The sequence below is a fragment of the Mauremys reevesii genome, linkage group 24 (assembly GCF_016161935.1).
Source record: "Mauremys reevesii isolate NIE-2019 linkage group 24, ASM1616193v1, whole genome shotgun sequence".
Lineage (NCBI taxonomy): Eukaryota > Metazoa > Chordata > Testudines > Geoemydidae > Mauremys > Mauremys reevesii.
In genome coordinates, this window is record NC_052646.1 from 14,185,745 (window position 1) to 14,257,308 (window position 71,564).

The window sequence follows — 71,564 nt, forward strand, 5'->3', positions numbered from 1 at the left end:
GTTTCTTCCTGCCAGTGTAGAATTTTTGTTTCTTTACCAGGGTCAGTTCTCAATGTCCTTTTTAGTCAGGAATTCCTGGACTTTGGCAATGTCAGTGGAGTGAGCGTTCCTTCTCCTTTCCCAAAACAATTGTAGTTTAGCATTCTACAGGGGAGAGATTATCAGCACATCACCCTGTAATGGTTTTTGATGCTTCTAGAAAAGTTCAAAGGCACAGTAGGTCTGTCAGCGGACAAGGAGAGGTTAGCTAGCACGTCACCTTGTCCTTTTTCCCTGCTGTCCAGAAGGCACAGTGGAGCTAGAAGAAGGAATAGGCTAATCATATAGGAGAGTTCTCCTGATGTGGACGGGTCTTTTTGCAGTGAGAATCATGGGTCCAAGCAATCAGTCTTTGGCACTTCACAGCGGTGTTGGTAATCAGCAGGACTCAATAAGGGCCTTTCCAGTGTGGAGCCAAAGCAGTCTTTCGTTGGTGGACCTGTACATTGATCCGGTCTCCAGGTTCCATGGAGTAGCGGGGCTGCTAGGGTCTTCGGATAGTGTTTCTTTACCTGTGAGAAAAGAAACCTAACACATTGCATTAGTGTCTGTGCAGATTTTACATCTGCTTGGGTATATTCAAGCCCCCCTTTTCTGGTTGTTAGCCAAGTGTCCTTGAACGAAGTCAGTGTATTTTTTTTTTGTTAACCTACAAAGGAAACTTTTACTTTTTTACTTATACACCTTTTGTTAACAATGAACACATACACATTGCTGTTATACAGTACATTAGTCTTATTATTTAATGTATGCCACATATACCCTTCTACTAACATAACCTTATTACAGAGCTTTGGAACAACAAGCCAGGACAAGCACACCCACTTTGATGAGTTTATTTAATACAACCTCTAGTTCAATAGCTTCCCACCATCCCCAGCCCTCTGGCTAGAAGTTTGAGGTAGCCAGAAGGATGCCATGCACAATATGGGGAGTGGGTTAACTTTTCATGTCCTCGCTTCCAAAGACTGTTAGTATGCAAATTTTAACAACAATTTTCAATTAAAAGATTTGGCCAATGTAGTTTCTTTCTCTTACTTAAGAAAATATATTAGACTTTAATAGATCACATTTTTCTGATGTATCCAAACACTTTGTATTTTAAGTTGAACAAAACAAATATCTGCATTTCAATTCAAGCCTTCTGCTTTATTTCAAACCAGACCATCCCATGAAAATATTAATCACAACAATTTGGCTACAAGACAAACACCACAAGACAGAACATAGAACACAAAACTTAATTTTTACTCTGCCAGTAAATCACGATACGTTGAATGCTGTTCAGCTGGCATTAGTTTTCTTTGATTATCTGAAAGACCAAAACAGAGGTCTCCCCCTTCTGGGCAGTCAATTATTGCTTAAAATATACAAATACCCTTGTTGATTTCAGGCAAAACAAGGGAATTACCCCATATTGTCTTATATGTGTTTCATAGACAGCCCAGATTTCAGTGGCCTCTACCTTATCAGTTAGATAATTTGCATTAATACAGATGCTTTCTGGTTTGCTTTTTACTTTTAACTCCTGCTTTTAAACACTGAAAGAAAACATCACCACTTATAATGCCTTAGAGCCTAATAAATTTTCATTTACATAGCACTGTATACATTCTTTAGCTAATTCAACAAAATTGTTCATAGCCAAATGATTGCAATCTAATAATTTCTTTGCCTGAATTTATTTACAAACATTTAAAAAAAACACCAAGAACTTTTCTCTTTAGCATTTTTACAAAGTTCAACTACTATTCCCTCCAGCAACTACAGAGTTAACTCTTCACTCTCCTTCAAATCACTTGCTCTTTCCTTATATCACTTGCTTTGTCTTTCAACAGCCACTTACCAATTCAAATCGCCATTCCAAATATCCTCCTGAGTATTTGAAATCCCCATGCTTATACTCACTTACTTCTTCCTTCCACGAGACCCTCAAAAGTTTCCAACCTGTTCTCCAAGCTCTCTGTCTGTTGCCTGCCCGCCTGGGCCCGATCCTTTTTTTTTTTTTTTTTTTGCGCTGAACCGTTTCTTTCATGGGCTTCTGCCCCCACCCTTCTGGTTTTTTTCCTAAAACATTTTATTCACAAGACGACCCGAGTCCTCCCTCGTGAGGCTTGCCACCTGGGCAAAACGCATGGCCCACTGGCGTTAACTATTTAATTGCCTCTTGTAGCAAACACACTGCTGTTACGGCGTATGCTGAGCACAAATGGTTAAATTTTAACAAGTCCCTGAAGGACTGGTACTTGCTTAGCCAGGGCTTCCTTTTCTCCAACTACTCTATTGCCCAGTCCTGCTACGACTGGGGGTAGATCCTTTCACCTGCCACCCTTCCTGGTCAACCAGGGTGGAGAGAGGAATGCTAAACCCTTCTCCAGTTCTCAGACTTACTGCAGCTGAGAATGGGCACACCTTTAATTATGCAATCCTCAACATATAACACCAACAGAACCAAATAAAACAAACATAAAACAACAAGGGTAAAACAAATAGATGGTGTAAATTCTACAGGGTTCCCCCATTCTCTATTGCTCACCAAACTGTGACAAATTTCTGTTACCAATTATCCCTCATGTCAGGTGATCAAACTGACACTTCAGGACGGTGGGGGAGGATAGAGAAAATACACCATATAACCAAATTTTAAAGCTTCATTAAAATGATAAAACAACAATGGAGAGCGTTGGGAACGCTTCCACATCACTCATAAAAAATACGAATGCCCCATACTTACACATATCCAAACTGGCCACGTCTGTATATAACATTCAGAAAAGGGGAATAGGTGGACGGGAGATTATCCTGTATATAGCTTGTTCAGAATTTCCAACATGCTTCCGCTCTTGGGAAGGCTGTTCTTTTACACCCTGGAATCTCCTGCGGTGTCTCTTTCAGAGATTCTAGTCCAGGTCAGCTACCTCTGGCTTCTCCAGTGTCACCAAGCCACACCAGCACCGGCATCCGTCACAAAGTCAGACTGTTGGATCTCACCAAACAGTTAAGCTTTGCAAATGTAATCTCAGTTCTGTAACTTGTACTGCCTTTGGTTTGCTTGACCTTGAGCATAAAACAACTTTCTCTTTTTATCTCTGGGCGAAGCTGAGTTTTAAATTAACCCGTTTCTAGACAAATTGCTCACACTGTGTCAGAGGCTTTTTTTTGGTGATTAAAAGCTCCTCTGAGATATATGATCTTATCTAGATTAAAGGTACCTTTTAATGGGCATTGTTTAGATGGATCTTCACACACTCCTAGACCCGGTTATCACAGTTTCGGCTTCCAGTACATTAATATAACGAAAAACAAAAGTACCCCTACCAGGAATAAAAACAACAGCGTAGTAGTCACATTCCCATAGTTGTTCGGCACGGCCCCCGAACTAGTGGAGTTAACAGAATTATTTATTAGCCGTGGCTGTACCTAGGTATCTTAACCAAAAACCTGTTAGGGGCCCAAGGTCCAACCCGCACTTCGGGGGCGTTAATCCTCAAAACCCAGGAGGTAACGCACTTACCACGCCCGGAGTGGCCACGTCTGGCAGGTGGACTCCCCTCTTCTGGTACTGTCTTGCCTCCGTGTCGTTTGGAGTTCTCTATGGAGGGGGCGTAGCCGTCCCGGACGATTGCGGCGACCCGGAGCTTGAGCAAACCAATAGCTCAAGGTGGCCACTCTCCTGAGCCGTCCTCGGCCGCCGGTCAGCGCCCCCAACAGGGAGAGAAGTCCCGGTGTGGAGTCGCCATTTGTTAGCCAAAAGGGCTCGTTTTCCCCCCGGAGCTTACCTAATTACACCAAGGAGGCACGGAGACAGGAAGACAAGTACCACACCCTTTATTGATCGGTCAGCTGAGCGGGTGTTCCTCTCGGCTAGTGCCAGAGAAAGAGACACACCTTTCATGGCCAAGCGGCCTACCTTTATAGCCGGTAACAAACAACTTAGCCTACGTTTGTCTACGTCATTTGGTTGACCTATAGACCCTGTACATGTATCTATTAGGGGATAATTGGGTACGCAGGATACATATATCATTTTGTGGGGGCTACAAGAGACATACATCTGTTGAGGATACATTTGTCATTCTGAAGGGGACACAAGATACATCCGTTGACCCTTTGTACTAGATACTTTGGATGCATACATGTGAACGCAGCTGCATACACTTGGGGAGCCAACATATACTTGGGGAGCCAAACAAAACTGATAAGCGAAATAGCCGACTTAGGTAGATACACGGCCTTCAGTCTAATGAGTTCTGTAAGCTTTCCAACACAGTTTGGACAAGCATAACATAACTTTGGTTTACTCAGGCCTAATACGGAAAGGCTTCATTAGCACTATGATTTTCCAACACTGATGAGCCATGAACTTGAATACTCCATTCACAATATGCTGGCTTGTTACATGTAAGTACTTTGTGGGTGTAACCACAGGAGCAAACACATTTGAAATACAAGTACCTCATCAATATTCATAACTTCAGATACAAGAATGACACATGCATACAAGGGATAATCATATTCAGCAAACCATAACTTTCCCAGTGACACCTTACATGACATTCTTTGTACAAGATTTGTTTCGATTATATAACAGTGGTAGCAACAATGATCGACATGGTCATATTTAAAATCATATAATGTCACAGCGTCCAACCGAGGTCAGATGCCTGAGAGAGGCTTTTCCTTCTTAGAGAGCAATGCAGACAGCAAGGGTCGGCTGTGATCCAGCCAGGGCAGGCTCTAGGTTTTTTGCTGCCCCAAGCAAAAAAAAATTTGGCTCCCCCCCGCCGCTTTTTTTTGGCTTTTGCACATGTTTGCACTTCGCAGTTTTGTTTTGACTGTTTAAAATTTAAAAAAAAATGAAAACAGAATTTGTAGTTAGTGAAATAAAACAATTTCCTTCTAGTGTAATTTTAACATTTAATTTTAACAAAAACATAATTACAAACAATTTGAGTTCAACTATACACTGTAATGAAAAACATTAGTGTCTTCCAGTTTCTTATAAATTAAAAGAATTTAAATGAACTTAATTTTTCTGTTTTTTATACTTGTGTAGTGTGAAAGTAGAATGAATTATATTGTAAAAATAAGAATGGATTAAAGAAATGTTGTATGTACCTTTAAGCAGAAATAAGAAATGTTGAAATACAGGTGCCAGGAAAAGAAACATTAGGCATAAACAATGGTGCTAATGGTGAAACATTAACAGAAGATGGGTAATAGTTAGTAAGGAAATAAGATATGCATGCCTAGCCCAGGTAAACTTATCTGATTCTGCTTCCTTTGTTATCTTGTTAAGTTCTCACCCTTTATCTGTATAAATAAGATAGTTTGTGTCTTGCATGGTGCTCACATTATCTGGGTGTTATTAGCAGAGCGCTGTGCTAATAAAACAGAGTGGTCTAACAAACTGTGAGTCCTGAGTCTAACTTTGACAATTTGGAGGTTCCACCGAGATGGCAACCGTCTTCACTGGGGCTGTGATTCCTGACTGTTTTTGTAGGACGACCGTGGCAGCCGGCACCTGGGCATTTGGCCCGAGCGGTCCTCCACCATAACGAAAAGGTGCACGACCACAGTGAAGTCTACGCCATTGAACCTGTTGGTTCCCACTCTGTTCTGGTAGGGATCCCGGGATCTGACATCAGGAATCTGGTCAGGTAATTATTTCTGTGTTTTGTCCGGACTGAGGACTGTCCTGCCTCTGTGTCTATCTGTCTAACTGTGGAGTGTTTGAGTCTGGGTGCCATCTCCGTCCGGGGATCGGCCGACCAAGGGGTTCCTGTCCCTGCGGTCTGAGTGAGTGGAATCTGCACAATTGCAGCCGCACCGCACTTTGGGTAAAACCCTGGGTGTGAAAGCAAGGGCAATTGAGGCAGTAGCCTGTGGGCTCCTTTTGTGTGTTGCACTGGGCATTGCTCTGACGAACCCGAATTTCCTTCTTGTGCGATTGGTGTGTGAAGTCCTCCTGTATGGGTAACCAGACGTCTAAGTCGGGACAGTTACCTAAAGGAATGCCGGCTCATGTATTGTATTTAGGATGGGTCCAGACTTCTGTAAGAAGGGTCTGGACTCCTGTAAATTTCTGGAAAAATGGTCTAGGCTAACTCAGGGGGATCCCAAAACTCAGTGGCCACTGTTAAAATCTTGGAACAAGACCAAGTGGACGTCTTAAAGGACAAACTCGGCCAACCTAAAACTAAATTGGCTAAAGAAGAGGTTAATTGTTTCATTCAGTGGTGGGAAGAGGCAAATCATAGCTGGACAAAATAAAAAACTCGCCTCTCTCAAATATTCAAATAATAAGTTGAAAGCTTTATTAAAAGCCTCCTCTCCCACCACCAGACCGAGCGCTCCTCTTTACCCCGTTCTCAAAAACCCACCCTGGATTGATCCAACCCCCTTAATACTCCCATCTCATTGTAAAAAGGACAAAAAGCCCCTTGTTCTGTTCCCCTTTGTTGTCTGCCTCAAAAACTGATTCTTTAGTGTTCCACTACCAATTCAGCAAAGAAGGTGGGCTCCTCAACTAGCCCCCACCCTTCCTGGTCCCTTTCCTTGAACATTTATTTCAAAATTGTGAAGTGACCACAATATCACTCATTGGAAAAAAAAAAGGCAGGATCAGGCCCAGAAAAGCAGGCAAGCAACAGATAAAGAAACTGAAAAACAGGTTGGAAGCCCTAAGGGCATAGTGTAAGGAGTAAGAAAAGCAGTAAGTGCAGGCATGAACCCCTGGAACAATATTTAAAATGGTGAAATCTGAGGTGATAAAGGTGTTATTTTGGGAGATAAACGAGTGATTTAAGGAAAGAGAGTGAAAAGTTAACTCTACAAAGGCTGGAGAGAATTAAGCAGTTAAACTTTGTGAAAATGTTAAAAAGGACCATGTTAAGGAGAGAGAATTCTTTGTTTCTTTGCAGCCATTCTGAAGGGAAAATGGGCCCTTTTCCAAAAGAATGCCTGTAAATAATCCAAATATATATAGAGCTATGTAAAAACAAAGCAGTGTAAAGGAATAGAAAATGTGTATGTATCTATTTGTCTGTAAAAATATGTAAAGTTCTAAGAATCTAAACCAGCACATCTGGTTTGTAAAACTCCTGTTTTGTAGGTGTAAGATAAATTGGTTTTGGTTTTGTTTTTAATGCCACTAAAAATTCATTTGACTCTTAATTCAAAGTTGCAAAACTGACAGACCTTTTTGCAAGACACAGGTAATTAGTGATGTTTGGCTTTGGGATTTAGCATTTAACCCTTAAGGGGTAATTTGATTCTTTATAAAATTTAAAATGTTTTTTTTTAATAAATAGGGCAATAGGGCAGTCAAAATCAGGAGAATCAGGAGAGATTCTGGAGTCTGTTTGTTTGTTTGTTTGTTTTTGTAACAATAGCAGATAAGAGCTGTAGTGAAAGAATAAAAAAAAAATTAACAGTGCCCCTCTGAAGCAACAGCAGAGGTGGGGTGCACAAAACAAAAAGAAGCAATGTTAAAAACACTGAGCCTTAAAATGGCTCTGTGTAATCAGACTGTCACTTTTGATAAGGGTACATGAAAAGAAAAAAGAAATAGTTACATCGTATGTAAAAATTGATATGGCTAATGTTTAAAAAAAAAAAGTTGTAGTATAGAAGGAATGTGCTTTTTCCCTAGGACATGTGCAGTGTATATTGTAAAAAGGGGTAAAAGAAATACAAATGAAATATGCTACTGAATTAAAATCCTATTAGGGCTCCAAAAAGAGCCGCAATAGACTGTTTTCTTTTTCAGATCTCTGTGTGTTTTGTAAGCAGGAGTTGAAAGTGGAAAGAAATCAAAACTCTTGGTGGAAGTTGATTGTGTCCCTTTTAAGACAGAGTCTCTGAGCTCTGCTGATGGCTTTGAATCCAAAAGCCAAGCCTGTGTTAAAGCAAATTACCTAACTGATAAAGGAAGGTGAAAACTGCCAGCACAAAAAAAATTGCCTAAATAAAAGACATGGTATAACAAGATCCCTTTAAGAGATTTGATGCTAAATGTTATTGTTAATATTAAACATTGAAATAAATTTAATGTTAGTAAGTACCCCTGTAACAACGTATAGTGTGTATGATTTTTGGAAAAATCCTTGAAGGTAATATGGTAATGATGCTTCTCAGCTATTACCTGTGAATAAACTTAAAGCTTAACACAGCAGGAAAAACATTACAAACTTGGTCTGCTATATAAGAAGAAAAACTTGAGGTACACCATCTCATGAATTTAATAACTAAACAGTGGAATAATTTCCCCATAACCCTTAAAAAGTAGAAGCCATTAAAACCTGGCCTGCCTATATAAAAAAAAAACAAAAACAAAAAAACACACACATAGGAAAATATGGGGGTAATTCCTCTGTTTTGCCTGCAATCAGCAAGGGTATTTGTAAAAGAAAGGAATCTTTTAAGCAACAATCAATGCCACCCTGAAAGGGGTAGAAAAATGTTATTTTTGTCTTTCAGAAAATCAGAAAAAGCTAATACCAGCTACAGAACAACCTATTACAAAAACAAATAAAAGTTAAAAAAAAACATACTGCAATAGCTATGGAATGTACTAAAATGCAGATATTTAGAACATAATGTTTTGGGTAATATCAGAGAATATTAAGGTTTTAATACATATGTTAAAGCAAAGAAAAAGATAATTGTTTAATACCTATCAATATAACTGGATGCAGTATGTCTCCAGTACGGTAAGACAAAATTTGTTAAGTGAAGAAATTGTTGTTAAAATTGCACACCAACAGGCTCTGGAAGCAAAGATATGGAAAGTTAGCCCACTCCACAGATTGCACCTGGGATCCTTCTGGCTACCTCAAACCTCAAGCCAGTGGGCTGGGGAGGAAGGGAAACTATTGGACACTAGAGGTTGTACCAAGTGGACTCCTCAAAAGTGGGTATGCTTATCCATGCCTGTTGCTCCAAAGCTCTGTAGTAAAGACGTCTCACTAGGATCCTATATGTGGGATAAAATTAATAATTAGACCAAAGTATTGTATAACGGGCAATGTGTGTGTTAATTCTTGGAAAGAAGTGTTTTAAAAGGATAAAAGTGTTAGCAACCCACCAGTAGACAAATGTACATGTAATGTAAGTACTGTGTTTACCAATAATCACATTTACTATTTGCCACAACCAAAAAGTCTCAGCTTACTGTAAGCACTGATTTAGCTGAGTTCTCTATCAGTCTTGGCATTGAATGGCAAACAGTTACCAATTATCTGTTTAAAAAGGTAAAAAGGTAACATAGTTCCTAAAAACAAACAAACAAAACAATGTGGGAAACAGAACCATTCATATTATCTGGATGGTCTCCCACAACTACTGGCATACTAATGTTACTACCCTAATTGTTTTTGGTTTTAAATTGTATGTGTTTAACTGAAATGTTTAAAATATGCTGGTGGATAAAACAAATGTATGCAAAGCTAGAGCCACAGGCCCAAATCACCTCCCAGTATTTTACTATATAAGAAAAACTGGTGATTGATAATCTTAGTGTCAAAAGTGGGATATGTAGGAGCTGGACTTTATAATGTATAATTTGATTTCATCCTGCCAGCCACCCTTTTTGAATAGCAGAAAGAAATGACCCTCTGGGACTATAAGATTCTGTTTTCCCATATGCATTACAAATTGGGCCCTCTCTAACTCTTTGTTTTAAGAATTAGGTAGTAAGAGACAGGATTCTCTATTGTGTCTATGTTAAGTAAATTAGAGAAACATTGAAGGCCTGGGTCTCAATGTAAATTGTCTTGGTTATTAATTGTAAAACTTAGCAAGGTTTAATTTGCAATGCCTTTTTGCTCGATATAAAATACTACTGTTTGTATTCTCAATCTGTTTGTGTGAATGAGGAACGAATGCACCAGGAAAAGATAAGGTGTGAAGGCCATTGTTATAGCCAGAGTCAAGGAAAGAAGCAAAAAGACTTAAAGAGTATCAAAGAATCATCAGGCACTGCTTACTACCCAGACGGCTGTTAAACTGTCTGGCATACGCAGCATGAATACATGCTTTGCCGTGTAAGAATGCACCACCCCCAGCAAACCAATCATCACCTCAGGACCATGCAGAGTCAATTTTGACTCCAGAAGATGACGTAGAGGAACAGCCTGCAACACCTTACAAGCTACGTTCTTGTAAGGGTTGCCAGAAGCAGACAACGACCTAAAGCAAGGCCCAAGAAAAAGCAGTAGTGAGCCTAGCGCCTGCTGCCTGGTGGACATAAAACTGTGACTACAGTTCCCTCAGTTGAGGTTGTCAGAACCAGAAGGGCCCTGCCTCCAACATGCGCCTCTGGTGGGGCCTGTTCCTCGGCTGTTGGTGTCTGTAGGTCTGGGGAGTCCACAATGACAATTCTTTTATCCAGCAGCAAGTGTGGATAGCTCAGACCCTTAATATTTCTAAATGCTGGGTCTGCAGCCACATCCCAGCCCACTCTCAAACTGATGTTCCTGTCCTGGCTCAATTCCCCAGACCTCACTGGAGGACCTTGTCCGTTTAACACAATATGGAACAGTAATGACACCTGGGAAGAGACTATTGGCAGTTCCTTTAACTCACTTGAGGGAGTAATACACCAGGCAAAAGGGCTCCTGAGGTTAAAAGAAGTAGTTAAAATAATGGCAAATAAAACTGAAGAAAGTTTGAGCCCTGACCAAAGAAACAGGGGTGATCCGACAGGTGTCCCTCCAAAACCGTCAGGCATTGTACATAGTTCTGGCGGCCAAAGGAGGGACCTGTGCTCTCATTGGAAAACAATGTTGTGTGTTTATACCTGACAATACCAATGAGGTAATAGATCACGCTATCCACTTAGAACAAATCGCATATCTTCCCCATGAAGAACCAAGTTCTTTATGGAAGTGGCTAAGTATTCTCTGGCATAGGAAACTGGTTGTTTCAGGGAGCCCTGACTATCCTGTTTGGAATCCTAATAATTTTTGTATGTTTTCAGTTAGTCTCCTGTTGTACCCAAAATTGTGTAAGGCATGCCACTCAGGTGACTGCCCCAGAACAGAGTGCTAATATGATGATTTTGAATATTGCTGATGAACAAAGAGATAAAGAACGGTTAATACGTGGAACCCAGTAAAATTTTGGTCATGGTGTGAGCTTGACCAAAAGGAGGGATTGTGAAAGTAGAATGAATTATATTGTAAAAATAAGAATGGATTAAAGAAATGTTGTATGTACCTTTAAGCAGAAATAAGAAATGTTGAAATACAGGTGCCAGGAAAAGAAACATTAGGCATAAACAATGGTGCTAATGGCGAAACATTAACAGAAGATGGGTAATAGTTAGTAAGGAAATAAGATATGCATGCCTAGCCCAGGTAAACTTATCTGATTCTGCTTCCTTTGTTATCTTGTTAAGTTCTCACCCTTTATCTGTATAAATAAGATAGTTTGTGTCTTGCATGGTGCTCACATTATCTGGGTGTTATTAGCAGAGCGCTGTGCTAATAAAACAGAGTGGTCTGACAAACTGTGAGTCCTGAGTCTAACTTTGACAGGAGTCTATTAATAAGTCAGTGAAATCTAAATTTTTTGCAATGGTACTTTCAGTTGAAATTAATGCGAGTCCTGACAAATGATTTTGAGACATGGTGGACCTCAAATAATTTTTTAGAAATTTTAGTTTTGAGAAACTGCGCTCACCAGAAGTCACTGATACTGGTAATGTTAAAAGAATGCGTAATGCTATAGCAGTGTTTGGAGTGAAAAAATCATTTCTTGCTATAAATTCTAATACTTTTAGAGGAGAAGTTTTAGGACTTATTAGCTCAGATAAAGCTATTAATTCATCATACAATTCTACTGCATCAGTGTCAGCAGCATTATCAGTACTGAGCGCTAAATATAGGTCTTGGCAGTGCTTCATGAGGTCTTCTTTGGAAAACTGATTTTTAATATTTCCAATATTGTATAAAAATTCAAAAGTTTCACAATGACCCTGCAACTGACAAAATCTTTTTTCAATGGAAGTTATAGCTACATCCAAAATACAATAGAAACATTCAACTTTAAACCTTTCGTTTGGATCGAGAATAAGATCATCATGAGCCTCATAACAAAACGGTCTTGTTTTTTTCCCCCCGAGGACGAATAAATTTTTGAGGTGCAAACGTCGGTTCAAAATCAAGATCCTCTGCTATTGTTGTTGCTTCTTTGACAGTTTCTTCAAATCCTTCATCTGAAAAGGTATTTTTTTAAATATTCCAGCGTTTTATTCAAAATCGTCTTTGCCTTGGATATGTCTATGGTTATGTTCTGCATAACTTTGCTGGTCAAATTAATTTGATTTAGAATATTATGCCAAATAACTGTGCAACATGAAAATTGAAACTGCATAATTTTCTGAGCCAATGTTTCAGCTTTATGTCGAAATGAAGGATCATATGGCAAGTCCTGGCTTATTTCGAATAGTTCATTGTAAATCTCTCCTGATGAATATCGGAATGGTCTAATAGCGTCTATCCTGCTTTCCCGTCTAGTTTGACTTAGCAGTTTAAGTGTGAGTTTTTATTCAAGATGCTTCTTCAAGACTGCCCAACGGTGTGTGGAAGCATTAAAAAAGTCATTAAAACCTGCAGTTGCCAGAAGAATGTCCGAATTACAGAACAGTTTGCAGCAAAAACAAAAAACTACATCTTTGGTCCATGAATACACTAACCACGATCGATTAATTTGTTCCCCATTTTTAATTTTTTTCTTCATACTGGATGGCATAAATCGATGATTCGACTCAAATGGATATTCAAATGTAAGATCTAGTTTTGAAGGACCTTTTTCACAATAATCATTCGCATTGCATCAGTAATTATTGTCAGCCATGTACTTGGATCCAATCCTATGTCAGTCTCTCCACCTTCCAATAATTGTTCTTCAGTTTTAGATTTGGATAACAGCTCTTCATTTCTGGACTCTTCAGCTGAAGTAGTAAATCTTTGGATGGATTGTGATTGTTCGTCTTTATCAGTTAGCGAAGATAATCTTTGGTCAGACTGTTGTTCATCTTTATCAGTTGATAAAGGTAATCTTTGGTTCAACTGGTCTTCATCAGTTGATGAATAATCACCTTCAATGCATTGCTTAGAGCTTTCTCCTTGATTGTTAAGAACATAAGAACGGCCGTACCGGGTCAGACCAAAAGTCCATCCAGCCCAGTATCTGTCTACTGACAGTGGCCAATGCCAGGTGCCCCAAGAGAGAGTGAACCTAACAGGCAATGATCAAGTGATCTCTCTCCTGCCATCCATCTCCATCCTCTGATGAACAGAGGCTAGGGACACCATTCTTACCCATCCTGGCTAATAGCCATTTATGGACTTAGCCACCATGAATTTATCCAGTTCCCTTTTAAACATTGTTATAGTCCTAGCCTTCACAACATCCTCAGGTAAGGAGTTCCACAAGTTGACTGTGTGCTGCGTGAAGAAGAACTTCCTTTTATTTGTTTTAAACCTGCTGCCTATTAATTTCATTTGGTGACCCCTAGTTCTTGTATTATGGGAATAAGTAAATAACTTTTCCTTATCCACTTTCTCAACATCACTCATGATTTTATATACTTCTATCATATCCCCCCTTAGTCTTCTCTTTTCCAAGCTGAAGAGTCCTAGCCTCTTTAATCTTTCCTCGTATCGGACCCTCTCCAAACCCCTAATCATTTTAGTTGCCTTTTTCTGAACCTTTGCTAGTGCTAGAATATCTTTTTTTGAGGTGAGGAGACCACATCTATACACAGTATTCGAGATGTGGACGTACCATGGATTTATATAAGGGCAATAATATATTCTCAGTCTTATTCTCTATCCCCTTTTTAATGATTCCTAACATCCTGTTTGCTTTTTTGACCCCCTCTGCACACTGCGTGGATATCTTCAGAGAACTATCCACGATGACTCCAAGATCTTTTTCCTGACTCGTTGTAGCTAAATTAGCCCCCATCATATTGTATGTATAGGTGGGGTTATTTTTTCCAATGTGCATTACTTTACATTTATCCACATTAAATTTCATTTGCCATTTTGTTGCCCAATCACTTAGTTTTGTGAGATCTTTTTGAAGTTCTTCACAATCTGCTTTGGTCTTAACTATCTTGAGTAGTTTAGTATCATCTGCAAACTTTGCCACCTCACTATTTACCCCCTTCTCCAGATCATTTATGAATAAATTGAATAGGATTGGTCCTAGGACTGACCCTTGGGGAACACCACTAGTTACTCCTCTCCATTCTGAGAATTTACCATTAATTCCTACCCTTTGTTCCCTGTCTTTTAACCAGGTCTCAATCCATGAAAGGACCTTCCCTTTTATCCCATGACAGCTTAATTTACGTAAGAGCCTTTGGTGAGGGACCTTTTCAAAGGCTTTCTGGAAATCTAAGTACACTATGTCCACCGGATCCTCCTTGTCCACATGTTTGTTGACCCCTTCAAAGAACTCTAATAGATTAGTAAGACACGATTTCCCTTTACAGAAACCATGTTGACTATTGCTCAACAGTTTATGTTTTTCTATGTGTCTGACAATTTTATTCTTAACTATTGTTTTGACTAATTTGCCCGGTACCAACCTTAGACTTACCGGTCTGTAATTGCCGGGATCACCTCTAGAGCCCTTTTTAAATATTGGCGTTACATTAGCTAACTTCCAGTCACTGGGTACCGAAGCCGATTTAAAGGACAGGTTACAAACCTTAGTTAATAGTTCTGCAACTTCACATTTGAGTTCTTTCAGAACTCTTGGGTGAATGCCATTTGGTCCCGGGGACTTGTTAATGTTGAGTTTATCAATTAATTCCAAAACCTCCTCTAGTGACACTTCAATCTGTGACAGTTCCTCAGATTTGTCACCTACAAAAGCCAGCTCAGGTTTGGGAATCTCCCTAACATCCTCAGCCGTGAAGACTGAAGCAAAGAATCCATTTAGTTTCTCTGCAATGACTTTATCGTCTTTAAGCACTCCTTTTGTATTTCGATCATCAAGGGGCCCCACTGGTTGTTTAGCAGGCTTCCTGCTTCTGATGTACTTAAAAAACATTTTGTTATTACCTTTGGAGTTTTTGGCTAGACGTTCTTCAAACTCCTCTTTGGCTTTTCTTATTACACTCTTGCACTTAAGTTGGCAGTGTTTGTGCTCCTTTCTATTTGCCTCACTAGGATTTGACTTCCACTTTTTAAAGGAAGTCTTTTTATCTCTCACTGCTTCTTTTACATGGTTGTTAAGCCACGGTGGCTCTTTTTTAGTTCTTTTACTGTGTTTCTTAATTTGGGGTATACATTGAAGTTGGGCCTCTATTATGGTGTCTTTAAAAAGGGCCCATGCAACTTGCAGGGATTTCACTTTAATCACTGTACCTTTTAACTTTTGTTTAACTAACCCCCTCATTTTTGTATAGTTCCCCCTTTTGAAATTAAATGCCACAGTGTTGGGCTGTTGAGGTGTTCTTCCCACCACAGGGATGCTGAATGCTATTGTATTATGGTCACTATTTCCAAGCGGTCCTGCTATAGTTACCTCTTGGACCAGCTCCTGCGCTCCACTCAGGATTAAATCTAGAGTTGCCTCTCCCCTTGTGGGTTCCCGTACCAGCTGCTCCATGAAGCAGTCATTTAGAGTATCGAGAAATTTTATCTCTGCATTTCGTCCTGAAGTGAAATGTTCCCAGTCAATATGGGGATAATTGAAATCCCCCACTATTATTGGGTTCTTAATTTTGATAGCCTCTCTAATTTCCCTTAGCATTTCATCATCACTATTCCTGTCCTGGTCAGGTGGTCGATAATAGATCCCTAGTGTTATATTTTTACTAGAGCATGAAATTTCTATCCATAGAGATTCTATGGAACATGTGGATTCGCTTAAGATTTTTACTTCATTTGAATCTACATATTTTCTTTCACATATAAAGATAATAATTGGAGATATACCAATGTCCTAGAACTAGAAGGGACCTTGCGGGGTCATTGAGTCCAGCCCCCTGCTTTCACTAACAGGACCATTTTTTTTTTTGCCCCAGATCCCTAAGTGACCCCCTCAAGGATTGAGCTCACAAACCTGGGTTTAGCAGGCCAATGCTCAAACCACTGAGCTACCCCTTCCCCTGCATGACCTGTTCTGTCCTTCTGATATATTTTGTACCCCGGAATGATTGTGTCCCATTGATTGCTCTCAGTCCACCAGGTTTCTGTGATGCCTATTATATCAATATCCTCCGTTATCACAAGGCATTCTAGTTCACCCATCTTATTATTTAGACTTCTAGCATTTGTGTACAAGCACTTTAAAAACTTGTCCCTGTTTATTTGTCTGCCCTTTTCTCATGTGCCAGATTCTTTCTTATGTGACTCTTTATCATCTGAACCGGCCCTTACATTATGCTCTTCCGTCCTCTGCTCCTGACTATAACCTGGAGATTCTCTATCATCAGACTCTCCCCTAAGAGAAGTCTGTGTCCGATCCACATGCTCCTCTGCAGCAGTCGGCTTTCCCCCATCTCCTAGTTTAAAAACTGCTCTGCAACCTTTTTAATGTTTAGTGCCAGCAGTCTGGTTCCACTTTGGTTTAGGTGGAGCCCATCTCTCCTATATAGGCTCCTCCCATCCCAGAAGTTTCCCCAGTTCCTAATGAACGTGAACCCCTCCTCTCTACACCATCGTCTCATCCACGCATTGAGACTCTGAAGCTCTGCCTGCCTACCTGGCCTTGCGCGTGGAACTGGGAGCATTTCTGGGAATCCCACCATAGAGGTCCTGGATTTCAGTCTCTTCCCTAGCAGCCTAAATTTGGCTTCTAGGACATCTCTCCTACCCTTCCCTATGTCATTGGTACCTACATGTACCATGACCACCGGCTCTTCCCCAGCACTACACATAAGTCTGTCTAGATGCCTTGAGAGATCCGCAACCTTCACACCAGACAGGCAAGTCACCATACGGGTCTCCCAGTCATCACAAACCCAGCTATCTACGTTTCTAATAATCGAATCTCCCATTACTAACACCTGCCTTTTCCTAGAAGCTGGAGTTCCCTCCCCCAGAGAGGTAACCTCAGTGCGAGAGGCAACCCCAGCACCATCTGGAAGGAGGGTCCCAACTACGGGAAGGTTTCCCTCTGCTCCCATTGACTGCTCTGCTTCCCTGGGCCATTCTTCCTCCTCAACAGCGCAGGGGCTGTCTGAGCGGAGGTGGGACAATTCTACAGTGTCCCAGAAAGCCTCATCAACATACCTCTCTGCCTCTCTTAGCTCCTCCAGTTCCGCCACCCTGGCCTCCAAAGTCCGTACATGGTCTCTGAGGGCCAGGAGCTCCTTGCACCGACTGCACACATACGCCACCCGCCCACAGGGCAGGTAATCATACATGCAACACTCAGTGCAATAAACTGGATAGCCCCCACTCTGCTGCTGGGCTTCTGCCTGCATTGTCTCCTAGTTAATGGAAGGGTGGTTTACAGAAAGAGGTTTTGAAATGTGGTTTGGTTTATAGGTTTTAGGGGACTACAGGGGAAGGGTTAGGACCGACAAGGGACCCCCACTCCCTTCCCACTCCCCTACCAAAACTCCCTTGCGAAACTCCCTGTTAGCAGCCCCTGGTCGCTTGTGCGCAGCTTTATAAAGCCCTGGCCTGAGTGAATGCCCCGCCCACTGATTAAGGCTCAGCCAATTACCAGAGGCTTCGAGCTTTCAAACCTTCCTTTGAAGCTCACGGCCTCCAACTGCCAGCCACAGCACACGGTCCTTCAACCAAACAACCAAACAGACAGACAAACACAAGCTCAGCACACAGCAAGTAACCTCCAAACACAAACAAACACACACTACAGACAGTCACTTACCCCACAGATGCTGTATTAGCTCCTCCTTCACCTGGAGAACTCCCTTGCGAAACTCCCTGTTGACTTTTGTAAAATACTTTTTTGAAGCACGAAATAGTTTTTCTAATTCTTTTTGCCATCTCTCTTTGTTGCCGGTAAGCAGCACCAGAAAGTCGTTTTCGTTTTTGTCCCGGCATTTTAGCCCTATAACCACTGGCACTGACAGAAATTAGCGCGAATGGCGCCGATAGAGCATCACAGTACACACACGTAATCATGATTTGAGTGACCGTGTCACAACGTGACACAATATTTTTCACGTCACACTCCTATTGCACTACTGTACTTACCGTAGGTAAGGTGCTAGTCATTGGGGAGAGAGCTCCCCACGACCTCGGATACACACTGGACCCAGCACTGAGGCTGCCCAGCTGGGAGCCCGAGGGGCATGCAATGGAGAGAGCTCTGGGGCTGGAGGAGCCAAGGAAGAGGTGCTGGGCTTGCTGGACAGAGGCTGCCCCTCTCTGCCAGGTCACTCGCCCCCTGCAGGAGGGGAGGCAGAAGGAGACTCCAGGCATTGGCGCGCTGTACGGGGCTGGGGAGGGAGGCAGAGGCCTCTGGGGCTTCAGCAGGCAGAAGCTCCCCAGGGGTCCCGGGGACCCTCCCGCCCGGCCAGACTCTTACCTTACTGCGGATCTGGCCCGAGGTGGATTCATCTCCCATTGCTGCTGCTCCTGTGGCTGGGGATTGGGGCTGCTGCTGGATCCCAGCCCTGCTCATCCTCAGTCTTCGCCTTGGCCCCGGCACAAGTTTGGCTCAGCCCGGGCTGCCACTCCGCTCCCCTCTCCCCTCCCCTGGCAGAAGGCGGTGCAGAGGGGAGGAGGCAGAGGCAGGGACAAGCCGAGGAGGAGTGGCCCACCCGGGCGCCATGTTCCGCCCGTCCTTTGCAGCCGAGGCAGGGCCGCGTTACCGGCTCCTGCCTGGGGGGTGTCCGCTGACAACGGGAGAGCACCGGGGACAAGCCGAGGAGGAGTGGCCCATCCTTTGCAGCCGAGGCAGGGCCGCGTTACCGGCTCCTGCCTGGGGGGTGTCCGCTGACGACGGGAGACCACCGGGGACAAGCCGAGGAGGAGTGGCCCATCCTCTGCAGCCGGGGAAGGGCCGCGTTACCGGCTCCCACCTGGGAGTGGGGGTGGCCGCTGCCCATGGGAGAGCAGCAGGGACACGCTCCCCACTTAGCTGGCTCCCTGCCCCGCCGCACCCCGGTGGCAGCACAACAAGCTGTTTACTGCCCCCCCGGGGTGGTCAGGATCCAGCCCAGGATGCTGCCTCAGGTTTGAGCTGGGGCCCCAGCATTATGCCGCCCCATATATTTTGCCGCCCCAAGCACCTGCTTGTTTAGCTGGTGCCTAGAGCGGCCCCTGGATCCAGCGCAGCCTTGTCAAAACAAGGGAGCAAAGCTCAGTCACTTGGAATCTGGTGGCAGAGAACCCTTAGGATAGGGTGACCAGACAGCACATGTGAAAAATCAGAACAGGGGGTGGGGGGTAATAGGAGCCTATATAAGGTAATAATAATTGGAGTTATACCAATCTCCTAGAACTGGAAGGGACCTTGAAAGGTCATTGAGTCCAGCCCCCTGGCTTCACTAGCAGGACCAGTTTTTGTCCCAGATCCCTAAGTGGCCTCCTCAAGGATTGAACTCACAATCCTGGGCTTAACAGGCCAATGCTCAAACCACTGAGCTATCCCTACCCCCTCAAAGACCCAAAAATCAGGACTGTCCCTATAATATCAGGACATCTGGTCACTCTACCTTAGGACAGGCTGGGAAAAAGATACTTAAGGCTGGTGGGAGCCAGAGCTCAAGATCCAGGCTCTGCTGAACCCAAACCTCTGTCCGTCTCTGGGTGTCCTCTGAAGAGCCGTCAGTTCACACCTGTCCTCCTTTTGTTTCCAGCTCCCGTCTTCCCCTCCCTGGAGGAATCGCCTGCTGTCCTGGTTGTCCAGGAACAATTGTTTTCTGTGATGTTCTAGCCCAGTTGGTCCCAGGATATGAGCGAGCCGAGGCGGCTGAGGTCATAGCTGTCTCACCCAGTCACTCATTCGGTCGCTAGAGCAGTGTAGACGTAGCGCATGGGCTTCAGTTTCAACTCTTGCCGTGAGCCCAGGCCGCCATGTCTGCACTGCTATTGTTACCCAGGCTAGCTAAACAGAAGCTAGCTGCTGGGGTGCCTGCCTCTGCGATAGCCACACCTGTGCTCACAGTGTAGCCATGTCCTCAGTGTCTAGCAGCACAAAGCACACAGAGAAACTGAGGCACACCTAGGGATCATCAAAACATGACTACATTCCTCACCTCCTTCTCTGGGCGGGGGGAGAAACATGCACAACTGTCACACTGAAGCCTGGCCAGTCATGAAACTGGTTTTCAAAGCCACTCTGATGTGCAGCACACCTTGCTGTGCTCTTCTAATCACCCTGGTGTCTGGCTGCTCAAAATCAGATGCCAGGCGATTTGCCTCAACGTCCCATCCCACCATAAACGTCTTCCCTTTACTCTCACAGATATTATGGAGCACAGAGCAAGCAGCAATAACAATGAGAATGTTGGTTGCGCTGAGGTCTGACCTACTCAGCAAAGAGCACCAGCGAGCTTTTAAACATCCAAAGGCACATTCTACCACCATTCTGCACTTGCTCAGCCTATAGTTGAACTGCTCCTTACTACTGTCCAGACTGCCTGTGTAAGGCTTCATGAGCCATGGGAGCAAGGGGTAGGCTGAGTCCCCAAGGACAACTATAGGCATTTCAACATCCCCAATGGTAATTTTCTGGTCTGGGAAGTAAGTCCCTTCTTGCAGCTGCTCGAACAGCCCAGAGTTCCTAAATATGTAAGTGTCATGCACCTTTCCTGGCCATCCCATGTTGATGTCGGTGAAACGTCCCTTGTGATTCACCAGTGCTTGCAGCATCATTGAGAAGTACCCCTGGCAGTTCACGTACTGGTTGGCAAGGTGGTTCAGTGCCAAGATGGGGATATGCATTCTGTCTATCGTCCCACCACAGTTAGGGAATCCCATTGCAACAAAGCCATCCAGTATGACCTGCACATTTCCCAGAGTCACTACCCTTGATAGCAGCAGCTCAGTGATTGCATTGGCTACTTGCATGACAGCAACCCCCACAGTAGATTTGCCCACTCCAAATTGATTCCCGACTGACCGGAAGCAGTCAGGCATTGCCAGCTTCTACAGGGCTATCGCCACTCGCTTCTCAACTGTCAGGGCATCTCTTATCTTGGTATTCCTATGCTTCAGGGTCGGGGAAAGCAACTCACAGAGTTCCAGGAAAGTGGCCTTACGCATGCAAAAGTTTCGCAGCCACTGTGAATCATCCCGTACCTGCAACACAATGCGGTCCCACCAGTCTGTGTTTGTTTGCCTGGCCCAGAGTCGGTGTTCCACTATATCAACCAGCCCCACTGCCACCATGATGTCTCAATTGCCACAGCCCGTGCTTTCAGGAACGTCTGTGTCCATGTCCTCGTGCTGGCGTCTCTTAGTTTGGTTCTGCATATACTCCAGGATAATGCGCGAGGTGTTTACAATGCTCACAACAGCAGTGGTGATGGTGAGCTGAGCGGGGTCCATGCTTGCCGTAGTTTGCCAGTGACTTCTGCTGGGTGTGGTGCTGGTGCAAAGACAACGGTGTCATTGAGAGATGGGAGGCCTGTGGAGCCAATGAGCAGTGCAGGATGGAGAGCAGAGTCCTGGGAGGCCACCCTGTGGAATACGGAATGTGCCTAGCATCTGGTGGACCACACTACATCTTCCTTGACTTCCAGGGCTCCTCCACTTACACCTTAGCCAAGGTCTGCAGCAGCGACCCCCAGCTGGAGGAATTCTCCATGGTGCTGGAGAGCAAGAGCTCTGGTGGTGGCCGCATGGCTCTGATGAGGATGGTTGTGGTCTCTGTCCATAATTACACGGTCACCTTGGAGAGACAGAAGAAGAGCAAGGTCGTAATAAGTTTAAGATTAGTCTCATTAAAGTCTCATATGGCACCAGTGCTGTGTGTGTTGTGATAGACCCAAGCCAGTTGGGAACAGCAGAGCAGCAGAAGGCAGATATACTGGCCACTGAATAAGCAGTTTTCTGTTCCCTGAGTGAGCAGAGCAGGGGCTGCTCCAGGCTAATGAGAACACCTGACTCCAATTAACCTGCTAAGAGTCAGGTGAGGCTGTTAAGCACCTGACTCTAATTAAGGCCCCTCTGATGTTATAAAAGGGTTCACTCCAGTGAGGTCAGAGGAAGCCAGGGACCCAGAGCAGAGGAAGTGTGTGGTGTGCAAGGAACTGGGAGCAAGAGGCGTGCAAGGAGCTGAGAGTGAGTAGGCACACTGCTGGAGGACTGAGAAGTACAAGCGTTATCAGACATCAGGAGGAAGGTCCGGTGGTGAGGACAAACAAGGTGTTGGGAAGAGGCCATGGGGAAGTAGCCCAGGGAGTTGTAGCTGTCACGCAACTGTACCAGGAGGCACTCTAGACAGCTGCAATCCACAGGGCCCTGGGCTGGAACCCGGAGTAGAGGGCAGGCCTGGGTTCCCCCCAAACCTCCCAACTCCTGATCAAACACAGGAGGAATTGACCTGGACTGTGGGTCCCACCAGAGGGGAAGGTCTCTGGGCTGTTTCCCGACCCACAGGGTGAATCTACGAGGCGAGCAAATCTTCCAATAAGCGCAGGACCCACCAAGGTAGAGGAGGAACTTTGTCACAGTGTGTATAACCAGGACACAGTTGCTGAGTCCCCACCAGTGACGGGTGAATTTCCCTCTCATTGGCACAGGTGGACGGGACGCTCTACTCTCTCCCACTGGCTACAGATAACAGGAAACTTTTAATCAACCAGGAGGGGCACAACATCATGGAGGCCAAAACCAGACTGCACAAAGTCCTTTACACTGTCTCTTATTTTGTCCTAGTCTCCATCCCCAGCTCCAGCTCCTTAAAGGCCACGTGCGACCTGGGTGGTAACTTCACTGGTAAAAAAGGATGATGCCTTCCTGCTCCTTGATGGGAAGAGCACCCAGAATGAAGATAAATGCAGGGCCTCCTGGAAAGTGTCTCTTGATGTGGTGCAGCCAGAGGTGCCTCATCTGTGATACAGCTCCGATGGCACCGTACGAGACTGAGAGTTCCTGTGGGCTGATCACAACCACCTCGGGGCCCTTCAAAATTGTCATGGATCTGCCCGACTGGGTACTTCCGCCATGGTCTCCAAGACATATGTGCTGACAATGAGGGGGCACAGACCCTCTGCCAGAGCCTCCAGGCCTATGCGGCCACGTGCCAGACAGATGGAATGAAGATTGGAGCCTGGCAGCCTCCTTTGGCCGTAAGTTTACAGACCCATCTCCCACCTGCTCAGTAGTTGCAATTTCTTACTTTGTGTCACAGTCTGCCCTCGGAGTCGGTGTCAGTGCTGATCCCAGTGCCACAGCGGGGCACTATGGGGCACTGTGATGCAGGCACTGACCCCTACCTGCAAGATCACGTTGCTCCTTTCAGTCTAAGGGCTGGTCTACACTAAGGGGAAAAATCGATATAAGATACGCAACTTCAGCTACGTGAATAACGTAGCTGAAGTCGAAGTATCTTATATCGATAACTTACCCGTCCTCACGGCGCGGGATCGATGTCCCGGGCTCTCCATGTCGACGCCGCGGTGGAGTTCCGGAATCGATAGAAGCGCGTTCGGGGATCGATATATCGCGTCTAGATGAGACGCGATATATAGATCCCTGAAAAATCGATCGCTACCCGCCGATACGGCGGGTAGTGTAGACGTAGCCGGGTGGTTTCCCAATATTTACGGCCTAGCTGGGTTGTTTCCATTAGGATGAGAAATAGACCATACGGGTCAGATTTGTTCTTGTTTCTTTACAATAAATTGCACACCCTGAACACTGGAGAAACGAAGGACAGCAGCAGGTAGTTCCCTTGCTCAGAAATCCCCATGTCTGCGTCTCCAGCAGGCTTTGTGCCCAAGGAGTCCTGTCTCTCTGCTTCCTTTCAGTCATGCTCAGACTCCTTCTGTAGGGTTTCTACCTCCAACCCACACAGTCTGCAGCTGATCTCTTAGCCCTTGCATTTGCAACCAGGAAAACCCAATTAGTCCACAGGGATTATCTCTTGACTAGCACCATTTTCTGCAGCTGTTTTTACGACACAAAGGAGTTTGATTACTCCTTTTGTTGAGCCTGACAGAGGTTGTTCAGCTGAACCACTGGCTTTATCAAGGCTCTGATTGCCTTTGGAGCTAAGATGACTTCTGCTGGCAAAAGCTAGCACCTTTCCCCTAACTCTCCAAACCCATGCTATGAGAGTGTTATAATTAGGTTTGGAAGGATTAGATTTTCAATCAGTAAATGTTGGTAAACATTGATTTCAACTCACACACTCAAATGTAGTAAAATGAGGCCCTGAAACATAAACCCTTGTATCAGAGGCCTGGTATGAAGCCTAAGGCCTGAACTAAAGTAATGGTCAAGACTTTGTTAACATAAAGCAAAGTTAAACTATGAGCATGAGGCAGGCCCTGCTCATAGTCTGGCAAGGAGAGGGCTAGTGTTGCAAAAACATACATACCTAAAAGTTACTGGACACTAGAGATATAAACATGTACCAGGATGGTACCAAGAACACTCTGATACTAGTACATTCCACACAGATAACAAGGAACATGCTGACGCATCCCAAAGACAGGGTCAAAAGGAGAATATGATGGATAGAGTTGTTTGTTCGAACCAACATGTACCAGTTGAGAGGCGGCACCTTACTGCATAGAGGGGTTGTACCTCAATACGTCGGGAGTGACGTGTAACTTGTTTGTACCTGTATATGAGAATGTACCTCTGAAGAGGTGTCTTTGTCTGGCCTAAGGAGCGGGGGTAAATCCTGCCACTGACTGAGCCGGTCCATTGTCAGGGAGCACATATGTACTAGTAGAATTGTAGACATCTGATCTGGGGACCTAGAGACTGTGTTTCATTTGGCAATAAACCTGGCCGGGGGCCTTCGTACATTATCAGAGTCTGTGGTCACTGGGTGGTTCACTGGAAGTCTGGAGGGGAAAGTCGCAAACAATACTATCACTGAATTGGTTAATCAGATGAAGTGAAAAATGGAATGGTTCACGGAGCACATTAGGAGACAGGAGCTGCGACTCAATGGCAGGGAAGTAAATAAAGAATTTAAAAGTGAGAACCCAAGATTAAGCAGGTTAACACCTATAGGTTAATACATGAACACATGGAGCTGTATAAAGCTTATATGGGGTAAACTCATAAATTGTCCACCCTTTATAACCCTGATAGAGAGATATGCACAGCTGTTTGCTCCCCCAGGTATTAATTACTTACTCTGGATTAATTAATAAGCAAAAGTGATTTTATTAAGTATAAAAAGTAGGATTTAAGTGGTTTCCAGTAATAACAGACAGAACAAAGTAAGTTACCAAGCAAAATAAAACAAAACACGCAAGGCTAACTTAATACACTAAGGATCTAGTTACAAATACTAACTTCTCACCCTAGATGTTATTTCAGGAACCATCCTTTTCAGACCAACATTGTTGTTTATGGCCTGGGTGCAACAATCACTCATACCCCTGTAGTTACCGTCTTTTGTTCCAGTTTCTTTCAGGCATCTCTTAAGCCAGCTGAAGACAAAATGGAGAGGCTTCTGGGGCCTTTTATATTCTCTCTCTTGTGGGCAGAAACCCCTTTGTTCTTCTGTGCAAAATCACAGCAACAAGATGGAGTTTGTAGCCACCTGGGCAACTCACATGTCCATGAATCATTCAGCTTTTTGCAGGGCGACGCCGTTGTTTACATGTTAGTTTGAACATTCCCAGGAAAGCTCAGCTGTGAATTTGTGGCTCTCAAAGTCCATTGTTAGTTAAGTTCTCCCAGTACCTGAATCCTCCCTTCACAATATGTTGGCCAAATCTCCCTTATGTGTTTCCTACAGCAAACATTTCAAATACAGGAATAGAGCCAATGCTCATAACTTCAGATATAAAAATATACATGCTTACAAATAGGATGAATATATTTAGTAGATCATAACCTTTGCAGAAATATGTTACATGGCATCTCTAGCACAAAGTGTATTACAGTTATGTCATATTTACACTCATAAGCATATTTCCATAAACATATCATAGAATATGAGGGTTGGAAGAGACCTCAGGAGGTATCTAGTCCAATCCCCTGGCTCAGAGAAGGGAGTGGAATCTAGAGGTTAAAGCCAGGGGTGAGGACTCCTGGGTTCTATCCCTGAGTATGTGAAAAATTTGTCATAGAATATCAGGGTTGGAAGGGACCTCAGGAGGTATCTAGTCCAACCCCCTGCTCAAAGCAGGACCAATTCCCAACTAAATCATCCCAGCCAGGGCTTTGTCAAGCCAGGCCTTAAAAACCTCTAAGGAAGGAGATTCCACCACCTCCCTAGGTAACCCATTCCAGTGCTTCACCACCCATCTAGTGAAATAGTGTTTCCTAATATCCAACCTAGACCTCCCCCACTGCAACTTGAGACCATTGCTCCTTGTTCTGTCATCTGCCACCACTGAGAACAGCCGAGCTCCATCCTCTTTGGAACCCCGCTTTCAGGTAGTTGAAGGCAGCTATCAATTCCCCACTCTTCTCTTCTGCAAACTAAATAATCCCAGTTCCCTCACCCTCTCCTCGTAAGTCATGTGTCCCAGCCCCCTGATCATTTTTGTTGTCCTCTGCTGGACTCTCTCCAAATTGTCCATGTCCCTTCTGTAGTGGGGGAACCAAAACTGGACACAGTACTCCAGGTGTGGCCTCACCAGTGACAAATACAGGGGAATAATCACTTCTCTCGATCTGCTGGCAATGCTCCTACTAACACAGCCCAATACTCCACTGGTCTTCTTGGCAACAAGGGCACACTGCTGACTCATATTCAGTTTAATCCCCAGGTCCTTTTCTGCAGAACTGCTGTTTAGAGTGCAGCGTCACACCCAGGACTTAATTGGAAATCTGGCCCTGCCTCCCCACCCTGGACGTGGCCTCAGGGGGCCTGAGAGCAATGAGCAGGGCCAGAGCCTCAGCCAGAAGAGGCGGGTGGAAGGGGAGTCTCCTCAGGGGTCCATCTCCCTGGCCTCGTGGCTGCAGATTTATCCTTAGCTCTGATTCAGTCGCACCCTCACAGTGTCACTGGGCTTCCCTGCTCCTCCACTGGAATCTCTCATTAGGGGACACACACTCACACACCACTAGCAGCAATAGCCGGGCTGCTGTCCAGAACCACACGGGGTGGGAGGGACAGATCAGGGGAGGAGGGCACTCCTGTTTCCCAGCCCAGTCCCAGTTGAAATAAAGAGAAACAGCTGGCTGGAGAGTTTCATTCGGGGCAAGTCAGAGACGCTGAACGGATCGGACCCAGCCGGTGAGTGCATTGTATTTCAGTAGGATCTGTGAGAGATCAGGGCAAAATTGTACCAGCCATTGCCCAGAGCCCAACCAAGATCAGGGTCCCCCATTGTGACCCCGACTGAGATCAGGTCCCCTCTTGTGCCAGGCGCTGCACAGACCCTGACCAAGGTTAGGGCCCAGGTGCTGCACAGAGAAAAGCTCCTAATCTACACAGGGAAGACTATTACTTCTCATATGTGGAAACTGAGGCACAAGAGGCTAAATGACATGACTATGGTCACACAGGGAGTTGGTGGGACCACTGGGATTAGAACACAGCTCTCCAGAGCCCAAATTAAGCGCCTTGACTATGAGGCGCTAGAAGGCTTGAGAGACACCACAGAGGAGCAGCCACATGTGTGCTCACCCACAAACGCTCACCTACCCAGATTTCTGTGCACCCACCACTGACTGAGCCGGTCCATTGTCAGGGAGCACATATGTACTAGTAGAACTGTAGACATCTGATCTGGGGACCTAGAGACTGTGCCTTCATACGTTATCGGAGTCTGTGGTCACTGGGCAGGTCACTTGAGGTCTGCTGTGCCAGCGATCTGCGCAGAGCTGGGACAGCCCACGGGGAGAACACACACACATGCAGCCGACGGTTATCAACATTGGATAGAGCAGAGCACCACACTGGTGACGTCTGACAACAGTGGTGACCCCGACTGCTGATCCGGTGAGTAAGCGAGCTGTCCGCTGTAGGAATCGCGATCTAACGTGACAGAAAACCATGAGCTAGGGAGCCCCATTATCCCCTCCCTTCAAATCCCCACAAAGTTTGATAACTCATGGACCCGCTGGATTGCCAGTAAAGTGGGGGGGGCCGTATAAATTTTAAAAAGAAAGTGGGGAAACATGGACTGGCATATGTAAAGCAACAGCAGAAACAGTAGGAGGGAGGGATAGCTCAGTGGTACGAGCGTTGGCCTGCTAAACCCAGGGTTGTGAGTTCAATCCTTGAGGAGGCCACTTAGGGATCTGGGCCAAAAATTGGCCCTGCTAGTGAAGGCAGAGGGCAGGACTCAATGACCTTTCAAGGTCCCTTCCAGTTCTAGGAGATTGGTATATCTCCAATTATTACATTATTAGAAGCTCTAAAAAATAACAACAAAAGTGAAAAAGCTGGACTGTTGCAATTAATGTCCACAGCAGTAAGATGGCTTAAACAACACACCACCATACTGGCCAGGCAAGTAATGGAGACAACCAGGGCAGTAGAAGAGAGAACTAAAGCCTTGGAGGGATCAACCCAGTCAGTTGAGCACCAGAAAGCCCAAGCTCTTGTTAACAGGGCAACAGGCAGTCCAGACTCACGATCTGCTCAACCAGATAAAGCAGGAAAATAAAAAATTGGAGACAGCTGTGGAAAACCTGCAAAAAAAGATACCATCCCCTGTTGCTCAACAGACTTCGAGTGCTGTTACAGTTCCTGGAGTACAGGGACGGAAATGGAAAAAGGTGGCCCTAGCAAAATTAAAAGATGAAACCAGGGCCGCTCGGGGGGGGCAAGTGGGGCAATTTGCCCCAGGCCCCGCAGGGGCTACCACGAAAGTTTTTTGGGGCCCCTGGAGCAGGGTCCTTCACTCACTCTGGGGGACCCAGAAAACTCTTACGGGGCCCGGGCCCCCAAAGCTTCTTCCACTCTGGGTCTTTGGTGGCAATTCGGCGGTGGGGCCCCCCGCCACAAGTCTTCGGGGCGCTTCGGCAGCAGGTCCCAGAGCGGAAGGACCCCCCGCCGCTGAATTACCACCAAAGCAGGGGCCCCCTGCCGCCGAAGACCCCAGGCCCCCTGAATCCTCTGGGCAGCCCTGGATGAAACAGTGTCCACTGCATTGCAACCACCACTGTATGATAAAAGCCAGGTTCTGGTAAAGCCTAAACCTAGATTGGTGCCTGTCAGAACAGGACAAGCAAGTGCACAGGAGGGGAAAGTCGCAAGCGATACTGTCACTGAATTGGTAAATCGGATGACGTTAAAAATGGAATGGTTCACGGAGCGCATTAGGAGACAGGAGCTGCGACTCAATGGCAGGGAAGTAAATAAAGAATTTCAAAGTGAAAACCCAAGATTAGGCAGGTTAACACCTATAATTAATACATTCACACATGGAGCTGCCCCAAAACAGTTAACTGCGGCAAAAAATGGCACTCCTGCAATCCATGTGGCATGCACACAAAAGCAACAAACACTGGGGGAACAAATTCAGGTTTTACAAGAGCAGGAAACTGCTCCCACTCTCCTGTCAAAGCCAGGATAAAAACCAGGGGCATGATTCCCAACTGCTTTGACCCACAGAACCACACTCTGCTCTCATATCTAAAAATATAGCCTCTCTCAAATATTTTACATACCGGTTACATTTTTTCCTGTATATGCTTTCTCAGTTTGCTAAACTCGCTGCTGCTGCTGTACTTTCAAATACCTTGATAGAGTGAATGTCTCTTGGCTCACAGCTTGCTACTTTCCTAGGAATAGCTCAGGGGTTTGAGCATTGGCCTGCCTAAACCCAGAGTGGTGAGTTCAATCCTTGAGGGGGTCACTGGGGCAAAAATTGGTCCTGCTAGTGAAGGCAGGGGGCTGGACTTGATGACCTTTCAAGGTCCCTTCCAGTTCTAGGAGATTGGTATATCTCCAATTATTACCTAGGTTGCTCTTCACAGCCACTTCTGCTCTCTTTGTTTTAAAAGTTATAATTTTTACAGAAACCTCCAAAAGATAAAGCAATTGAAAATAGACAAAACCAACAAGCAAAGAGGAAAAAAAAGTAAAAACTTTTACTTTAAATAAATCCAGTAGATTATTTTGACCCTTCAGGAAGGTAACGCTAACTTTCTTGGAAATATGGTTGCCAAGCAACAGAAATGCAGACTCCGCTTCTAATCCTAACAGCTGATTAACATTTTAAACACGTGCTTTCCTTATTTCCAGATAGCAGAGTTTTAAATAAAGTTTGATATACAGTAATAAATATGCGTTAAGTTACTAAATTAATACAATACATTAGGCAAATAGTATCAATTTTTATGAAAAGTTTTAAATAAAAAGGTCATCGCTCTCTTATTTATATGTTTAACCCTTTTTTAATTTCTATTTTTGTTTGCCTTATTTTGTATAGTTATTAATAGAATTCTGGAGACATTTGTTTTTAATTGCAAGTTTGTCCTGTATGTCTTGTATGTTGGCCTGTGTTGTATGTTGTAGCATGTGAGTACTTATTATTATTTTTATTTTGTTGCAACAAAAGTCAAGTTTATACCTTTTTAAAAAATAATATATAGATATGATTGGGGTATAACCATCATATTATTAGCATTTTTTTTTCAAAGTTCAAAAAGGTCTCACTTATAAATATACGTACATAGATCTCTGCCTCAACGAACACAATTCCATGAATGATAATCAAAATGTACAGCAAGGCAAAGTAAGAAAAGTGCTGCTTGAGAACTTAGTAAAGTCCCACCTTAATATAATTATTCTGTGACCCAGCCCCCATAATTTTCCACAACTGTGAAAATTTAAATGGATAATAATCTTTAAAAAAAAAAAAAAGCTTAAAATAAATATGGTTATTTATCTGTTGCAACTAAAAATACAAATAAAATTCTGCTAAGCATAATTTTCACTGGGAAAATAGACTTAAAGAGCAGCAGTGATTTTATTCCAGAATAATTACTCTGCTTTGGGAGTGCACTAATTATTGTGGAATCTAGTAACACAGGCACTCTTCCTTCTGGGATAGACCGTCCATGCTGGGAGCTGTTCCAGAATCGCTATTGCAGAATAGCTTATTTGACAATAGCTATTCTGGTCAATTTCTCCCTGTAGACAATCCCCTAGTAAGAAAAGTGACGATAGCAATGGGCCAATCAGATACAGAGACGATGTCTCCGGTGGAATCATCCCTTTTGTAGGGCTAGTCAACCACTTATTTTAAAAACCTTTTTTTATTTCGATGCAAAATGGATTTCCCATTCATTGGGAAGTTTTGCAAAAAAAATCCATTTTTGTTGATACATTTAAAAATGTGAGTTTTGGAAAAGCCAAATCCCCGAAAACATCCATGGAAAAAATTGTGTGTGCGGGGAGGGGGGCAAATGAAAATGTGAATATTAAATTCCTCTTTCTCTGTCTCTTGAGGTCCCCTTCACCAGTTTGTGGGGGAGGGATAGCTCAGTGGTTTGAGCATTGGCCTGCTAAACCCAGACCACTTAGGGATCTGGGGCAAAAATTGTTCCTGCTAGTGAAGGCAGGGGGCTGGACTCAATGACCTTTCAAAGTCCCTTCCAGTTCTAGGAGACTGGTATATCTCCAATTATTACCTTCCTCTCTATCTCTCCAGCCCTTGCCTGCCCTGTCAACAGCCATGACAAGCTGTGCACCAGATCCTGCCATTTCACTTGCACCAGCTTGTCTGCCCCTGCCCAGTGCACCAGGAAATGCTTTGAAGGCTGCCAGTGCAACATTGGCTTCATGTTTGATGGAGAGGCTTGCGTATCCCCAGCTAGCTGCGGATGCATGTGCAACAGATGCTATATCAATGTGGGTGCTGGGTTATCTGTCTGGCTGTCTTCGCCGATGCCCTTGTAGCTGTGGGGCTCTTCTGGTTTCCCAGCAGAAGCTGGAGAGTGACTGTGTGGAGATGCGTGTGCAAGGTGGTGACACATAAAACCTAGAGCTCAATGCTGCCCTTATGGTCACCCATCCGGCTTTAGTGGCATAGTTAATCATCCGCATTTCCACACACTGTGATGAGACTAATCCATCTTGTTTGAGCAACGTGGGGCTGTAACCCCAGGCTGGAGCTATAATGGGGACATGAAGCCATATACCCTACACTGCAGCTTCATCATATGGGAGGTGGGGGTGCAGAGGGATAGCTTGGGCAGACCCATCTTTCATCAAAGGAAAGAGCATCACTAAAGCATCATGGGTACACGTCTATTCCCAGCTCTGTCCCAGAATAAATCACTCGGTGCCTCCTTTTCCCCATCTGCAAAATGGGGGCAATGGTCCTCTCTTTGGGAGGCAGTGTGGCCTAGTGAATAGCCCTCAACTTCTGGGTTCATAGAGTCATAGAGTTTAAGGCCAGAAGGGACCAGGAGATCATCTTGTCTCACCTCCTGCACGTCACAGGCTGTTAAACCTGACCCGGTTACATTGTACTGAGCTCAATAGCCAGGAGTAGACTCAATTATTACAGCCCTCTGGAGACTAAGCTGCTCTGTGCCACTGGCAGAGAGCAAGAGAAGCTGGGGTGTAGCCAATGGCCAAGGTCCCTGCATTTTCAGGGAATTGATTCACTGAGACAGACCCAGATGATTGTAGGAAGCAACCTGCACCTGTGGGCTCCTTTCCCAGCTGTGGACAAGTCTTCACTTAAAACTAACACTGACATAGCAATATCAGTCAGGGGTGTGGGCTTTTCCCCCAGACGTACACCCACAAAATGTCTAGTGAAGGTGCAGCTATGCCAACGTGGTGGCGACACAGCCTGTGTCACCAATCTGTTGTGTGACACTGGGAAAATCGCTTCCCCAGTTTGTGCCTCGGTTTCCTCTGCCACTCTCAGATTCTAAGCTCTTCAGGGCACGGACTGTCTCTCAGTCTGTGCAGCACCAAGTGTAATGAGGCCCAGGTCTAGGTGGTGGCCTCGTGGAGCACTGAAATACAAATGCTTGTAACAATAGTGATAACAGATGGTGAGTTTCTGCCCATCCCATCAGGTGACTGTTATTGTGTTCATGGAGTTGGCTGGGGAAAGCGTGATCTCCAGCGACTGCTCTGAAAAAATGCACCTGCCTTGCTGCAGGCGGGCTTGTTTGCTCTTCCAGACAGGCCTGCACGCTCCAAGACAGAGTGAGCGGCTGCGTGAAGTGGGAAGGCCAGTGCATGCTGGCCCCAGGAGCCCAGCTCATCCTTTGACAGCACCTCTGGGGAAGCCCTCTGCAGCAGGGCCTATGAGATGGCTTTGCTCTGCAATGACGGTGCCCTCTCCTGGTTCAAGATGGTGGTGGACATCAGGGAGGGCAGTGGGGATGGTCCGGAGACTGGGAGCAATGTCTACTTTTTCTGCTGTGAAAAGGAACAAGACAACCTGGGTAAGAGGGGGCCGTGTTAGAACAGCCTGAGGCACAGGTGCAGGAAGCTCATTCACCTGAGTCTGATCTGGGCAGTTCAAGTGCAGGGAATCCAGCCTCATAAACCCCCTGGAGGGGAGTTTTTGGCTCTGAGCAGGTGATGTGATTTGTGCACATATGAATAGCAACATAGCAGCAAAGTCTGAAATCGAGAGCAGGAGTCCTGATTCCCAGCCCCCCCTTCTTGCCTCTAGGGATAGATAGAGGGGTGTACTTGGGGATAGAAAGATACATATTGTTTACAGGGTGGTTGTAGGCATGTTGGTCCCAGGATATTACAGAGACAAGGTGGGTGCGGAAATATCTTTTATTGGACCAACTTCTGTCGGTGGAAGGGACAAGCTTTGGAGCTATGCAGAGCTCTTCTTCAGGTCTGTGTAGCTTGAAAGCTTGACTCACCCACAGAAGTTGGTCAAGTAAAGGATATTACCTCACCCAGCATGTTTCTCTCAGACAGATAGATGGACAGATACCTGCCATATGTGGTCCTCTGCTTTATGTGATTTTGGACGCAATACATCTAATGCTGCTTTGTTTCAAATTCTTCTCTTGTATTTATTCAGGAAGGGTTTGGGGTTTAGAGCAGGAAGGGCTGGGAGTCGGGACTCCTGGGTTCTGTCCCCAGCTCTGGGAGGGGAGTGGGGTCTAGTGGTGAGAGCAGGAGGGGGCAGGGCGTCGGGACTCTCAGGTTCTATCCCCAGCTGTGTCACTGAGTCTGCAACTTTGTTCATGTCACTTCAACTCTCTGTGCCTCACTTTCCCCATGGAGAGAATCATATTTACCTACCTCTCAGGCAGGCCATTTTGTCCCCATTTCCCAATTGAGGGAGGGGATAAATTTGGCATCTGATCCCCGTTAGTGTCCTCAGACACTGATAGCCCTGCCTTCTTTCTGCATTAATCTGACACATTTCGCTTCCTTGTTTTCCAGCAATGGCAATGAAGGGGACGCTGCTGCTCTGTGCCTGGCTGGTGCTCCTGTGCGGTGAGTAAGGATCAAAATACCAGGGCAAAGTTTTCAACCCTGGGTGTCTGAAGTTATGCACCTAGGGGTGGGATACTTACGCTGGTTAAGCTCGGGGGACTGGCGCTCTTTAATCACTTAGACGCTGTTGAACATTACACCCTAAGTGTCTAAATATGGATCTAAGATGAGAGCTACTCAGTAATTTCCCCATTGAACGTTTTCTGTCAAAAATTGTGGCTTTGTGGAACATTCTGCGTCAATTTCAGTGTAATTGGTTCAGAAAAAATTGAAGCAAAGCAGCGAGTTAATTAGTTTTCAGAGAGAGCAGGAGAAATGTCTACGTGGGATTGTACAATGGGTTGTAGGACCTAGCAGCCTGGGCCTAACTTCCAGTTTCTGTCGTATGTTCCTAAGGCTCATGTTCAGGGTTCAGCCGGCCGCCATCAGTGGTCAGGAAGGGAATCCCTCCACATCCCCACCTCCTGCTCCTATGTATTCTGGGAGGGTTTTTTAATCTTTTTCCTCTGAAGCATCCGGCCACAACTGGAGCCAGGGCTCTGAGGTGGCAGTGTCTATATAGCGTTGTATGGTCCAATCGCCCTCAGTTCCTTCTCAACCACCTTTAGTCTGGGACTGAGTCCTGAGCAGAAATAAAAGTAGAATCGCAATCTGCGTTCTATAAACTAGACAAGATTTAAATCAAGCAGGGTCTCATTCTGATGGTGTAGTTCCTTCATACACAAGCTGGGATTCTCCTTTCCAGGCTGGGACCACCTCCCCAGTTCAGTCTTTGTTCTCCAGACGTGTTTCCAGGGGTTGAGTTGTGATGGGAGTGAGGACAAATGATGATGTCACTTCCCCTCTTTTATAGATCTTTTGCTATGACATGAGTCAAGCAGTGTCCATTGTCTATGTGCTCCCTCTGAGAAGTCTTCATTGTATATAGCTCCTGTGATAGTCCTTGGTAGTGTGGACTCCCCTTAATGGGCCATCAGTGCTGTCTGGCTTCTCCATTGTACCTGAAAGGCTGGTTGTGGGTGTTTCCAACTTCACAACATATTTCACACAGCAAAACTTCATAACTTCACATACAATGAGAGCATGTACAATCCAACAAGATATTAATGTTGACTTTTAGAATGATGCCTCACAAGGCATACTTTGTACAAAAGATATCATAATCATATCACTAGGGTAAATATGGGGGTACCAGGGTATTGCTTTGGGGTACAGAGTGTCACATTTTCCCAAACTAACCATGGAGCAGAGGCAGACACAAAGATGATCTCCATCCTCATCAGTCTCTAGACTGCCTGATATGGAACAAGAAATGCTAGTGGAACAGGAGGAAGAAACTGAGGAAGAGGTGACAGCACCAACCCACTTCTCCTCATCTTCCTCTGATGAGGCCATCATGCCACCACCTCCAACATCTGCAGACATTTTCAAGAACCGTTCGATAGGATGATGGAGTCTCTCCAGATCCCTCTGGAGGAAGTCAGAGAGCAACAACACAAGTTGCCTGATATCCGGCAAGCCTCTACATCTGCCAAAATAGCACTGTCAGTCAATGAGACCTTGTTTGACCCGTCAAGGTAATCTGGCAGACCATAGCCTCAATATCATCCACCTGCAAGCAAGCGAACAAGAAATACTATGTCCCCACTAAAGACATGGCGTTTCTTTTCTCCGATCCTACTCCAGACTCCCTGGTGGTCAATGTGGTACAAGAGAAGAGGTGGCAACACCACTCTGTAATATCCCCTTATGACAGGGACTGGAAAAGCCTCGACCTCTTAGGTTGGAAAGCCTACTCGCCAGCTATACTCCAGTTCCACATTGCTAATTATGAGGCAGTCCTGCCAAAATACAATCATATAAACTATTGGAAATGCCAAGACTTTTGTCAACACCCCCCAGAGGACAAAAGGGAACAGTTCCAGGCACTGATCACGGAGGGAGAACTCCTAGTCCGTACAGCACTGCAAGCCTCTTTGGACTCCACAGACACAGCTGTCCACTCCATTGCAACATCGGTGGTTATGAGATGAGCATCATGGCTTCACCTCTCCGGGTTCCCCAGAGAGTGCAGACCACTGTTGAGAATCTCCCCTTTGAGGGGCCTACACTCTTTGTCAAGCGCACAGCTGAATCCCTGCATACCTTAAACAATTCTAGAGCGACACTCCACTCACTCACTGGCGCTGAAGAGAACACAGGGTAGATACCAGCCTACCCTAGGTCCTAACCTCCACACTTCACACCTCAGTGGCAGTATGACCCGCAACATCGGTGACAGAGGTCCCCTCCCAAGCACAGACAGACACCAACACAACCTGCTGTGCCTCATACATCCACCTCCAAACCACAGTTTTGAAGTTTTGGTCAAGGCCCTGAGATGCCTACGTCTGGTCCAGATGCTCCAACCATCTTCAGTGGACCATCAGTTTGGTGACCGCTCAGAGTCCATGTTGCACATCAATGTCCTCGAGCTGCATGCAGTCTGCAATGTGTGCTGACCCTTCCTATCACTGATCAAACAACCATAAGAATAATTACGGACATCGCTGTCATGTTCTACATCAACAGACAATGAGGAGCCAGGTCACAGTCCCTGTGCTCAGAAGCACTGAAATTGTGGGACTAGTGTATCCGACATGACATCAACATCTTGGGCACGTACCTACCTGGACATCAGAAGACCACAGCAGACACATTGAGCATGAGATTCTCACAAGACCATGAGTGAGAATTAGACATAACAGCCCTACAATATATATTCCACTGCAGGGGGTTCCCGAACATAGATCTCTTTGCCACACCCGACAATGCCAAATGTCCACAGTTCTGCTCAAGAGCGGGATTAGGCCACCGGTCTTGAGGGGAGACCTTTGTCATCACATGGAATGCACCCTTACACAATGCTTTTTGACAATTTCCCCATTGTTCAAAATATTTCACAAGATACAGGTGGATCGACCCAGAGTCATTCTTATAGCCCCAGCATGGCCATGACAGATTTGGTATCCTTACTTCTTCTTCGAGTGCTTGCTCATATCGATTCCAATCCGGGTTTGCGTGCACCATGTGCATGTCCGTCAGAAAGTTTTATCCTAGCAACACTCAGCGGGTCAGCTGTGGAGCCCCCTGGAGTGGCGCGCCTTCATGGCGCTTGATATATACACCAGCTGACCTAGCGCCTCCTCAGTTCCTTCTTACCGCCCATGATGGTCGTTGGAACTGCAGAGTCTTGCTTCGCTTGCTCGCCACTCTCCCTAGCATTAGAGATAATAGTTGTTAGTTAGTTATAGTTCTTAGTTTGGTTTTTACTTAGTGATAGTTGGGTTGGGAGGGGGCTTTCCTCTCCACCCCGATTCTTCTTCTCGGGCTCATGCCCAAAGCTCCGGGATTCAAGCCCTGCAATTCCTGCTCTAAGCCCATGCCAATGGGCAACCCCCATGACTCTTGCCTGAAGTGTCTGGGAGAGGCTCGTCAAGCTGAGATATGTAGGATCTGCAAAAGGTTTCGTACTCGGACTAAAAAGAAGCAGGACTTTCGATTAAAGCAGCTCCTCAGGGAGGCAGCTCTGAGCCCTCCTGTGGCGCAGCAAGACCCAGCACCGAGCACCTTGGTGCGCACCGCCCTGGCGGCAGCAGCAGAGGCTGCACCATGGTTGGACTCTGACCGAGAACCACGGCACCGATGCTCCCCGGCACCACAACCGGTGACATCAGCCCGGCACCGCTCCTGCTCTCCTGGTCAGACGCAGCACTGGAAGCCAGAAATGGGCGGCTCACCTTTGCAGAGACCAGCTTCCTTGGAGCCGCCCGTGGGGGCGTGTCCCGGAGGGAAGCACCCAGAAGCAAAGGCTATGGCCCCGGCACCGTTGACTCCGGCCCTGAGAGGGGAGCCATTGAATCTGGTACCACTGGACTCTCTGACATGCAGCATGGTAGAAGTCCATCTGCCATCTACCCCGGACGCCTTTGCAGCTGTGAGGAACCTTTTTGCCATGACGGCATTGGCATCCCCTCAGCTACATGCCAAGGCCCCGGTGCCTCTGCGTACAGCACCGTCTCCGAGCAAGCCGGCCCTGATTCACCCGTCGGCCCCGTCAGTTGAGCTACTGCACCGATCCCCCAGCACTGCTCTCCTTGGTGGTACTGGTTGTACTTGTGGCTCCACTCCGGCTCCCATCGCCAACCCTGATCGTGGCGCCGCTCTACCCACCGGTCATCATCGTGGAGCAGATCCCGGACTCAATGCCGTTCTCAACACCGTTCAGTATCTCGGCCCCGTTCCAGGTCCAGACACCATTCCAGGTCCCAGTACTGGTCCAAGTCCCAGTGCCACTCCCCAGCTTCGCAGCACCGTTCCTTGTCTCCTTGTCGACGTGAACCGGCGCAGATCTGCTTAGCACCACCATGGCCCTTATGCTCAACCTCTTGCTCTTCGGGATCGGACATGGGGTTATGATTTTTGGACCGTCGCCATTCGGACCATAGCCACCTGGAGACAGAGGCGCAGTCTTGGCAGGCGCATGGGCAGGGACCCACTCAGTGGCCGTTCTGGATGCCATGGATGTACCACCAGGCTCAAGGTGCTCCGTCTGGGGCTTCCCAATCGGCCCCGTCTGAGCCATGAGTGCCAGAGGCTACTGCCAGTCGGCCTGCTCCAGGGAACATGGAGGCAGTGGCAGCTACTCTCCCCACTTCAGGATCTCCTCAGACTCCGGTTCCTGGGCCGGCCCCCGAGATCGGTGACACAGAATAGCAGGCCCCAGCAATGCAAGAGACTCTAGATGACCTTCTTCTCCTCGTGGCCTCCTCTTCCTCCTCACCTGATGAGGCGGTAGCAGGTACTGCGGTCTCGGGTCCTCCTCCGATAGACCTCTGTGCCCACCAGGACCTCCTGTGCAGGGTGGCACAAAATATGAATCTGCAGGTGGAGGAGGTGGTGGAGTCGGAGGACTCTGTGGTGGACATTTTGACTGCAGAAACCCCATCAAGGGTGGCCCTGCCTCTCATTAGGACCATCCAGACTAACACCACAACAATCTGACAGACCTCTGCGTCCATTCCCCTGATGGCCACAGGGGTGGAATGGAAATACTTTGTCCCCTCAAAGGGGTATGATTACCTGTTCACCCACCCACAGCCCTGTTTGCTCGTGGTTGCGGCCGTGAACGAAAAGGAGCAGCACGGCCAGCAGGCCCCAGCACCCAAGTCAAAGGTCGCCAAGCGCCTTGATTTGTTTGGATGCAAAGTCTATTCTGGGGGGGGGCTTCAACTCAGGATCGCTAATCAGCAGGTGTTCCTGAGTCGTTACAAGTTTAACTCCTAGAGCTCCATGCTGAGATTTAAGGAGCTGATGCCTCCTGAGTTCAGAGAGGAGTTTGGGACTTTAGGTGATGAGGGCAAAACAGTTACACGGACCTCTTTGCAGGCCTTGCTGGATGCTGCGGACTCAGCCGCGCATACTTTGTCCTCAGGGATTGCGATGAGGCGTATCTCTTGGCTGCAAGCCTCCGGGCTGACCCCAGAGCGTCAGCAGACTGCAGGACCTCCCCTTCGACGGAGAGGGCCTGTTTTAAGAATAGACTGACTCAAGGCCGCATAGACTTGAGAAGGTGATGCACACCCTGGCTACCCAGTGAAAAACCTTCAAGCCTCAGCAGCCACAGCAGTGCTCGTATCCTCCTCAGCCAAGACAGGATTTCTATGGGCTCCTCTCCCTTCTGTCAGGCCATCTTGGCCTTTCACCCAGGCATGTCTGGCCGCTCTGTCTTCGCCAATCCGATGGTTGGTCATTTCCTCAGTGGCTTAGACCGTCTCTACCCTCAGGTCCGGCAGCCAGTACCCACATGGGACCTTAACCTGGTCCTTTCAAGACTCATGGGGGCCCCCGTTCGAGCCACTGGCCACATGCTCCCTCATATATCTCTCTTGGAAGACAGCTTTCCTTGTCGCTATCATGTTGGCGAGGCGTGTCTCCGAGCTGAGGGCCCTTACCTCGGAACCGCCTTACACGGTCTTCCATAAGTATAAGATGCAGCTTTGACCTCACCCGGCCTGTCTTCCCAAGGTGGTGTTGGCCTTCCACACCAGCTGGGACATTTTTCTTCCAGTTTTTTACCCTAAACTGCATGCCGGTCCCTGGGAACAGTGGCTGCACTCCCTCGGTGTTTGCAGGGCCCTTGCCTTCTACATCGAGTGCACAAAGCCACTCAGGAAATCGACCCAGCTTTTCGTTGCGGTGGCAGACCGGTTGAAAGGCCTCCTCTCAATGAATCTCTTCATGGATCACGACCTGCATCTGCCTTTGCTATGAGCTGGCCGGTGTACCGACCCCAGCTCTCACCGCTCACTCCACTAAGGCCCAGGCTTCATCAGCGACATTTCTGGCCCAGGTGCCGGTCCAGGAGATCTGCAGAGCAGCGACTTGGCCCTCGGTGCGTACTTTCGCCTCACACTGCCTGCTCTCACAGATGTACAATGACATACGGGGTTTTGACCCTGCTGCAGAGCCTCTTGCTAAAGGACGCAATAGAAAGCAAAGCGCTCACATCTGTATAAAGTGCCGCCAGACTGTGCTGAGCTCACAGATTCTCCCTGACCCCTCAAAATGCGAATTAACTAATGCTGTACTCCTCCTCTGACCCCAGACCTGCCACCCCACATCCTGTTTTGACAATTTCACAACAAAAAAAATCTGTTTCTTTCATTTCAAAGTGACTTTGTTTTGACCTGTACATTTACTTATTCTAAAACTATGTGGAAAAAAACAATCAAAATTGGAACGAAATGTTTTGAAATGATCAATTCAAAATGTTTCAGTTGATTCAAACTGAGAAAACATTCAGAGTTTTGGTTTGCAAAAATTTTCAGCATTCCACATTTCATTCCCATTTGGAATGGGAAAAAATGTAGAAATATTGAAAATTCTCAATGGGAAAATCAGTTCCTATCCAGTCCTCCTCATCAAAGTGCTTTACAAGGCAGGTCATTATCATGATTCCCATTTTACAGTTGTGGAAATTAAGGCACAGAAAGGGGAAGTGCTTTGCCTACAATCACCCAGCAAGCCAAGGTCAGACCTGTGAACAGAAACCATGTCTTATGAATCCCAGTGCCCCGTTTTAGCCACAATACTACACTGCCCCTAAGCACCAGGCAAAGCTGCACAGGTGTCTTCAGATGGTTAAATAGTCAAGCTGGCTTAAGGTTTTTTAAATTAAAAGCATTCTTATTAAAAATGGCCTTTTAAAATAACTTTTGCAAAACTGATGGGTTTCCCCACCTTGAAATTATTTGTTTATTTAAAAATGTAAATAGAAACAATAAACAAAAATGTGGCCTGTTGGTTTTTCTATTTTTTTTTCTGTTTTGATTTTTTTTCATCTTCCTTTTTAGCCTTCTTGTGCTCAGTCATGTCTATGTTTGGTCTTCTTCTTCCTCTTCTTATCTATGGTAATTCATTGCTTTTTTATTTGGTTTTCTTCTTTGATTGAAATTCTTAATACTTTTTGTTCTTCTTTCTCAATCTTCTTCACGTTTGGATTTTTTCATGCTCATTCTTCTTCCATCTTCTTTATTCTCAATCTTTTTCTTCAAGTTTGGATTTCTTCACGTTTCTTCTTCATACTGTTCCATCTTCTTCATGTTCAATCGTCTTCTGGTGTGTTCTTTTCTTCAATATTATTTAAGTCTGGATTTCTTCATGCTCATTCTTCTTCTGTCTTTGTGTTCAGCATTCTTCTTCAAATTGAGATTTCTTCATGCTCATTCTTGTTCTGTCTTCATGCTCAGTTTTCTTCACTTTGGGATTTCTTTGTGCTCATGTAACCCACACACCTCCTGGGTGTGGTGTTCTGTCCCATCTAGTGGCACCGAGACCCCTTAGAGAGAGATATACAATGAGTGCTCTACAGCCTTAGCTAACAGCCAGTTGGCTTTTAGCTCATGCTGTAGAGCAGTGGTCCCCAACCTTTTCGTCTGGCAGGTGCCAGACGAAGGACCATAGCGGCGGTCGAGCATCAGCCGAAATGTCACCGAATTTCAGCAGCATTTCGGCGGCGACGCCTCTCGACGACATCGCTTGTCGGCGGCAAGCAGCGTCATTGAGAGGCGTCGCCACCGAAATGCCGCTGAAATTCGGCGGCAGTTCGGCAGATGCTCGACCGCCGCCAGGATGGGCACATTTAGATGCCCCTGCAGGCACCATGGCGCCCACAGGCACCATGTTGGGAACCCCTGATATAGAGGCTCATGCACTAACTTCCAGAGGTCCCCCGTTCGACCCCCACCCACCAACCTCTTTCAGCGTTACACTCACTGTCTTATTCTAGCTTCCATCTGTTCTCTCATTAATGCTCAATTTTGAGTTTCTTCATGTTTGGTTCTCATCTTCTTGGTTTTCTGGTCTTCCTCACATTTGGTCTTCCTTGTGTTTGTTGGCACTTCTTTGTGGTCTTCTTCTTTGTGTTCATATTCAGTGGTTCTTGTTTTTCAAATTCAGGCATCTCTGCAATGGTTGATTTGCTTTCTTCATGTTTTTCACATTTAACCTTCTTCTTATTTTTCTTCTACTTTTATTAGGTCCTTGTATTTGGTCTTCTTCATGATAGGTCTTCTTTTGCATGTTCTTCCTTTTCCAGGAGGAGAGTGATAGTCTAATGGTTAAAGCAGAAACATTTGGGAATCAGGACTCCTGGTTTCGATTTTTATATTTGTAAGGAAAGTGGGATTTAGGGTTGAACTAAGAGGGCCTAAGAGTCAGGACTCCAGCGTTCTATTCCCACTGTGGGAGGGTCACTAGTATCTCTTGTTTAGTGCAGTGAATCTGGAAGTTGGGACACTTGGGTTCTTTTCCCAGCTGTGATTTGGTGTGGGGTTTCTGATCCTCTTTCTTAACCCACAATCTGTTACTTTCAGGTCTTTGCAGAGCAAGTTTCCGTGGGAAAGAATTTATTACGGTCTTCATGCAAAACTATGTCCAAAGTGTCGGAGCAGATTGCAAGCTGTTCATCACTGGTTACCATGCCTCCACTACGGTTACTGTGACGGTGAACAAGGGTACGTTCCAGAGAGTGACGCCTGTTGGAGAAGGACAGACGGTGACCGTGCAGATCCCAGCCTCGGTAGAGATGTTTGGGAGCCAAACATTTGATAGCACCATCCTGATTCAGGCTGACAAAGACATCTCTGTCCTGTCTGTTAACTCAAAGCCCAATTCCATCGATACCACTGTAGTGTACCCCACTGAGAAGTTGGGTACTGTATATTACATTGTAACTCCCCCTGACAAACATACAGACCAGTACAAAGAGTTTGCTGTCGTAGCAGGGCAGGCTCCCACTACAGTTGATATTTACTTGAAAGGGGCTGTAATGTTCAAACAGGAGAACTATGCTGCTGGGAGCAAACTCACTGTTACTCTTGCTCCCTACCAAGCCTTGCAACTGCAAAGCTCTGCGGATTTATCTGGCACCAAAATCGAGTCTCGGGAACATGTGGCCGTCTTGACTGGGCACAGCTGTGCTGCCCAAAACACCGCTTGTGATCATGCTTTCGAGCAGCTCCTGCCTGTCTCCAGCTGGGGCAGCACATACATCGTCCCTCCTCTGTCCTTCCAGAACAAGTATGACATTGCGTACATCGTCGCCTCCCAAAACACTCGCATTGACTATCAGTCAGGGCCCACACAAGCATCCCGCAACATATTGGCTGGGCAGGTTGTTCAATTTGAAGTCCAAGTCTCTCACCCACTTTACATCTCCGCTAGTGCTGGCATCCAGGTTCTTCTCTTCTTCACTGGTGCTAAAAATGGGATATCCACATATGACCCGTTCCTCATCAACATCCCACCCATCACGAACTACTGCCACTCCTACCACATTGATGGTGTGAAGGATTTTGAGAGCCATGTGCTGATCGTAGTCAAGAGCTCAGAGTCCAGCAGGATCACCTCTGATCAGAGAGCCATAGGAAATGTCCAGTGGAGGCAGATCCCCGGCACGGAGTATTCTTGGGGAGAGTACAGCTTCGGCATAGGGATTAGTGCCCATTCCATAGAGCACCCGAGCTCTCCCTTTGGTCTGCTGAGCTTTGGAGGGAATGATTACGGTGGATATGGCTCATCTGGCCTTTGTGCACACAGTAAGTCAATTTTTGTGTTTCTATAATTCCCAGGCAGTAAGTAATTTTTGTGTGTGTTTAATATCCAGGCAACACTCCTCCCCCTAGGAACTGCATAGGATGGGAAATGACAACAAATTTGCTGTCGGGTTTATTTTGGGGATGTTCTCTGGCCTGTAGATGATCACAATGGTGCCTTCTGATATTAGACTCTGTAACTGTAGCCTACGCTTAGAAGACCACAGTTCCAATCCCTGTTCTTCCAGCTGCTTCCTGTGTGACTTTTGACAGGTCATTTCTTCTGTTTCCATGTGTACAATGAGGATAACAGCACCACTCTCTCTCACAAGGAGGAGGGAGGGTAAGCTGCTCGTGAGCTGCTCAGAGAGTATAGCAATGTGTGCTATATACTTACCTAAGATAGGCAGATAGTCTCTCATGGATTTACTGATTTATTGGATTATATGGCTTGATTAGATAAATGGATTTTTTTAATGGATGGATTGAATGCTTTAGAGAAGTGTTCCTCAACCAAAGAGTCATGACACACCCCTGCCCCTCAGCAGAAGTCACAAAAGACAATTAAGGGGTCTTGGGAGGCATTGAGCATTTTATTACAATCAAAAGTAAAGACAATCTCACTTTCTTCTCTCCCTGTGCATCCTAACGCTTCAAGGTCAAGTATGCTCGGCCAACCTTTGGAAACACTTCCACATTCCAGTTATGTAGCTGTATCATTGTATTCATCAATATATTTTTTGCTCTTACCAGTAAATGTAAGGAGGTTGTGAAAATGAATAACTTCAAATATGGGGTCGTCGATATTGTGTAAGAGGGATGTAACTGAGGAACAGAAGAGAGGGATGGATTTGGTGGGTGGATTGGATGGAAGAGAGGGATGAATCAGAAAGAGATGGAAAGGTGAGATCCATCCAAAATACTACCTGGAAATACAGGATCTACTTAACCGCTTGACTTCAGTGGCACAGGTGCTGAGTCCTAGGCCATCTGGCGTGGGTGGGGCTTCCAGGTGAGGCCTTGACAAGTGAGGGCTAATCTGCTCTGGGTGCACTTTGCAGATCTTCTTGGGTTTTCTATAAGCAGAGAGCATTTCCCTGCTCTCCCAGCTAGCAAACACCCTTGCCCAATGGGGTTGTTCCCCGTGCTGAGCTCCAGAGGTGGCCTTAGTGTGGCTGCTTGTACATCGGACCTGTGATATAGAGGATGCTGATTGCACATTAGAATTTGTCTCTGGCTCTTGCTGCAACTAAGCAGGTGTTTTTAGTTCATTTCCTGTGTTGTTAAATCTCCCCCTCTCTGACCCCCTTCTAGTCCTGCCCTGCCCTGAGAACAGCCACTACGAGGCCTGTGGAAACGCCTGCCCAGCCAGCTGCTCTGACCGAACTGCCCCCTCCTCCTGCCGGGAGCCCTGCGTGGAGACCTGCCAGTGTGACAACGGTTATGTCCTGAGTGCCGGCCAGTGTGTCCCCGTGGGGAGCTGTGGTTGTGACTACAATGGCCGCTACTACAAACCCAACGAAGAGTTCTGGGACGATGAGAACTGCCGCTCTCGGTGCAGATGTGACCCCAGCCTGGGCATGGTGGTTTGCCAGGAGACCACCTGTAAGGCCAATGAGAGATGCGTCGTGATCAACGGAGTCCGTGACTGCCACACAATCAGCTACTCCACGTGCACGGCCTCCGGGGACCCTCACTACACCACCTTTGATGGGAAAAAGTACGATTTCATGGGCACCTGCATCTACCAGCTGGCTGGGGTCTGCTCCGAGGACCCCACGCTCACCCCGTTCAATATCAAGGTGGAGAACAACAACCACGGCAGAAAAGCCATGTCCTACACCAAAGCGGTGACCTTGGAGGTGTACGGCAGAAACATCACTATGAGCCAGCAATATCCCCGCAAGATCAAGGTAGGGACGGAGAGCCACAGGACTACTCGGGGAGCTGTGAGCAGGAACTCTTCCTGTTGATACATTGCCCCTGATTTCAGTCCCCACTGTAGAACCACGTCTTGTGTCCATTGTACACTGAGCTGGTGGGCGTATGGGAAGTAACCGAGTGCCCCTTTGTGAATATATAATGAATGATTTTCTCCTCCCTGTAAGTGCAGTTATGCCATTATATTATGCTACCCCTCTGATACGTTATGCCATTGTAATTCCTCTGCACTCAAACAACTTACTCATTTAGCTGGGGATTGGGCCCAATTGACTCCAGTGGAGCTGTGGCCGCTTCATGCCACTGTGATATCTGGCCCCATTGACTCCAGGGGAATCAACAGCCCTAAAAGCTTCCTCTGCTAAGGTGCTTGACCCTGATTTCTGTTGTGCTAAGGCCCTTTGCACTGCTCTGCCAGCCAAAGCTGAAATAAATTGTACTTATCCCGCCCAAGAGGTGTGAAAGGGACTTAGTGTAACTGGGAATTCAGACCTTCACCATCCCTGACACGTCTTTTCTATACAAATAGCATCTTTGTGGACCTATCCTTCTACGCTGCTCTCAGGACTAGACCCCACGCCCCTTGCAGAGCCAGGAATACAATCCGGGAGTCCTGGCTCCCAGCCCCCCTGCTCTAACCACTAGCCCTCACTCCCGTTGCAGAGCCACAAATAGCATATAGGCGTCCTGACTCCCAGCCCACTCTGCTTAAATCCACTAGACACCACTCCTCTCCCAGAGCCAGGGATAGAACCCAGGGGTTCTGGATCCCCAATCTCTGCTTGCAGTGTTCATTCAAAATTAACCCCCGGTCCTGCCACATCTGTTCCAGGTGGATGGAGTCTTCATGGACCTGCCGTTCTACCATGAGGAGAAGCTACAGGCCTATGTCAGTGGATCCCACATCGCCATCAAGACCGCCTTCGCCCTGACGGTGACCTTCGACGGGAGTGGCCTGGTCCGGGTCACCGTGCCCAACACCTATGCCAACGTCCTCTGCGGCCTCTGTGGCAACAACAACCAAACTGCCAGTGACGACCTGACCATGAGGGACGGGAGCCGGGCGGCGAACGCCGTCCAGTTCGCAGAGAGCTGGAAGGTGGGGGAGGTCCCTGGATGCTTGCCCAGTTGCACCAAGGACTGCCCAGTCTGCAGAGAGGCTCAGAGACAACCCTACAAGGGAGATGGATACTGCGGGGTCATCACCAGAGGGGACGGGCCGTTCAGAGAGTGCCATGAGGTCATCGACCCAGCTCCCTTCTTCGACGATTGCGTCTTTGATACCTGCCAGTATAAGGGTCACCGTGATGCTCTCTGCAGCGCGATCAGTGCCTATGTGACAGCCTGCCAGGCCAGGGGCATCCAGATAGGGCAGTGGAGATCGGCCTCATTCTGCAGTGAGTGTTGCTAATTGACTTTGTTTTATGTGTGTGTAGTGTGCATGTGCAGCGCCCTCTAGAGGGTGGGCTCAGAATGGCTCAGCCGTGTGTCAATGGCCCTACAGAGCTATCATCTTGCAGTAGTTTTCCTCCAGTGTCACAGACAGTAAGGGTCACCTGCTTTAACTTTATTCTGTAGTAATGTAATGTTGTCTGCTTGCCAGCAGCTTTCTCCCAGGGGGTTGGAAACACTTTGCAAACACAGTTCATCCTTCCCATAAGAGTGCAGGAAAATAGAGGCAGAGAGAAATAAATTGATTTGCTCAGAGTCACACGAGAAGCCAGTACCAGAACCCAGGAATCCTGACTCCCAGTCCCCTATCGCTAAACAATACACAACAGCCCGCTGCCAGAATTCGAAACACAACTTGGAACAGATCCCCTTGTCTGCAGCTCTTACCACTAGACCAAACATCAGAAAGAAAACCCAGGAGTCCTGACTCCCAGCCCACACTGCTTTAACCCTCTAGACTTGACCGCTCTTCCACATCTGGGATACAACCCAGGAGATCTGACTCCCAGCCTCCCTGCTCTAACCACTAGGCCCCACTCCCCTCCCAGAGCTAGGAATAGAACCCAGGAGTCCTGGCTCCCAACCCCACCGGAACAATCCTATTCTAAGTGATGTGAATTGAGAGAAATTTCCTTCAACTTACCTTTGCATTTCTTCTTTCTCTCATCCCTATCTGCACGTTCGCTCTGATCTTCTCCTGCAGGTGCCACCTGCCCTCGTAACTCCCACTACGAGCTCTGTGGGAACAGCTGCCCTGCCACCTGCCATGGCCTCTCGGCACCGGACAGCTGTGATGCTCCCTGTGCTGAAGGGTGTTTCTGTGACGCCGGGTTCCTCCTGAGCGGAGACCGGTGCGTCCCCGTCGCGCAGTGCGGCTGTGTGCACCAGGGCAGGTACTACAGGAAGGGAGAGGAGTTCTACACCAGCGCCTCCTGCCAGGAACGGTGCCGATGCAAAGACAGCGGGGTCGTCGAGTGCCAGGAGGCCTCCTGCGGAGCCAACGAGCAGTGCAGGGTGGAGAATGGAATCCTAGGCTGCCACGCCATGGGCTGCGGCAAATGTGTAGTGTCTGGTGATCGTCACTATCTGACCTTTGATGGACGGGCCTTTGATTTCCAGGGCACTTGCACTTACAGCTTAGCCAGAGTGTGCAGCAGTGATGCTGGGCTGGCAAACTTCTCCATGGTGGTAGAAAATGAGAGCTACGGTAATGGGCAAGTGTCAGTGGCACGGCTGCTGGTGGTCTCCATTCATGGTTACACCGTCACCATGGAGAGGGGAAGGAAGTGGAAAGTCACGGTAAGTCCCTCTTTGACATTATTCTCATTGTAGCCTAGAGCAGTGGCTCCCAGCCTTTCCAGATAACTGTACCCCTTTCAGGAGTCTGATTTGTCTTGTGCACCCCCAGGTTTCACTCACTTAAGAACGACTCGCTTGCAAACTCAGACATAAAAATACAAAAGTGTCACAGACACACTAGTACTGAAAAATCTCTCCCATCTTTACCATAAAATTATAAAATAAATCATTTGGAATATAAATATTGTATGTACATTTCAGTGTATAGTATAGAGAGCAATAGAAACAAGTCACTGTCTGTCTGAAATTGTAGGTTGTACTGACTTCACTAGTGTTTTTTTATATAGGCTGTTGTAAAACTAGGCGAATATCTAGATGAGTTAATGGACCCGGTGGAAGACCTCTGTGTACCCCTGGTTGAGAACCACTAGCCTGGAGTGACTAACACTGTGTGTTGTAACCAGGACACAGCTGATGAGTCCCCACTAGTGATGGGTGAATTTCCCTCTCATTGGCACAGGTGGACGGGGAGCTCTACACTCTCCCGCTGGCTATGGACGATGGGAAACTTTGGATCAACCAGGAGGGGAACAACATCATTGTCCAGTCTGCCTTTGGCCTCAAAGTCCTTTACGACACCTCCTATTATGTCCTAGTCTCCATCCCCAGCTCCTACAAGGGACACGTGTGCGGCTTGTGCAGCAACTTCAACGGTGACAAGAATGACGACTTCCTGCTGCCCAGTGGGAAGAGCACCCAGAACGCGGATGAGTTCGGGGCCTCCTGGAAGGTGCCTGTTGATGGTGCCACGTGCACCGATGGCTGTGGGAAAAGGTGCCCGGTCTGTGATGAAGCTCAGACAAAGCCGTACCAGGCTGACAGCTCCTGTGGGTTGATCAAAGCGACGTCAGGTCCCTTTAAACACTGTCACTCACTGGTCAGCCCTACTGAGTATTTCAACCATTGTCTCTATGACATGTGTGCTGCCAATGGAGCAAGAGAAATCCTCTGCCAGAGTGTCCAGGCCTATGTGGCCCGGTGCCAAGCAGCTGGAGGCACAGTCAGTGCCTGGAGAACAGCCTCCTTCTGCCGTAAGTTTACAGAACAATCTACAGCCTGCTCTTATCTTCAGCTGTATTTGCAGCTAGTGATGTGGTATCACAATCTCTCTGCTTGTCAGATACCTTTGTGAGGAGTGAGTAGCTGGGTTGGGAGCATGCTGCAGGGGGTGGGATGGCTGAGGCAGGCCTGGTCTACACTACACCTAAAAATTAGATTGACGTAGCCACATCGCTCAGGGCTGTGAAAATTACACACCCTGTGTGACATAGCTAGGTCGACCTAACTCCACTGTAGACACAGCTGTGTTGATGGAAGAATTCTTCCATTGACCGAGCTATCATATCTCAAAGAGGTAGATTAACTACATGGATGGGAGAGCCCCTTCAGTTGATGTAGGACGCATTTACACCAGGGTGCTACAGCAGAATAGCTGCAGTGCTGTAGCTGTGCCGCTGTAGCTGCTGTAGTGCAGACATAGCCTCAGTTTTTCATCCGTTTCTCATTTGCTTCTATCTCTCCAGCTTTCACCTGCCCAGCCAACAGCCACTACGAGCTGTGCACTAGATCCTGTGATTTCACATGTGCTGGCTTGTTCCCCCCTGCCCAGTGCACTGCGAAATGCTTTGAAGGCTGCCAGTGCGACGCCGGCTACGCATTCAATGGGGAAACGTGCACGTCCATGGAAGGATGCGGCTGCGTGCGTGACGGACGCTACATCAAGGTGGGTGCTGGGATATGAGTCGTCTGTCATCCTCGATGCTGTCATTTGGCATCGGATGCCCTTGTAGGTGTGGGATTGTCCCAGCTTCCCACTGGGAATTACAGCAACTGGCTGTCTGTGCCCTTCAGTGCAGCGAGACATAAAACCTACAGCTAGGTCCTGCCTTCAGTCACCCATGTGACTTCCGCTGCAGTCAGTGGCATTGGGTTAGAGGAGCATCCAAACACCTGCCCTGTGTGATCCTTGCATGTGGAAATGAAACTATGCCATGCGCTAGGGATTCATCACAGGAAAACCGTGGGACTGGATGGAAAATGGGATATGGAGCCTTTCCCCACTAGAGGGCGCTGGGTCTGATCCGGCCCAGCGCGGGACACTGGCTGGCTTAGGGAGGTAGGGAAAGGGACATATTCCCTTTCCCCTCTAGGGGGCTGCAGGTCTAATCCTGACCCCAGTTAGGGTAAGTGGCTGGCTTGGAGGATGGGGAATGGGACAGGTCCTTTCCTGTCTAGGAATTTCATAAACTTATCATGCTCCATCTTCAACCCAGTCAGGAAGCACTTCACACCACACACAGTCAACCTGTGGAAGTCGCTGCCAGAAGATGTTGCGAAGGCCAAAACTATACCTGGGTTCAACAAAGAATTAGATAAATTCAAGCAGGATAGGGACACCAACGGCTATTTGCCAAGATTTTCAGGGCCTCAACCCCATGCTCCGGGTTGTCTCTAACCCTCTGACTGCCAGAAGCTGGGAGTGGATGACAGGGGATGGATCATGCACTAATTGCCCTGTTCTGTTCATTCTCTCTCCAGCATCTGGCACTGGTCACTGCCAGAGACAGAGTATTGGGCTAGATGGACATTGGTCTGACCCACTATGGCCATTCTGATGTTCTCACTCGAGTTCAGTGGTTCTTTCAGCCCAGGTTGGCCAACCCATCCGGGGGTGGGGTGGGGGTGGACCCTGGGTGCTGTTCACTCTCAGGCTGGTAACAGGCACTTTGCCATGAAGACACAGGCTAAATCACTGATTACCCTCCTGTGCCACAATTCACGGGAAGAATTCCAGTGTCATGGACTCAGAGGGACTGGTCTATGCACCAGCCTGTAACTAGTCCCTTGGGGTGACCCCTTTAGTGTGCCGGGCCCCAAGGACCCACACAGCTCCACAGGGGCAGGCCCCGTGAGTCCACAACTGGCCTTTTGGGCACCAGTGATCCCTTGTCTCTCCATGGATCCCTGCAGCGAGTCCAGCCAAGCCGGACTCCTGTGGGAGTTTTGTTCCTATCTCTTCAGGGTGCAAAGCCCTCAGTGAAATGTGCAGCGACACCAGGAGGCCTTTTCAAGGTAACAGCTTGTTAGTCCCCTGGCTACAGCATCTGAAAGGCCTTGGGTTAGCACAGAGAAGCAAAGGTCACGGCAGAGTTCAGGCTGGCTAACGCCCGGGCTTCCTTCAGTCATGCTGCCAGAGGAACCATGTCGCTTCCTCTCTTTGTCTCTGTCCCTTTGTCTCCATCCCAGGAGAGAGCCCCTGTGAGCTAAGCTCTTCACCCAGCCACCCGGCACCTTTCCCCTTCATTCTCCAGCTCAGGGCCTTTGCTCTGCTTCCTTGCAGTTAAATTCCCATCTTTGGTAGTTGGTCAGCGCAGATTTCCATTGGGTTCCCATTATCTCTTCCAGACCTTCTGTTCACAAGCCTAGACTTTATTCCATTTGTTAATGACTCTGGCCTCCAACCAGGTGGCTACATGAGTCCAACACCTCACCCCTTCCCTTTACACTCAGTGCACAGCAGTACAAAGCGCCGAGGGAAACTGAGGCGCACATAGACCTGATAAAATATTACCAAAATTCCTACATTTATTGCAGCAGAAAGCACCACAGGATATGCCCCCAGAAGTCCCAGTGGCACGCACGGTGGAGCTCAGAACTGGGGGGACAGAGTCATTTGGGTAGGGGTTTGCGGTGTGACTGCTCAGACCTGGGCTAGGCTACCCCAGAGAAAGAAAGATCTCCTAAGATAACTCTGCAGTAGACATACCTTTTGGGGCAGGGACTGTCTCTCAATATTTATACATACAGCACCCAGCACAATGGGACCCTGACTTCGGCAGGCTACTGTAATTTAAATAATCAAAGGGAGCTTTGAGTTGATCCCATCCTGGGAATTTTCTCCTGCTGCTTTTCCATAACAAAATCGTTTGGGAATTTCCCTGCAGGCCGGGGAGAGCATCATCTCCGGCGCTTGCTCTGAGAAGTGCACCTGCCAGGCCTCAGGCGGGCTCGTCTGCGAGCCACACAGCTGCCCCGGCAAAGAGATCTGTGCGCTCCAGGATGGGGTGCGCGGCTGCGTGAAGCAGGAAGGCCGGTGCACACTGCTCCCTGGAGCCCAGCTCACCTCCTTCGACGGCGCCTCTGGAGGAGTTCTGCACAGTGGCGCTTACGAGCTGGCCTCTCTCTGCAACGACAGCGCCCCCTCCTGGTTCAGGGTGGTGGTGGACATCAGGGCATGCAGCGATGGGGCAGTGATGGCTGGGACAACTGCCTACATTTTCTTCCAAGATGCTTTCATAGCTGTGAAAAGGAACAAGGAGACCTGGGTAAGAGGGGACCACGTTAGAACAGCCTGAGTCAAAGGGGCAGGAAGTTCATTCAGCTGCCACCGAAATGATGAAAAGACGAGAAATTACAGTGATGTTGATCCTAATCACTGGGGCTGATCTGGGCATCTCAAAGCTCAATTCATTCAGCCTCATGAACCCCCGGTGTTGACAGGACGTGGTGTACAGACTGGAGGGGGATGACGTGAGTTATTGATGAACAATTATTCAGTAGCAAAGACTGAACTAGAACCCAGGAGTCCTGACTTCCCCCTGTTCTAACCCACTAGAGCCCACTCCCCTCCCAGAGCTGGGGCTGCAATCCAGGAGTCCTGACTCCCAGCCCCCCTCACCCCTGCTGTGTCCCACCTCGAAGGTTGGAGGAGAGGCAGGGAACTGCTCTAGGAAGGGTCTCTGTGAACCAGTAGGTTCCCTGGGAGAGATCCCTCCATTCACTGGGGCACCTGTCCATTGGGGGAAAGACCCCCCCTTCATGGGGGGAACCTGTCCATTGGGGGTGGGCGAGATTGCCCCCTGGAGAGAGAGGGAGGAATCAGAGTCAGTATCATGGTGTCACATTCAGAACTCAGTAACCTGAACAGCTGTTTGCAGTGTTGTTGTAGGCGTGCTGGTCACAGGATATTAGAGAGACAAACTGGGTGAGGTGATACCTTGTGTTGGACCAATGTCTGTGGGTGGAAGGAAGGAGCTTGCGAGCTGTACATGCCTGAAGAAGAGCTCTGTGTAGCTTGAAAGGTTGTGCTGCTACCAACAGAAGCTGATCCCATAAAAGATATTAGCTCACCCACCTTGTCTCTCTCTTGATTGCCTGCCGTCATTGATGCAAATAAGTGCAGGTATCATGAATTTAATATGTAAATTAGGGCATTAAACATTTGCATAAAATCTCTAGCGTTCTTTTCCCACTAAGAAACACTGTTGCTCACAGGTCAATAACATTGAAATCAGGAGGGACTTTAGCCAATCAAGTTGCCTATGCAAATCAGTGCACCTTGATTGGGTATTGACAGAATTGGAAAAAGTTGCTCTCCAGAGCACTGTTTATTGATTGGCTTCTCAGTCAGTCATAGTGTTTTCTGCACCTCTCAGTCTAAGACTATTGGCTTTTGTCGTGCCCAATACGCTCTAGTCCCCATTGCTTTGTAATGTGGCCCATAGACTCTAGACCTCTAGTGTGACCCATAGACTCTAGATCCCATTACCTGGTATCGGGGCCCATGCAGGGCCGGCTCCAGGCACCAGCCGACCAAGCACGTGCTTGGGGTGGCACTTTGAGGCGGGGCGGCCCGGCGCTCAGATTTTTTTTGGTTCGTCGGGGCAGCGCTGGAGGAGGGTTTTTTTGTTTCAGCGGCGCTGCGGTGGGGGGCTTGGCGCGGCGCTCGGGAGGGGCAGGGGCTTCAGACAGCACAGCGCTGGGGGGGCGGGGGTATGGCGGGACAGCGCTCTTCTTTTTTGCTTGGGGTGGCAAAAAAGTTAGAGCTGGCCCTGGGCCCATGGACTCTAGATCCCATAGCCTTATGATGGGGCCTATAGACTCTAGATCCTGTTGCCATGTAACGTGGCCTATGGACTCTAGCTCAGCTCCTGGCCTTCTGTTTAATTCACCTCCACATTCCCCAGCTCTCCTCTGACCTATGTCTGTGTGTTCCAGGTGAACGGACGCCTGGTGCAGCTGCCAGTGAACGTCTCCGATGCCGTGTCTGTGAGCAGCTCTCAGGGCGGCGTGGCCGTGGTCCAGGCCTCGGGGATGCAGGTTCTGTTCAGCCCCAGTGGGGGGATGACGGTGAGAGTCAGCGAGAGCCTGGCTAACAAGCTGTGTGCGTCCTGCGGGAACTTCAATGGCGACGTCTCCGATGACCTGCAGCTGCCCAGCGGGAAGGTCGCAGAAAACATTGCTGAGGTCATCGATGCCTGGAAGGCCAGAGACTTCTCCAGGTGGTGAGTGGCTCTGCAGATGCTGCCCTTTCCATGATCTTTCTATGCTGGCCTTATAGGTACCTCCCTGGGGAGGAAAGTGGTTGAAATTCCCTGGCTTGTGCTGACTAGATGATCTGGTCCCTTCTGGCCTTAAAATCTATGAATCAATTGCAAAGGAATCGTCCCAGTCATGAAGGAGGCTGACTAACTCCTCTCCTATTTTTGTCTTTTAGTGACGTCTAAACAAAATCCTGGCTGCTGAAGTATCTTCCCTCCCTGGAGTGAACCCCGCTGCCATCTTAGCTAGGAATTGCTCATAGGGCCATAACTGTAGCCCTCGCGACTTTCTGTGTCCTCTAGGGTATTTAATGAGGAAAAAGACTTTGTTCTGATTGTCAATAAAAACGAATAAACCTGTGGATATGACTGTGAAGCAATAAATTTTTGCAAACTTCATCCAGTGATTTTATTATAGCAGCCTGTTTCTTTCTATCTTAAGGTAATTTCCTGACTCAGAGGAAGAGAACAAGACAGTCTTTTGGTTCCGTGTCTGTACAGCGCTGAGCACAATGGAGAGAAATCGCCATACAAATAGTTAACAATAATAATAGTGCATCCTGCTACTAAAACTTGTTAGTAAGGATGAAGCTTTATCCCACGAGTTAGAGAAGTCCGTGTCTCTCGAATGGATGGTCCTGAGTTGTATTCCCCATGGTAGCTGCTGTGTCTGTGTTTGTGTTACATTGGCCTTGGGAGGTGTAGACGTGCGGACTCACCCCTGCGGCGCCTCCTGCTGGTGCCTTCTGCGAATTAGCTCTTTTTCCAGCCAGGAGCGCCCTCTGCAGGCCGGTGATCCACCTGTCCTCTTGGCCCCCGTGTCCCTCCCTGGACCCCAGTGCCCTTTTAACTGGGTCTCCCCTCCCTGGGGAACCCCCAACCCACTAGCCCCACTTTGGACCTGCTGCCTTTGCCTACCCCTGGGCTGCCGCCTGCAACCCCCAGTACCTGTTAGCCCAATGCTAGGCCGCAGCCTGGGGCTTTCCAGGCTGGAGCTCCCCAGCTCCTCAGCCTGTCCCCAACCCTGCTCCACTCAGGTACCCTGTGTCCAGCTCCCTGCAGCCAGGCCCTTCTCCCTCTACAGCCAGAGGGAGACTGTCTGGGCTCCTGGCTCACTGCCTCTTATAGGGGCCAGCTGGGCCTGATTGGGGCATGGCCACAGCTGAGCCTGCTTTCCCCAATCAGTCCAGGCTTCTTCCCCCTGCCACAGCCCTCTCCTAGGGCTGTTTTAAGCGGGTAACCACCCTGCTACAGGGGGAAAAAGGATAACAGGCGTGCAGGAGTTAAGAAGCCGGCTACATCATTGGGGGCAGAGCTGGAGACAGGGGCAGCTCCAGACCCCAGCACACCAAGCGCGTGCTTGGGGCGGCATGCCACGGGGGGCACTCTGCCAGTCGCCGGGAGGGCAGCAGGCAGGGTGCCTTCGGTGGCATGCCTGTGGAGGGTCCGCTGGTCTCGCAGCTCCGGTGGACTTCCTGCTGGAGGTCCACCGGAGCCGCGGGACCGGCGAGTGGCAGAGCGCCCCCCGTGGCATGATGCCGTGCTTGGGGCAGAGAAATGTCTAGAACCGCCCCTGGTTGGAGAGGCTTCAGCAAAGAGCTGCAAGGATGCCTGAAGAACAGGGCCAATAAAGCAAGACTTAAGGAGCTCAATCTTCATCAAAGAGAAGGCAAAGAGATTGTTTTACCTCTTTATGTGGCACTGATGGAACCACAACTGGAATCCCGTCTCCAGTTCTGGTGTCTACAGTTCAGGAAAGATGTTGATAAATTGGAGAGACGTTCAGAAGAGACATTCGAGAATGAAAGGAATAGAAAACACACTTTTATAATGAGAGACTCCAGCAGCTGTCTATTTAGTAGAACAAAGAGAAGATTAAAAGGTGACTTGATCCCAGTCTATAAGTACCTACATGGGGAACAATGTTAAATAATGGGCTCTTCGATCTAGCAGAGAAAGGTCCAACACAATCCAATACCAGGAAGTTGAAGCTAGACAATTTTATACTGGAAATAAGTTTTAACAGTGAGAGTAATTAGCCATTGGAACAATTTATCAAGGGCCACAGTGAATTTTCCATCACTGGCAATTTTTAAATCAAGATTGGATGTTTTTCTAACAGATCTGTTCCAGGAATTATTTTGGGGAAGATCCTTGGGCTCCATTATAGAGGAGGTCAGACTACATGGTCACAATGGTCCTTGACGCCTTGGAATCTATGAATCTAAGAAATATCTTGACTAGCAGCTGTAAACTAGAGCAGAGCAATTTTTTTTCCATTTTTGCTGGAAATTATGAGAAATTAAAAAAAATTGAGTTTCTTAACATTGTTTATTTTTTAAAAATATGTCTACATTTCAAGGATATTTTGAAATGAAAAGTCATTTTTAACCCAAAAAATCAGAATGTTTCATTTAGAAATTGTGAACACAAAATGTTGAGCTGTTGGGAGGTTTTTCTTTTTTTCCAACACGAACAATTCAGCGAAACCACACGAATTTGCAAAACATGGCAGTGTCGCCAAATCTGAATTTTTCACTGAAAAAAGCTTTATCTGAAAAGTTTCACCCAGCTCTGTTCTAAGTAGGGCGTGGAGAATAGAGGGCTTTTGGATCGAGCAGACAAAGGCAGAATGAGCTCTAATAGCTGGAAGTTAAAAGCCACAAAGCTCAAATTAACTATTAATAGCTGCTTCTTGAAGCAGCTAGGCCTGGAAGCCACAAGGGAAAAGGCAATTCTTGATTTAGTTTTCAGTAGCGCACAGGATCTGGTCCAAGTGGTGAATATAGCTGAACTGCTCAGTAATAGCAACCATACTATAGAGCACTCCATTCACAATATGCTAGCTTGTTACGTGTAAGTACCTTGTGGGTGTTATCACAGAAGCAAACACTTTTGAAAGACAGGTACATCATCAATATTCATAACTTCAGATACAAAAATGACACATGCATACAAAGGATAATCATGTTCAGCAAACCATAACTTTCATGAAATTCTTTGTACAAGATTTGTTTCAATTATATAATAGTGGTAGCAACAATGATAGACATGGTCATATTTAAAATCATATGTCACAGAGTCCAACCAAGGTCAGATGCCTGAGAGAGGCTTTTCCTTCTTAGAGAGCAATGCAGACGGCAAGGGTCGGCTCCAGCGCAGCCTTGTTAAAACAAGGGAGCAAAGCTCAGTCGCTTGGAATCTGGTGTCAGAGAACCCTTAGGATAGGGTGACCAGACAGCAAATGTGAAAAATCAGAACAGCGGGTGGGGGGTAATAGGAGCCTATATAAGAAAAAGACCCAAAAATCGGAACTGTCCCTATAATATCAGGACATCTGGTCACTCTACCTTAGGACAGGCTGGGAAAAAGATACTTAAGGCTGGTGGGAGCCAGAGCTCAAGATCCAGGCTCTGCTGAACCCAAACCTCTCTCCGTCTCTGGGTGTCCTCTGAAGAGCCGTCGGTTCACACCCGTCCTCCTTTTGTTTCCAGCTCCCGTCTTCCCCTCCCTGGAGGAATCGCCTGCTGTCCCGGTTGTCCAGGAACAATTGTTTGCTGTGATGTTCTAGCCCAGTTGGTCCCAGGATATGAGCGAGCCGAGGCGGCTGAGGTCATAGCTGTCTCACCCAGTCACTCATCCAGTCACTAGAGCAGTGTAGACGTAGCGCATGGGCTTCAGTTTCAACTCTTGCCGTGAGCCCAGGCCGCCATGTCTGCACTGCTATTGTTACCCAGGCTAGCTAGACAGAAGCTAGCTGCTGGGGTGCCTGCCTCTGCAATAGCCACACCTGTGCTTGCAGTGTAGCCATGTCCTCAGTGTCTAGCAGCACAAAGCACACAGAGAAACTGAGGCACACCTAGGGATCATCAAAACATGAGTACATTCCTCACCTCCTTCTCTGGGCAAGGGGCGAGGGGTTGTCGGCAGCAGCTGGTCTAATTCTTCTAGGTATCTTCTCTCTCAGATCCACAGGGGCCAGTCTGTGCCCCAGCCAGGAATCAAGCCCTCGGGAACACGGCACAACTCTGAAATTGGGCCTTCAGCACCAGCTAACCCTGTCTGTCTCCATGGCTCCCTGCAGCCGCACCACACTCCTGCGGGGGGCTTATACTGGGTCCCTTCAGATGCAATGTTCTCAGGGAGCACGTGCAGCGACACCAGGGAATCTTTGCAAAACAAAGGAACAATTTCTTAATCACCTGCCCTCCCGGATCTGAAAGTCCTGCGGTTAGCACAGAGGAGTGGCCAACACCCTGCGGTCATAGAAATCACGTCTCTCTGTTTCTGTCCCTTTGTTCTTACTCCCAGCTGAGAGCTGCTGGATCTCATCCAACACCAAACTCTTATCTTCCCTGTTGATCTATGCTGAATTCACATCTTCCGCCTGCCATTAGTTTCATTAAACAACCTGTTCATTCCACTCCAGCAAGTTTTTAAGCTGCTTTTTAACTCTGTTACACCCACTGGGCAGCAATACAAAGTACAAATGGAAACTGAGGCACACACGGGCCTCATAAAAACATTTCAGAAAATTCTGACTTCATCCCAGAAGGATCAGGGAAAAGTTGTGTCAATAATGGATTCTTCACTTTGCTGGCGGGTCTGAAAGATTGAAAAACAAATTTATTTCAGATGACTTGTAAACAAAGTTTATGGGGTTTTTTGGCACATTGAAAAGTCACACAATTCATTTTGATTTCAGGCATTTTTAAATATGTTTAAAAACACAAAAGGAAAGGAAATTTCATAACAAAATGTCGTATCAACCCAAAAAGATAAAAAAAAATCAGAAAAAATTCCAAATATTTTAACCAAAACAATTTGTGGAAATCAATACTAATCGGTGAAATGTTTTGGTCGTCTCAAATCTGAATTTTTCACTGAAAAAGAGTTTTGGCCAAAAAATTTCACCCAGTTTGGCCAGACTTATGCTGCTAGACCAGCATTCCTGGATAAGGTACCAGTGAGTGTCCAGGCAAGCAGCCCTACAATAACGTGTGTGTGTGTCCCAGCACGTTATATGATTTTATGAAAATATGCTAATGTAACTGGAATATGCTTTATGACAAAGGTCTCTTGTAAGGTATTATTACAAAGCTTATAATCTACTGAGTGTGATCATCCTATTTGTATAAATGTATCACTCTTGTATTTAAAACTCGAAATATGAAATATTACTTTGAGGGCCTATTGTAATTATGCAAAGTGTGGGCCATTAATGGTGATTTAAAATCTTGATAACTCCCATTAACCAGGACAATTGACTGCAGATGGCTTTGTTTTGCCTCTACGTCTCCCTGTATACGTGTGTGCTGGCAAGTTTTACAGTGACGTCTGAACATGTCACCTGAACTGGAATCCATCTTTAACCTGGTGTTTTTCCGTTGTGGGGGGCGGCAGAGGGACAAAGAATTCCCTCCTTATACAAAATATATATAAATGGGTGGAACAGAACAAAGAGGGGCAGCCCTTATGAGGAATTCCCTAGCTACCACCAGAGCAGGAACAAGGGCTGTACCAGGGGAAAGGACTCTGCCCAGACTAGGAAGGCTTCCAGTCTGTGAAAAAAACTTATTAAAACATCTCTCAGGGTGAGATTTTATCTGTACTCAATTGTATCACTGTATTAGGCTTAGATTTGCGTGTTTTATTTTATTTTGCTTGGTAATTCACTTTGTTCTGTCTGTTACTACTTGGAATCACTTAACTCCTACTTTCTGTAGTTAATAAAATCACGTTTTACTTATTAATTAACCCAAGGTGTGTATTAATACCTGGGGGTTGGCAAACAGCTGTGCATAGCTCTCTATCTGTGTTATAGAAGGCGAACAATTTAAAGCTTATGAAGGGTAAACTCATATACAGGGTATAACGGATTTATTTGGGTTTAGACCCCATTGGGAGTTGGGCATCTGAGTGTTAAAGACAAGAACACTTCTGTGAGCTGCTTTCAGTTAAGTCTGTAGCTTTGGGGCAAGTAATTCAGCCCCTGGGTCTGTGTTGGAGCAGACGGGAGTGTCTGGCTCAGCTGGACAGGGTGCTGGAGTCCTGAGCTGGCAGGGAAAGCAGGGGCAGAAGTAGTCTTGGCAAATCAGGTGGCAGCTCCCAAGGGGGTTTCTGTGATCTAACCTGTCACACCAGCACCTCTGTAATAACAAATCTATCTGTTAGCAACCCTACATGAACAAATCTCTGTGTGTGTGGTGTTAGCAACTTTACAATAACATATATATCTGTGTCAGCAACCAAACAATAACAAAGCACTGTGTGGGGGAATAAATTCAGACTGGCAAACCAGTGTGTGTGTGTGAGAGAGAGAGAAAGAGAGACAGAGAAACCCTATAATAACAAATCTCTGCGTTAGCAACTTTACACACGTGTCTGCCAGCAACCCTACAATAACAAACCAAAGTGCGTGTGTCAGCAACCCTACAATAATAACCATATAGAAGTCCGAGACCATCCCTCCTTGTCAGTCTCAGAGTGAGGCCATGACCCCTCGCTCTCATGCCCCTGGCAAGACAAGGATTACTGGGGGATTAGCAATCTCTGAGGCCCTGACCCTCTAAACAGGGCCAGGCAGCACGTAGTACAGAGCTCTGGCCTCAGACAGGTAAGAGCAACTAGTGATCTAACAACCTCAGGCTGAGCAGAGCACCAAAGAGTCCAGGGGCTCAGGCCCTCGGGCCGGGCAAAGCACCAACCAGTCCAGGGGCTCAGGCCCTCGGGCCGGGCAAAGCACCAATGGTCTAGGGGCTTAGGCCTTCAGGCAGGGCAGAGCCACAAGACAGTCTGACGTCCTGGCTCTGGCAAACAGCAGACAAATGCAGGACTCCTGGCCTAAGGTGGGGAGGTTGCCACCCCAGGCATGGGGTTGGCAGCAGGGGGTAGGGAGACCTGTGCCCACCCTACTCCACTGGGTCCCAGCCCAGTGACCTAACAGCAGCGGATGGTTCCACCACTGGGTCAGCAGGGATCCAGCTGAAACACACTGACCTGGATTCAGGCAACAACCCAACCGGACTATAGTCAGTTGTCCTGAGCTACTTCCTACACTCTCCTCACTGTGCACCTCTGTCTCAGGGTCGTCCTCCGTCTCCCTGGGGTATGTTGCCAGTGGCAATCTCAGCAGCTCCTCGGCGTCCTGGTCAGCCGGCAGCTCTAACTGCTGAGTCCTCAGAACAGTCAAAGTCCTCTTCAGGTTCCCACTCTAGCAGCAGGAGGGAGACATCTATCTCCCTCGGCAACTCCAGCCCAGTTGAGCAGAAGGACAAGGCCACATTGTTTATTGTAGCCCCACTAAAAATCAAACTGTTTGAATGACAGCCGCCTGCTGCTTGGGCCATCCTCTGGAGTGGAGTGGCTGGGTGCTCAAAGCCTCTCCCCAGTGTTTTTGGGCATCTGGGTGAGGTGGATTTGGAATTTGGTGAGGAGGGCATGCGGTTATACAGTGGATGCTGTGCGGGTCTGTGCTCTTGTTGGATTTCCTGCAGCTCCAACAGATGCTTCATCATGTCTGTTTGCTCCCCCATTAGCCTCAGCATTGCATCCTGGCTCCGCTCTTCGTGCTCACTTAATTCTTTCCTGGCCTCTGCCACTGAATGCCTCCATGCATTAAGCTGTGTGGGAGGACTGCATGAGCTCGGAAAACATGTCATTGCGAGTGCATTTTTTTCACCTTCTAATCTGCGATAACCTCAGGGATGAAGATGTTAGGGGGAGCGTAGAAACATTTGCACCTGGGGGGAGATAAAAAGGGAGAGTAAAATTTAAAATGATACATTTCTGAGAACAAAAGGGAGACTCTTTCACACTGAATCAAGCAATTCATAGCAGACAGCACATGTGCTTTAGGTACAAGGTACATTTTGCCTTTTATATTGAGCACCTGCCAGTATAGTGACACATCACACATGGCTTGGCAACAGAATTTGGTTTCCAGGCAGCCATGGTAAGCCATTTGGTACACGGGGTTGGCTTCTTATGCCTTCATAATATCTGGGAATGTTTTCAATCTGCAGCATCCTCCTTTCCCAGAACAAGCAATGGGTTGGGTTTCACATTTAAAAGAAGGGGCTGAGGTTTTTGGGTGGATGTGCAGCACACACCTACCCTGACCCCACTGCGTGATTATTCTCTGGGATGATCCCTTCTTCCCGCCCCCAGCCGTGTGACTATTCTCTGATTGATCTCTTTTAGCCAAGCGCAAACAGCCCAGCATGAACGGGGTCCTTTTACTGTTCCCTTACAAACATTCCCCTATTTCAACCAGGTGACCATGAACGATATCACTCTACTGAGGCTAACACAGGAAGATATAGACCAAATGTTGCTGGAATGCGACCAAAACCCAGGACCATTCACTGCCATGCTTTGTGCTGCAATGGTTCCAGACTACTTGCTACTGGCTTGGCGTGGTAAAGTGTCCTACTGTGGAGGACGAAATAAGACAGCCCTCCCCAGAAACCTTCTGTAAAGGCTTTCAGAGTACCTCCAGGAGAGCTTCATGGAGATGTCCCTGGAGGATTCCCGCTCCATCTCCAGACATGTGAACAGGCTTTCCCAGTACCTGTACTGGCTGCGAATGTATCCCAATTCTTCAGGGAAAATCAAACATTAAACACTATTGCTTTTAAACCCTGAACTATAGTTACAAATGTGCACTCACCAGAGGTGCCTTCTCTGGCTTCAGGGTCAGGGATCCCACCTTGGGAGGGTATTGGCTCCAGGGTGACGAAAAGGTCCTGGCTGCTGGGGAAAATGTATTCACAGCTTGTCTGCTACACATTCTCCTCCCCATTGTGTGAGACTACCCCCTTGCAGGAGTCCATGGACAGCAATAGGGTTCCCCCCTAGAATATCAGGGTTGGAAGGAACCTCAGGAGGTCATCAAGTCCAACCTACTGCTCAAAGCAGGACCAATCCCCAGATAGATTTTAATGCCAGTTCCTTAAGGGGCCCTTTCAGGGATTGAACTCAGAACCCAGAGCCCTGGGTTTAGCAAGCCCATGTTCAACCCACTGAGCTATTTGTCCCCCATACAGCTGGTTATAGAAGCAGCATGTATGAGGCTCTGACCCCGAGTGACTGTTTGCCTCCTTTGTCTTTTGGTAGCCTTAACATTCACGTGGCACTGCTGTGTGTCCCTGTTGTAGCCTCTGTCCAACATGCCCTGTGAGATTTTTGCACATATATTTGCATTTCTTCTTTTTGACTGGAGTTCAGCCTTCACAGATGCTTCTCCCCATACAACAATCAGATCCAGTGTCTCCCTTTTGGTCCATGGTGAAAAAGAGACCACTAAGGGGGGATATGACTGAGGTCTATAAAATCATGACTGGTGTGGAGAAATTAAATAAGGAAATGTTATTTACTCCTTCTCATAACACAAGAACTAGGGGTCACCATATGAAATTAATAGGCAGCAGGTTTAAAACAAACAAAGAGAAGTATTTTTTCACATAGCGCACAGTCAACCTGTGGAACTCTTTGCCAGAGGATGTTGTGGAGGCCAAGACTATAACAGGGTTCAAAAAAGAACTAAATAAGTTCCTGGAGGATGGGTCCATCAATGGCTATTAGTCAGGCTGGGCAGGGATGGTGTCCCTAGCCTCTGTTTGCCAGAAGCTGGGAATGGGCGACAGGGGATGGATCACTTGATAATTACCTGTTCTGTTAAGAACATAAGAACATAAGAAAGGCCGTACCGGGTCAGACCAAAGGTCCATCTAGCCCAGTATGTGTCTACCGACAGTGGCCAATGCCAGGTGCCCCTGAGGGAGTGAACCTAACAGGCAATGATCAAATGATCTCTCTCCTGCCATCCATCTCCATCCTCTGACGAAAAGAGGCTAGGGACACCATTCTTACCCATCCTGGCTAATAGCCATTTATGGACTTAGCCACCATGAATTTATCCAGTCCCCTTTTAAACATTGTTATAGTCCTAGCCTTCACAACCTCCTCAGGTAAGGAGTTCCACAAGTTGACTGTGCGCTGCGTGAAGAAGAACTTCCTTTTATTTGTTTTAAACCTGCTGCCTATTAATTTCATTTGGTGACCCCTAGTTCTTATATTATGTGAATAAGTAAATAACTTTTCCTTATCCACTTTCTCAACATCACTCATGATTTTATATACCTCTATCATGTCCCCCCTTAGTCTTCTCTTTTCCAAACTGAAGAGTCCTAGCCTCTTTAATCTTTCCTCATATGGGACCTTCTCTAAACCCCTAATCATTTTAGTTGCTCTTTTCTGAACCTTTTCTAGTGCTAGAATATCTTTTTTGAGGTGAGGAGACCACATCTGTACACAGTATTCGAGATGTGGGCGTACCATGGATTTATATAAGGGCAATAATATATTCTCAGTCTTATTCTCTATCCCCTTTTTAATGATTCCTAACATTCATTCCCTCTGGGGCACCTGGCATTGGCCACTGTGGGTAGACAGATACTGGGCTAGAGGGACCTTTGGTCTGACCCAATATGGCCATTCTTATGCCTGCCCCACTCATTCCTTTCTGCCCTACCCCACTGTGGTGCCGAGACCGGAAAAGCTTTGTGTCCCCACTGTGGCTGTGGCTGGGGGAGATTTTTCCAAGGCTCCTAAATTGGCTGGGGCCTCTGGGCAGTGGCCTCATGGGCCTATGCTACCACTCCCTCCCCTCTCGGCAGCATGAGGTTTGGGGAGGCTCTATTACGTGCCGTCCATGTGTGTGGAGGACATTGACTACACACACACTGTAATTTTAGAGCTGCTTGGAAATATTGGTTGGTTTTTGTGGGGTTGTTCATGCATACCCATTGTAGGGTTGAGGTCTCTCCATCTCACGCACCCACATTGCTAGTATGTTGTTGTAGGGTTACTCAGACACTTGTGGGGTTATTAATACTGGTTTGTTACTGTAGCGTTGCTCACACATGCACACATTACTTTGTTATTAGTGGGTTTCTCTCACACACACATGGGCTGTTTTTCTAGGGTGGATTTACTCTCAAATACACGATGGTTTGCAGCGAGGGGGCATGACCTCCCTCCAAGACTGATGGGAAGAAGGTGCCACCTACCGCCGGTGGGCAGAGCCAGGACTTGTCCGTCCCTCTCCTCCACCCCACCCAGGCTACCTTGTCCATTATCTCATTTTTTAAAAAATTAATAAAGAAATAATGCATGGTTTCAAAACAATAGTTGCTTTATTTCAAGGGGGAGGTTGGTTGGCTTACAGGGATTTAAAATCAACAAAGGGGGCAGGTTTGCATCAAGGAGAAACACACACAACTGTCACACTGAAGCCTGGCCAGTCATGAAACTGGTTTTCAAAGCCACTCTGATGCACAGCATGCCTTGCTGTGCTCTTCTAATCACCCTGGTGTCTGGCTGCTCAAAATCAGACACCAGGCAATTTGCCTCAACGTCCCATCCCGCCATAAATGTCTTCCCTTTACTCTCACAGATATTATGGAGCACACAACAAGCAGCAATAACAATGAGAATGTTGGTTGCGCTGAGGTCTGACCTACTCAGCAAACAGCGCCAGCAAGCTTTTAAACATCCAAAGGCAAATTCTACCACCATTCTGCACTTGCTCAGCCTATAGTTGAACTGCTCCTTACTACTGTCCAGGCTGCCTGTGTACGGCTTCATTAGCCATGGGAGCAAGGGGTAGGCTTGGTCACCAAGGACAACTATTGGCATTTCAACATCCCTAATCGTAGTTTTCTGGTCTGGGAAGTAAGTCCCTTCTTGCAGCTGCTCGAACAGCCCAGAGTTCCTAAATATGTGAGCGTCATGCACCTTTCCCAGCCATCCCATGTTGATGTCGGTGAAACGTCCCTTGTGATCCACCAGTGCTTGAAGCACCATTGAGAAGTACCCCTGGCAGTTCACGTACTGGTTGGCAAGTGGTGGTTCAGTGCCAAGATGGGGATATGCGTTTTGTCTAACGCCCCATCACAGTTAGGGAATCCCATTGCAGCAAAGCCATCCACTATGCTCTGCACATTTCCCAGAGTCACTACCCTTGATAACAGAACATCAATGATTGCATTGGCTACGTGAATCACAGCAGCCCCCACAGTAGATTTGCCCACTCCAAACTGATTCCCGACTGACCGGGAGCAGTCAGGCATTCCAAGCTTCCACAGGGCTATCACCACTCGCTTCTCAACTGTCAGGGCAGCTCTCATCTTGGTATTCCTGCGCTTCAGGGTGGGGGAAAGCAACTCACAGAGTTCCAGGAAAGTGGCCTTATGCATGTGAAAGTTTCGCAGCCACTGTGAATCATCCCGTACCTGCAACACAATGCGGTCCCACCAGTCTGTGTTTGTTTGCCTGGCCCAGAGTCGGCGTTCCACTGTATCAACCAGCCCCACTGCCACCATGATGTCCCAATTGCCACAGCCCGTGCTTTCAGGAACGTCTGTGTCCATGTCCTCATCAAAATCCTCCTTGTGCTGGTGTCTCTTAGCCCAGTTCTGCATATACTCCAGGATAATGCGCGAGGTGTTTACAATGCTCACAACAGCAGCGGTGTCGGTGAGCTGAGCGGGCTCCAGGCTTGCTGTGGAAGGGCTCTGATGGGTAAGCCAGGAAAAAAGGCGTGAAACAATTGTCTGCCATTGCTTTCACTGGGGGGGGGCGGCGACTGATGACATGCACCCAAAACCACCCGTGACAATGTTTTTGCCCCATCAGGCATTGGGAGCTTAACCCAGAATTCCAAAGGGCAGCAGAGACTGTGGGAACTGTGGGATAGCTACCCACAGTGCACCTCTCTGTAAGTCGAGGCTAGCCACAGTAGTGAGGACACACTCTGCCGACTTAATGCGGTTAGTGGGGACATACGCAATCAACTGTATAACATCAATTTCTAAAAATAGACTTCTATAAAATCAACCTAATTTTGTAGTGTAGATATACCCTCAGTTTCTCCGCAATGACCTTATCGTCCTTGGGTGCTCCTTTAGCATCTCAATCGCCTAGTGGCCCCACTGGTTGTTTAGCAGGCTTCCTGATTCTGATGTACTCAAAAAAAAAATTCTATTACTTTTGGAGTCTTTGGCTAGCTGTTCTTCAAGTTCTTTTTCGGCCTTTCTAATTGCATTTTTATATTTCATTTGCCGGAGTATATGTGCCTTTCTATTTTCCTCGTTAGGATTTAACTTCCACTTTTTAAAGGATGCCTTTTGCCTCTTTTACTTTCTTGTTTAGCCAGGGTGGCTCTTTTTTGGTTCTCTTACTGTGGTTCAGGGGGAAGAGGCAGAGTGGGGGAAGAACGCGGCAGGGCTCCAGGCTCAAAGCTCCAGCCAGGGCTGAGAGCTCCGGTGCAGTCCCGCCTGGAACTGAGAGCTTGACCCCAGCTAGGGGCAAACTCTTCTTGTCCTGTCCTCAGAGGTTAAGGCCTGGTCTACACTCGGGGGGAGGGGGGGGGAGAGGGGGATCGACCTAAGATACGCAACTTCAGCTATGAGAATAGAGTAGCTGAAGTTGACATATCTTAGCTCGACTTCCCTCCGTCCTCACGGCATGGGGTTGACTGCCGCCACTCCTCTGTCGACTCCGCTGCTGCCTCTCGTCGCGGTGGAGTACAGGAGTCGACGACAGCGCGATCGAGGATCGATTTACACTACACTAGATTTTTACTACACTAGATGCGATAAATCCATCCCCAATATATTGATCACTACCCACCAATCTGGCGGGTAGTGTAGACGTACCCCTAAGAAAAACAATTTTTCTTCCTCCTCCTTGTAACAACCTTTTACATACTTGAAAACTGTCATCATGTCCCCTCTCAGCCTTCTCTTTTACAGACTAAACACACCCAATTTTTTCAAAAACAACAAGGAGTCCTTGTGGCACCTTAGAGACTAACAAATTTATTTGGGCGTAAGCTTTTGTGGACTAGAACCCACTTCATAGAATCATAGAATCTCAGGGTTGGAAGTGACCTCAGGAGGTCATCTAGTCCAACCCCCTGCTCAAAGCAGGACCAAACCCAACTAAATCATCCCAGCCAGGGCTTTGTCAAGCCTGACCTTAAAAACCTCTAAGGAAGGAGATTCCACCAACTCCCTAGGGAACCCATTCCAGTTCTTCACCACCCTACTAATGAAAAAGTTTTTCCTAATGTCCAACCTAAACCTCCCCCTCTGCAACTTGAGACCATTAATCCTTGTTCTGTCATCTTCTACCACTGAGAACAGTCTAGATCCATCCTCTTTGGAACCCCCTTTCAGGTAGTTGAAAGCAGGTATCAAATCCCCCCTCATTCTTCTCTTCTGCAGGCTAAACAATCTCAGTTCCCTCAGCCTCTCCTCATAAGTCATGTGCTCCAGGCCCCTAATCATTTTTGTTGCCCTCCGCTGGACTCTCTCCAATTTATCCACATCCTTCTTGTAATGTGGGGCCCAAAACTGGACACAGTACTCCAAATGAGGCCTCACCAGTGCTGAATAGAGGGGAATGATCACATCCCTCGATCTGCTGGAAATGCCCCTACTTATACAACCCAAAATGCCATTAGCATTCTTGGCAACAAGGGCACACTGTTGACTCATATTCAGCTTTTCGTCCACCGTAACCCCTAGGTCCTTTTCTGCAGAACTGCTGCCCAGCCATTCGGTCCCTAGTCTGTAGCAGTGCATGGGATTCTTCCGTCCTAAGTGCAGGACTCTGCACTTGTCCTTGTTGAACCTCATCATATTTCTTTTGGCCCAATCCTCTAATTTGTCTAGGTCCCTCTGTATCCTATCCCTACCCTCCAGCATATCAACCACTCCTCCCAGTTTAGTGTCATCTGCAAACTTGCTAAGGGTGCAGTCCCACACCATCCTCCAGATCGTTAATGAAGATATTGAACAAAACTGGCCCCAGCACCGACCCTTGGGGCACTCCACTTGATACCGGCTGCCAACTAGACATGAAACCATTGATCACTACCCGTTGAGCCCGACCATCTAGCCAGTTTTCTATCCACCTTACCGTCCATTCATCCAGCCCAGACTTCTTTAACTTGCTGGCAAGAATACTGTGGGAGACTGTATCAAAGGCCTTGCTAAAGTCCAGAAATAGCACATCCACTGCTTTCCCCTCATCCACAGAGCCGGTTATCTCATCATAGAAGGCAATTAGGTTAGTCAGGCATGACTTGCCCTTGGTGAATCCATGCTGACTGTTCCTGATCACTTTCCCCTCCTTTAAGTGGTTCAGAATTGCATGGAGTGGAAAATACAGTAGCAGGTATAAATATCCAGCACATGAAAAGATGGGAGTTGCCTTACCAAGTGCAGCGTGAGTGCCATTGAAAATCAGCACGCATGCCGCCTTTGGCACGCGTGCCACAGATTGTCTAACCCTGACATAAAGCAAAGTTAAACTGTGAGCAAGAGGCAGGCCCTGCTCATAGTCTGGCAAGGAGAGGGCTAAAAGTTACTGGACACCTGAGATATAAACATGTGCCAGGATGGTACCAAGAACACTCTGATACTAGTACATTCCACACAGATAACAAGGAACATGCTGACACATCCCAAAGACAGGGTCAAAAGGAGAATATGATGGATAGAGTTGTTTGTTCGAACCAACATGTACCAGTTGAGAGGCGGCACCTAACACATAGAGGGGTTGTACCTCAATACGTCGGGAGTGACGTGTAACTTGTTTGTACCTGTGTATGAGAATGTACCTCTGAAGAGGTGTCTTTGTCTGGCCTAAGGGGCGGGGGTAAATCCTGCCACTGACTGAGCCGGTCCATTGTCAGGGAGCACATATGTACTAGTAGAACTGTAGACATCTGATCTGGGGACCTAGAGACTGTGTTTCATTT

General features: G+C 47.2%; 2 protein-coding genes across 2 annotated transcripts; both read left to right on the forward strand.

The window, feature by feature from the left end:
• The first annotated feature begins 33,364 nt into the window (after positions 1-33,364).
• LOC120390533 (IgGFc-binding protein-like) lies at positions 33,365-47,840 on the forward strand. Its single transcript, XM_039513262.1, has 6 exons — positions 33,365-33,500; positions 34,471-34,524; positions 43,440-44,663; positions 45,975-46,573; positions 47,434-47,700; positions 47,829-47,840. The coding sequence occupies exons 1-6, from the start codon at positions 33,365-33,367 to the stop codon at positions 47,838-47,840; spliced, it is 2,292 nt and encodes a 763-aa protein (XP_039369196.1).
• A 1,257-nt stretch (positions 47,841-49,097) lies between these two features.
• Positions 49,098-53,954, forward strand: LOC120390534 (IgGFc-binding protein-like). The gene is made up of 5 exons (XM_039513263.1): positions 49,098-49,352; positions 49,873-50,443; positions 50,936-51,135; positions 53,357-53,737; positions 53,913-53,954. Exons 1-5 carry the CDS (start codon positions 49,098-49,100, stop codon positions 53,952-53,954), a joined length of 1,449 nt encoding a protein of 482 aa, XP_039369197.1.
• The last annotated feature ends 17,610 nt before the right edge of the window (positions 53,955-71,564 follow it).

Bases quoted from the DNA above. Each gene is read 5' to 3' on its own strand.
- LOC120390533 (XM_039513262.1), top strand. From the start codon at position 33,365: ATGGCTTTGCTCTGCAATGACGGTGCCCTCTCCTGGTTCAAGATGGTG. The intron at 33,501-34,470 runs GTAAGAGGGGGC...CTTGTTTTCCAG, and splicing joins AAAGGAACAAGACAACCTGG to CAATGGCAATGAAGGGGACG. The intron at 46,574-47,433 runs GTAGGGACGGAG...CATCTGTTCCAG, and splicing joins AATATCCCCGCAAGATCAAG to GTGGATGGAGTCTTCATGGA.
- LOC120390534 (XM_039513263.1), top strand. From the start codon at position 49,098: ATGGGCTGCGGCAAATGTGTAGTGTCTGGTGATCGTCACTATCTGACC. The intron at 49,353-49,872 runs GTAAGTCCCTCT...TCATTGGCACAG, and splicing joins GAAGGAAGTGGAAAGTCACG to GTGGACGGGGAGCTCTACAC. The intron at 53,738-53,912 runs GTAAGAGGGGAC...CGGTGTTGACAG, and splicing joins AAAGGAACAAGGAGACCTGG to GACGTGGTGTACAGACTGGA.